General features: G+C 34.7%; 4 protein-coding genes and 1 non-coding gene across 10 annotated transcripts; 1 reads left to right on the top strand and 4 right to left on the bottom strand.

Annotated features, from left to right (window-relative positions):
• Positions 1-5,300: 5,300 nt before the first annotated feature.
• LOC128284730 (small nucleolar RNA R71) lies at positions 5,301-5,407 on the bottom strand. The gene has a single exon (XR_008275153.1). It is a non-coding gene; the product is annotated as a small nucleolar RNA R71 (small nucleolar RNA).
• Positions 5,408-22,849: 17,442 nt separating this feature from the next.
• Positions 22,850-24,365, bottom strand: LOC108474161 (60S ribosomal protein L8-3-like). Its single transcript, XM_017776081.2, has 2 exons — positions 23,798-24,365; positions 22,850-23,366 (listed from the first exon to the last, which is right to left on the bottom strand). Exons 1-2 carry the CDS (start codon positions 24,235-24,237, stop codon positions 23,024-23,026), a joined length of 783 nt encoding a protein of 260 aa, XP_017631570.1. The 5' UTR covers positions 24,238-24,365; the 3' UTR covers positions 22,850-23,023.
• Positions 24,366-54,231: 29,866 nt separating this feature from the next.
• On the bottom strand, positions 54,232-54,874 carry LOC108473120 (protein SMALL AUXIN UP-REGULATED RNA 12-like). Its single transcript, XM_017774677.2, has one exon. The coding sequence runs from the start codon at positions 54,773-54,775 to the stop codon at positions 54,458-54,460; it is 318 nt and encodes a 105-aa protein (XP_017630166.1). The 5' UTR covers positions 54,776-54,874; the 3' UTR covers positions 54,232-54,457.
• A 3,033-nt stretch (positions 54,875-57,907) lies between these two features.
• LOC108474264 (uncharacterized) lies at positions 57,908-60,862 on the bottom strand. 2 transcript variants are annotated; one of them, XM_017776215.2, is made up of 3 exons: positions 60,625-60,862; positions 59,007-59,871; positions 57,908-58,470 (listed from the first exon to the last, which is right to left on the bottom strand). In XM_017776215.2, the coding sequence occupies exons 2-3, from the start codon at positions 59,861-59,863 to the stop codon at positions 58,296-58,298; spliced, it is 1,032 nt and encodes a 343-aa protein (XP_017631704.1). In that variant the 5' UTR covers positions 59,864-59,871; positions 60,625-60,862; the 3' UTR covers positions 57,908-58,295. The 2 variants fall into 2 exon arrangements, with proteins under 2 accessions (XP_017631704.1, XP_017631703.1); XM_017776214.2 differs by lacking the exon at positions 60,625-60,862 and adding an exon at positions 60,437-60,614.
• A 4,929-nt stretch (positions 60,863-65,791) lies between these two features.
• On the top strand, positions 65,792-71,611 carry LOC108470404 (probable LRR receptor-like serine/threonine-protein kinase At5g37450). Of its 5 annotated transcripts, none has more exons than XM_017771694.2 (14): positions 65,792-66,071; positions 66,192-66,385; positions 66,537-66,617; positions 66,717-66,753; positions 66,851-66,998; positions 67,077-67,148; positions 67,240-67,314; positions 67,404-67,547; positions 67,646-67,717; positions 67,808-67,879; positions 67,959-68,033; positions 68,315-68,384; positions 68,691-68,849; positions 69,201-71,611. In XM_017771694.2, exons 2-9 carry the CDS (start codon positions 66,275-66,277, stop codon positions 67,674-67,676), a joined length of 699 nt encoding a protein of 232 aa, XP_017627183.1. In that variant the 5' UTR covers positions 65,792-66,071; positions 66,192-66,274; the 3' UTR covers positions 67,677-67,717; positions 67,808-67,879; positions 67,959-68,033; positions 68,315-68,384; positions 68,691-68,849; positions 69,201-71,611. The 5 variants fall into 5 exon arrangements, with proteins under 5 accessions (XP_017627183.1, XP_052878242.1, XP_052878240.1 ...); XM_053022282.1 differs by having other exon boundaries at positions 68,315-68,849; positions 69,201-69,315; positions 71,333-71,611; XM_053022280.1 differs by having other exon boundaries at positions 68,315-68,849; positions 69,201-69,329; positions 71,333-71,611.
• Positions 71,612-72,089: the final 478 nt, after the last annotated feature.

Genomic DNA, 72,089 nt, shown 5'->3' with positions numbered 1-72,089 from the left:
ACAAAATTTTAATACGACCATACTAACATCCCATAGACATTAAAATAATAATAAAATAAAATTTTACTTGTCAGATTTGTGCTCTCGAACCCACAGTTCCAATTTCACTGAGAACGAGCTATTACAAATGACTTTAGACAAACAACCATTATTCACACACACATACACTAATCATCCTTTATAGAGTAATAATACTCACCTTACAATATTATAAAGTAAAGATAATCACAACACATAGAAGTAAGAAGGAACTCACTAGAAAAATAACAAAGTCTAAATAGCAGGTCCTTTGCATTTGTCACTCGGACCTTCAGTAGCATCTTAAGCTAAAAATAAGGTTATTTAAACATATCAGATTACTACTTCATCGAATCTAAACATGAATGCATAAAACATTAACACTTAACCCAGAACCAAAAAGTTTCCTTCCTTATATATCAGTCTGACACTTATGCATGCAGAATCGAAAACACGTAAATAACCTTAAAAATAACCTAAGGTTCAACAGTAATTACTAGTGAGCTATGGAAAACGTATAAGTTGGTTGACTATAGAAAACCCAAATTCAGACAGGTTTTCTAGACTTTGGTTTTCAGAAAATGAAAAGAAAATCGAGGAAGATGAATATAAAGAAAACGCAAGCATTTTTGGTGAAGCCATTGCTACCATTATATACTTAAGCATGGAGACAATGATTAGTGGAAAAATTAAATAATTCCACTAACACTCTTGATTCTCGTGATTAAGTGTGCTTATAAAAAATTAAGTCTTTTCATCTATAATAGCTTAGTTCCATTCTAATTAAGTATCAATTTAACTAACTAAATTTTCTTATTAAATAATAAACAAATCCATTCAATAGTAAACCAAACGTGTTTGCCAAAGCATCTGGGTGGTGTACACTTAACAGAAGAGTTTGCCAAACCACAGATCTTCGCCAAGCTAAGAGTTCGCCAAATGGCGCATGCAGGGAATTCTATACTTAATCAAAATAAACGATTTACTTACTCATCTCTATACTTAATTCACCAAAACACTATAAACAATTATCAGATACTCAGACTTCACCGGGTGGGCTGTTACACATATAATCACATTTATCAATTATCATAATATATCAATTAACATTTCACATAAGTTCCCTAGTAATTCAATGGTAGACATAAGTTGAATAAACGGAAATATGTCCAAACAACACACCATTTGCATCATAGATGCATCCAACCAGCATACCATATTCCAAAGAACATACCACCCAACACACACCATTTTCTGAAGATTATATACATATGTAGTAACTACGATAATGATAATTTCAGAATATATGATAACTCAATTTCCAATTGGCATGTCAATCTTATCCAACTATTTCCCACCAAGCTTCCTAGGGAAATTTCAGTATAACATATTGAAACATTAAATAAACATATCTTTCATAATTCATTTTATTCACAAGTTCGTTTCCATATTCATATTCAATAGCCACATTTATCCATTTACATTCTTATCATTTATATCAACTTATTTTACTTTTGTCAAGTTATAAATTACATACCAACTTAAATATTTTATTCGATGCATATATACATATAATTTTTCTTATTTCATTTTTTATTCTCATTTATATCAAATAACATCTACCCTTATCAAAGTTTTCAAAATTCTTAATTTTCATCTTACTTAACTATTTCATATTAAATCAATACATTAAACATTCAAATTAATATAAAGCTAACATGAATTCAAATGTGAAACAGTTTGATTTCTAGTGGTGTCGTAAATTGATGGTTTTGGGACCACAATTCTAATGTAATAATTCGTAAATATTATTTAATTAATATTTAAGAGGTCTCTAAGGTTGTATTAAATTTTAGTTAGGAAATTTTATCGTTTAGATAGTTTAATAAGTAAAAGGACCGAATTGTAAAAGATGTAAAAGTTGAGTTTATTTAATTAAAAGACCAAATGAATAATTTAACCAATAGGGGTTAATTTAGTGGATTAACTTGATTGCTATTACATGTGGATAAACTTAATTAATGTTAATAGTGATTAATTAAAGCGTAATTAGGAAAGACTTAAAAATTACAAAAATACCTAAGTATATATATTAAATTTGAGTAAAGAAAAGATGATATTTTGTTGAAAATCACTCATCTTCTCCACGACACATAAGAGAAACTATGGTTTCCATAGTTCAACTTTGAAGCTTTGATTTGTAAGTAAATCCTAGCCCGTTTCTAATAAATTTTTTGTTTTTGAGCTCAAGTTAGCTTAATCTAGCTCACCAAGGGACTAACTTGTAAAACTGTCAAACATTTTAGATTATGCCATTGATGTGTTTGGGTTATTTTTAAATTTTTATGGAATATTTTTGAGTTCGGTTGTTAATTAAGACTATTCTGTAAAGTAATTTTCGATGATTTTAACGTTTAATGATTAAATTATTAAAGTGATAAACTTTCAAGGACTTGTTGTGAATTCATCACAAATATAGGCTGAATTGGGGATTGTTAACATTTGAATAAAATTGGTTTAATTGTGAATTTTGGGCCTAAGGACTAACTTGAATAAAAATTAAATGTTGTGGGTAAATTTGTAAAAATATCAAAAATAACTTAATTGCATAAAATGACTTAATTTTGTTGTTGATTTAGTTAACTGAATGAATCTATTATTTTAGATCAAGAACGTGTTGACGATCGTAAAAAAGAAAATGTTGCGGAGTAGTCCTTATACTTGAGCCATTACTGTAAATTAGTCTTGTAAGTTTCATATTATTATTTCTATATTATAAATGTATATATTCCATGTTTATTGTAATTATATTCTATGATTTACTTAACTATGGACTGATTGGAGAATTCCTGATAAATGAAAATGGATATTGACTATCAGGCCTTGAGCTAGTGATACAGACCGTAGAGATGGCTGAGATCCTACATTTGTTATGGATTTTCTACATCTTGTGTGAGAAACATTGCATATTGACTATCAGGCCTTGAGCTAGTGATACAGACCGTAGAGATGGCTGAGATCCTACATTTGTTATGGATTTTCTACATCTTGTGTGAGCAACATTGCGAGCCAGTGGTTACTTAGAAGGTACTATGTACTGATGATACAGGCCGTAGTGATGGCTTGAGATCCTGCATTTATTGCAGATTCTCTGCAGCTTGTGTGAGGAGCATCATGAACTGGTTAAAACTCTGAAATTAACTCGAATGAGTGATACCCTCTGATTACCTGAGTTGATATCTTATTAGTACGTTGATTGAGTATTGATAAACCGTAATTTATACATATTTTTACCCTATGCTTGGCATATTTATGAATGATTTCTCCTTGGTTTTAGTGAATTCGATGCTCCTAATATTTTAATTTCATGTTTTATACTCAGGAGAGCTTAGGATAACAAAAAGAGCGAGAAACGAGCCAAAAATGAATAAATTGGGCTTAAATCACTGTTTCACACGGCCTAGGCATTTCCACACGGGTGATCCACATGCCTGTGTGTGACACACGGGTAGACCACACGCTCGTGTGTCATGGCCGTGTCGACTAAGAACCAACTCAGTAATGCACACGGCCTGAGCACCTTCACATGGGCATGGCACATGGCTGTGTCTCTACCGAGCCCAAGCCTAGTTCTATTCAGAAAAAGGGCACTTTTGAGGATTCTGAAGCATTTTAAAGCCTATATAAACACCCTAGAGGAGGATTAAGGGGGACACACAGAGTTGGAGGCAGAAAATACTCGCAACTAGCTATCAGAATCACCTCGGAGCCTAGTTCTTGGGTTTTTTTTATGTTTTTTTGTTTTCTAAACTTTGAGATGTTTTATATTATTATTATGAACTAAACTCCCTAAATACCTAAGGGAGATGAACCCTATGACGAATCTTATTATGATTTGATTTATATGATAAATACTTGTTCTTATTCTTAATTATGAGTTTTAATTCTTGCTTTAATATTTCAGGATATTAATCTAGGTTTTTGATGTGCTTATTCAGTGGAGCAAAAGTCCACGTTTAAGAGTAGATCATTCATAATTAAGCAGAGTTGAATGCAATCCTAGAGATAGGAAGATATAAATCTGCCGTATTAGAGTCAAATCTAATAAGGGAATCCATAGATCGAGTTAATGCTACAATAGGGGTTTTAATTAGAAAGATATTTCAATTAATCAACCTAAAGTCAATTGTTCTTAGTCTCGAGAGAGATATCAACATAAATTAGGGATTTCTACGGAATAAGTCAAGTGAATAAATCGACTAAGTCAAAGATAATAAGTGAAGTCTAGGTGGATTCTTTCTTGGGTATTGTCTTCTCAATTGGTTTTCCTAAAGTACTTTCTAACTTTCGCCTCTGTCGTAATCATAGATAAATTAGAAAATTAGTTTAGTTTAAAAACACCCTTAAATTCTTAGGCTAAATAATAAAAAGAGAGTAACTACTAGTACTTTTAGTCCTCGTGGATATGATATTCCGATCTTACCATAACTATACTACTGTTCGATAGGTGCGCTTGCCTTAAGTCAAATTATTAGTTAGTTTAACGACCATCAAGTTTTGGCACCGTTGCCGGAGACTAAGATATTAGGAACACTTAATTTTTATTACTTTAGCCATTTATTTTTATTAAAATTTAAATTTTTTTTGCTTAAATTATTAAAATTTTCTTTTATTTGCTTCTAGCAAGTTTTTATAGTTTATGACTAGAAGAAACCCGTCAAGACCTCTACTTTTTGATAGTGAGATCGAAAGCACAACTCACAGAAATCGAAGAGTAATAAGGCAAAGCCTACGATACATAGAGGAAGGACAAGAGGACGATCGTCAAACTACAACCAAGGGGATGATTGAAAATCAGAATAATCAGCTACCTCTTGTGGTTGCCGCAGATCCAATAAATCAGAATCCTGCTCCTCATACTATGTAATGATTATGCTAAACCTACTTTAATAGGAGCTGAACCGAGTATAGTTAGACCTGCTATTGCTGCAAATAATTTTTAACTGAAACCTAACACGATTCAAATGATACAACAGTTTGTTTAGTTTGATGGTTTGCAGGATAAGGATCCAAACACTCATTTGGTGAATTTTCTGGAGTTCTGCGACACTTTTAAGATCAATGGCGTTTCTGACAATGCCATACGCCTTCCGTTGTTTCCATTCTCATTGAGAAGCAAAGCTAAACAATGGTTGAACTCGTTACCACGAGGGTCAATTACAACTTGGGAACAAATGACCGAAAAATTTTTACTAAAATATTTTTTTCCGGCTAAAACGACTAAACTAGGGAATGATATTTCTTCTTTTGTGACGATGGATCTAGAAACCTTGTATGATGCATGGGAGAGATACAAGGATCTATTAAGAAGGTGCCCTCACCATGGGTTACCTCTATGGCTGTAGGTTCAAACTTTTTACAACGGTGTGAACCCCTCAACAAGACAACTCATCGACGCAGCCACTGGTGGAACTTTAAACAACAAAACACCTAAAGAGGCTTATGAATTTATTAAACAGATGTCACTGAATAACTATTAGTGGCAAGTCATGAGAACAAAGCCGACAAAAGCAGCTAGTGTTTTCAACCTCGATGTGGTTATTATGCTATCTAACCAGGTAGAACTATTAAATAAAAAGATTGACGGTTTGTATGGTTCTAGTCAGGTACATCCAGAGATGAGGTGCGATTCAAATGGAGGAGGAGTACACACAGAATATCAATCCTTTAACCCTAGCACCGCGAAGGAACAAGTTCAATATATGGGTAATAATAATTCTAAACCTCAAAATAACCCATACAGTAACACTTATAATGTAGGTTGGAGGAACCATACCAACGTTTCGTGGGGTGGCCAAGGAAATCAAAGGCCATAACATTCCCCAGGTTTTCAACAACCATCTTACTATCAGGAAAAGAAGCCGAACCTTGAGGAGATGCTAACGAAATTCATTTCTGTGTCAGAAACTCATTTTTAGAATTCCAAAACAGCACTTAAGAATCAACAAGCGTCAATCCAAGGGTTCGAAACTTAGATAGGCCAGCTTGCTAAATTGATTTCTGACCGACCATAAGGTTGTTTGTTGAGTAATACTAAAACTAACCCAAGGAAGTAGTTTAATGCGATTACCGTTCGAGATGAGGAAGGGTTAGTTGAACTTAAACCAGGATCGAGGCAAGGACTTGTGGTAAGTAAAGGTAAGGATGAGGTGGACCACAGTGAACAAAAATCGGTAAGTAGAAAATGTAAACCTCGTGTGCCATATCCAAGTGCGACAAGGAATGACCACACGGATGAAAAATTTGGTAAATTCCTTAAATTATTAAAGAAATTACATATTAGCTTACCGTTTATTGAAGCTCTTTCGCAGATGCCAAACGCAGTTAAATTTTTAAAGGAGCTTTTAGTAAATAAACAAAAATTGGAGCCATTTTACAGAATAAGCTACCCAACAAGTTAAAATATCCAGGGAGTTTTACGATTCCTTGTTTAATTGGTAGTTTAAATGTTAACAATGCTTTGGCTAATTTAGGGGCAACTATTAATGTCATGCCTTATAAAATGTTTAAACAACTAGGCCTTGGGGAACCCAAACAAACTAAGATGAGCATTCAATTGGCAGATAAAACAATCAGATTTCCTAGGGGTATTATTGAAGACGTGCTTGTTAAAATTGATGAATTTATATTCTCAATTGATTTTGTTGTTCTAGAAATGGAAGAGGATAGTGACGTGCCTTTAATCTTAGGAAGGCCCTTTTTAGCAACTGCAAGAACTATCATAGATGTTGGCACAGGTGAATTGATACTTCGTGTAGGCGATGACACGATTACTCTCCAAGCTCATGATTCTGCTAAAATATCTAGTAATCGAGATGATAGTTTAAGTTCGGTTAATTTAAATAACATTACAACTCAAACTTCTTTGCAGGAATCCCTTAGGAAGAACGTGATGGAGCCTCATTCTAATCCGAACCACAAAAACAGAGCGACTCACGAAGAACGAAGGCTTCAGATCGATGAACTAGATGAATGGCAAACACATGTCAAGGAGAAGCCAAAAGCACACGAAAAATCAAAGCAACACCACGATGAGCAAAAGGATGTAATAAAGCAAATTAAAGTTGGGGATAAAGTATTGTTAGATAAAAATGACCCCCGATTTGATACTTTAGAGCACAATACAGACGGAGTAACTCCCTTCACAGTAATGAACATCTTCCCACATGGTACAATCGAGGTAACACATACTAAATTCGGAACTTTTAAGGTAAGTAATACTCGAATCAAACCTTATTTTGATAAAATTGATAGCAAAAGTAAGGAGTTTCAACTCCTTAATCCATTGTAATCATGCGAATGAGAGCTCAGTCAAGCTTAGAGTCTAAATAAGCGCTCATTGGGAGGCAACCCGAGTACTAACACCACTAACTAGTTTATTTTAGCTATTTTTAATGTTTTTGTATAGGTACAGTGTCTCACACGACCGGGACATACGGGCGTGTCCTTGGTCATGTGGAAACAGGGCTAAAAATTCCTCAAGTATCGAGCCACACGGCCATTAATTTGATCCACATGGGCGTCCGACACGGTCGTGTGAAGCACACGGCCTGGACGCACAGGCGTGTCCTAGATCGTGTGAAAACTGGAGCTAATTTTTCAAATTTTAATTAAGTCAGGGAGCCACACGGGCAAGGCACACGGCTGTGTGTTCGAACACACAAGCGTGTGGTATACCACACGGATGTGGGAGAAGCGAAGAACCTGGCACACGGGCATGCGACGCGACCTTATACACCACACGGCCTGACTACACGGGCGTTTCCCCAGGCCATGTGACAATTACACATTCAAATTTCGTGGTAACACGGGCTGGACGCGAGCCACACAGGCATGTGACACGGCCGTGTGGTCCAACATGGGGCTCACACGGCTGTGCCCTTTTTTAACCCCCCCAATCCCTAATTTTTTTCATCATCTTCTTCTTCCCCAAAATCTCCCAAAACCTAGCCCCCGCAAGCCCCCATTCCCTTCTCATTTTCTTTTCTTTTCTTTTTTCTCCCATTCTTACCTTCCATTTTCTTTTTCTTTTTCCTTTCTTTTTCCCCTTCCACCCCATCCCCACCGCACGGCTTCACCCATTTCCTCCACGCCAGTGCCCACATCCGCACAGCAAGCCCTTTCCCCGTCCAACCGACCCACGCCCGCACGGCCTAATCCCCAAGCCTATGCTCCCCCATAGGCCGACTCCCCCTCCTTTCTCCCCTTTCTTTCTAGTTCTCTTCTTTTCTCCCATTTTTCTCCTACCTCCGACCGTTCATACCTTCGGTAACCACAGACGACCCATCATGACAAACACAAGAGGCAAGAAGATTGCTGTCCTTGCTTTGAAAAAAGCAAAAAGGTCCTGGCGCAACCTCATCAAGCGTCTCGATCGAAGCTCGTCACCTATTGCTTCGATTCTCCTTTAGCCCACAAGACGACTTGTTTCAGCTACTACGTGTATGACCATTAGGAGTGGGCCGATGTATTGATTGGGCCGCTTTGGAGCAGGTCTAACTTCCTCACCTTGTTCACTTCTATCTTGATACCGTGCCATGGGATCGGTTCTTTGCAATCATTGAGCCTACATATTCAAAGCTGATATTGGAGTTCTGCACTACTTTCCATTTACAACACGTGATGAACACACATGATGAGGCTGGTACTATCGTTTTCACACTTGGTAGACTTGTCAGGCATATGAGTGTACCCGAGTTTGGAGCTGCTTTGGGTCTTTACACTGAGGAGTTCATGACTTCAGAAAATTTTCTACAGCTTCATCGTCACATCCACTATTCACCATCTTGCTGTTGGACTGACCTTACAGCGAGCATGGTCCCCTATGACACAAGTCGCTCGAAGGCGACTTCTCTCCCTCCAGCATTTTGCTACATTCATGCCATCTTGGCTCATACTTTGACGGGAAGGAGAGAGAGCATCGGAGTGGTTAGCACCACAGACGCGTACTTCCTATGGAGCATGGCAACTGGCTATGTATTCGACTTGGCATATTTTATCGCCCTCGCCTTTCGCCACCAGACGGATCGCCATAAGAGGGGCCCTATCTACCTTGGCCCTTACGTGACTTCCCTAGCTAGACATTTCGGCCTCTTCGACACTCCAGAGATGTCATCGACACTCACTCTAGCCGGCCAGATGTCTCCATAGGGAATTTCTAGCATGATCCATATGAGGATGATAGAGCGACGCCGTGGATTCGACCCCCCTTAGTACCGACTCGTTCAGTCTGATGACCAGGATGAGCTAGAGGATATTACTGATGATGTCCCTCCCCCTCACAAGGATCCACCACAGCCTCCACCACGCTCCTTCTGCTGCCAGTTTTCGAGGAGTGCCATTCGAGGAGTTTACTGATTTCTATTAGTACTATGCTTGGAGGTTTAACAGTCTTGATGCGAGGTTCGACAGTATCGACGAGACTTTGCGGCAGATTTACGAGCACCTCCATATCGCCCCTCTAGTGCCACCGGCTCACGACACCGATGATGAGGACCTTTGAGTCCGTTTATTTATTTTATTTTTATTTTTATTTTTATTTTTATCTTTCTTTTAATTATTTTTGAAGACTTATGTTTTTATATTTTGTACTATGCTTATCCTAATGGTTATTATCGAGTAAGCCTTAATTCTCTTCCACAGTGGTGTTTATTTTCTTATTAGTAACTCAGAATCATGCTTTTCATTGGTCATATCTACAAATCCAGCCTTCGCTATTCTAAGGATTTCATTCAAAAATTCAGGAAAGTTTCGCTTCTATCATTCTCTTTTGATATTATGCTTATATGATTATTATATATCTTTGTATATTTAGGACAATGTACATCTTAAGTGTGGGGAGGTTATTTAAATGATTATAAAAAATCCCTAAATTTTTATCTTGTTCTCAAATAATTTTCTTATATCATTATTAGAGTGAATTCTGATTGATTTATGATTTTTATTGATATGTTTTTAAAGTAAATCATAGGTAATTGTGCATTGATTGTTTAAAATTTAAAGACATTAGAGAATCAAGCTTGATAAGTTGACTTTTGGGAATTAAAATTGCTAGGTTATTTCCCTAAATTGAGGTATTATCTTGAAGTTTTGAATTTACAGGATTGACATCAAATACCCATAAATTTCGTGAGATTTTGAGCCTTTTAGAGCATATATCTTTCTTGCTCACTAATTTTATTGGTTATGAGTGAGTCAATATTGATTTTTTATTCTAGAACTTGCTTCGATTATACATGTCAAGCCCACACTTTTGATTTGATATATGAAAATGATAAAGGCACTTAGGTTTTAACCTATTTACCCCATAAAAGCCTACCCACATAATTGACCCCTAGTGAACCCCTTTGGACCTTAACTTTTATTTCTTGATTTTACCCTTAATAATAACCCACAATTTAACCCTTTTTGATTCATTAAGAATTTCTCCCTTTTCATTGACTCCTTTTTATCGAGATTTGATTTAATTAGTTACCTAACTTTGTTCTTTCATTCCAGTTGCTGAATTATTTCTTATTATGTATTTTCCTTGTTCTTATTCTTAAAAAAAAAGTATAGTTACAATTATTTATTGTTATAAAGAGCTTGGTTAAGTAAAGTTATTATATTGAGAAAAAGCTCTCATCATTTTCTTTTGATAGCCGAATTCTGGCACTTTCTTGTAATTTAGCAATTTGCTTCATCCTTCTAAGTTTGGTAATTTATTAAATTAATCTCGATTCTAACCCTCTTTTGCAGCCTTTATCCACACCTTTAACCCAAGCCCCATTATAACTCTGCTTAAGACCTTTTGATTTGTGTATCATCTCATTCAATGTGGTGAAGATTTGATTTTCATGCAAGCTTATGGTAATAACTTTTCATGTTTGACTATTGAGTGCTGAACTGTTCAAACTTAAACACTTTGAGTGATTTGAGTGAATCTTTAGTGAGGATGTCAACCCTTGTCAATTTGGAATTAAAAGATAATTACTTAGATAAAGGGGGATGCCTATAATTTTATGATTAAAATGCTCAACTTTGACTATTTGAAACCTTAATGTTCTTTTAGTTAAATTTTCAATGTATGATTACTTGTGAATTGTTTTGAAACATTATTGATGAGAATTATAAGTTGAGAAGAATTTATTTTGATTGTGAGTTGAGGATTTTGCTTGAGGACAAGTAAATGCTTAAGTATGGGGATATTTGATAAACCATAATTTATACATATTTTTACCCCATGCTTGACATATTTATGAATGATTTCTCCTTGGTTTTAGTGAATTCGATGCTCCTAATCTTTTAATTTCATGTTTTATACTCAGGAGAGCTTAGGATAGCAAAATGAGCGAGAAACGGGCCAAAAACGGACAAATTGGGCTTAAATCAGTGTTTCACACGGCCTAGGCACTTCTGCACAGGTGATCCACACACCCGTGTGTCATTTCCGTGTCAACTATGAACCAACTCAGTATTGCACACGGCCTGAGCACCTTCACACAGGCATGGGCCTAGTTTTATTCGAAAAAGGGCACTTTTGAAGGTTCTGAAGCATTTTAAAGCCTATATAAACACCCTAGAGGAGGATTCAGGGGGACACACAGAGTTAGAGGCAGAAAATACTTGCGACTAGCCATCGGAATCACCTCAGAGCTAGGATCTACATTAAGACTAAAGATTTCCACCTAATTTCCTAGAAGTTCTTGGGTTTCTTTATGTTTTTTTGTTTTCTAAACTTTGAGATGTTTTCCATTATTATTATGAACTAAACTCCCTAAATACCTAAGGGAGATGAACCCTAAGACGAATCTTATTATGCTTTGATTTATATGATAAATACTTGTTCTTATTCTTAATTATGAGTTTTAATTCTTGCTTTAATATTTCAGGATATTAATCCAGGTTTTTGATGTGCTTATTCAGAGGAGCAAAAGTCCCCGTTTAAGAGTAGATCATTCATAATTAAGCAGAGTTGAATGCAATCCTAGAGATAAGATGACATAAATCTGCCAGATTAGAGTCAAATCTAATGAGGGAATCCACAGATCGAGTTAATGCGACAATAGGGATTTTAATTAAAAAGAGATTTCAATTAATCAACCTAAAGTCAGTTTTTCTTAGTCTCGAGAGAGATATTAACATAAATTAGGGATTTCTACGGAATAAGTCAAGTGAATAAGCCATCTAAGTCAAAGATAATAAGTGAAGTCTAGGTGGATTCTTTCTTGGGTATTGTCTTCTCAATTGGTTTTCCTAAAGTATTTTCCAACTTTCGCCTCTATCATGATCCTAGATAAATTAGAAAATTAGTTTAGTTTAAAAACACCCTTAAATTCTTAGGCTAGATAAGAAAAAGAGAGTAACTACTTGTACTTTTAGTCCTCGTGGATACGATATTCTGGTCTCACCATAACTATACTACTGTTCGATAGGTGCGCTTGCTTTAAGTCGAATTATTAGTTAGTTTAACGACCATCAAGTTATGATGTGAATTAATGCACTGTGTAATACTCACCGTTATGAGCTGTGATTAACGACCATCAAGTCGAATTATTTAATGTTATAATTTGATCTGTTATGTTTAATTTGGTTAGATTTATCGTTTAATTTAGTGAACTTAATAAGCTTCAAGTAAGTTTACTCGTGTCTTGTCCTTTGTTTTGTAGATTACATTTTGTGATTGAGAGGTCAGATCAACTCGAGGAATCACACTATCCCGAGGACTCCTTTGGTAGATTTTGTAAACATTTTGTTTATATGGCATGTAATAGGGCAAATTATTATGTTTGTAATGTTTCCTAGCTATGTGTGGTGTTTTGGCATTTTTGATGTTGTAGAATGGTAATCTTATACAGTACGCTTGTTAAATTTAAAGTTCAGCTTAAGTGTTTGTCCAAGGAATGGTAAGTATCATGTTTAAATATGATATAATGAGACTGAGATAGATTAGTATAGGTGATATGAAATGATAATGTTTGGGTATGAGTATTTTTTTGTATCTTCATGAATGACAATTTGGTTCAGTCTTAGGTGGTTGAAATTGGTATGTTTTGGTTGTATTTTGGTGTGGTTATTGTCTTGTGATCATGTGTTATGAATTGGTTTAGGTACCCATGTAATTGGATGAAAGGTGAGCATGATTTTGGTCACTTTTGGGTACACACGGCCTGGGACACAGATTGTCACATAAACACACGGCTGTATGCCTCTAACATGTTAGGTGCAGGGTTCACACAGGGGAGCACACGACCTGTGATACAGCCGTGTGACCCAAGTCAGAGAGTTACACTACCCATATACACTGACGTGTGAGATCACACATGGGTGTGTGGGATGACCACATGGCCATGTCTGGAGCTACACGATCTGGGCTCTGTCACACGGCCTAGACACATGGTCATTAACAATTGTACTTTTTCACTTCATTTAATTTAGTCCATATCTTGATTTTCTAACTCTACATATCAATACATATCCATGTCACGTTCATAAAAAAACAAACTATTTATTTGACTTCACATCCTTTTCTAAAATGGTAAATTTTCACTTGTAATCCTCTAACTTTTACGCATTTTCAATTTAGTCTTTATTAAATTTTCAATATTCATACTTTCTCTCCAAATAACTAATCACCTTTAATATTATTATTATTTCCCTAAATAACATCTTTTATAGTCTCGAGAATTTTGAGGTCTTACATTATACCATTTAACAACTACTTAATCACGGATTTGGCATAACTGTTCAAATCACGTTAAGAACATAATTTTTGTGGTAATATCCTAAACTAAATTACTTAATAAAGTTCTACTACAAACTTAATTTAAGCTAGCACAAGCTGATATCCGCCAAGCATCGATAACTTTTTTCTTTCTTTTGGCCTTTTACGACTCAACCACTTCTTTCACTACAATTAAACCAAAACTATAAAACATAACTAGGAAAACATAATTAAGCAAAAAAATCACCTAAAACTAAACATGACATACATCTTAGCACAACAGACATCTAAAGCTCTAAACCTCTAACACTAGAGAATCTAGTCTAACCTTATAATTCGTATCAAAAGCTCGTAAATACTCAAGAGTAACAAGCAACACTAACTCATACACCTTCTCTCTTTAAAATTCTATAAGCTTTCAATTATGGCATCTCAAGATAACCTTAACCAATTCTTATTCTAACTTGATTCTCAACTATTCCACTCTATTCTAAACTCATTTATAACTATATTTAAGTTTTAAAAAAAAATCAAGAAATAAAAGAATAAAAAATTTCTCACTCTAACTTGAAAAATGTTTTAAAATGAAAGAAAAATGAAGATAAAAAAAAAACAAAAACATGTTTCAATGGTTTAAAATCATAGAATAAAGTTAGAAAGCACTTTACCTCACTATATATGATACAAAAAAAAAGATATAAAGGAACATTATGCCTACTTATTTGAAAAAGATAATTCAAGTTTAGAGGCCAAAATTTTTAATAAGGTGCGAAGATTGTAATACCTGTAAGTTTATATGATTTTATAATTATATTATGGGTAAGCTTTATTTGTAATGAGCGTTTAACTCAAGGGCCTAATTAGTTCTAACAAAACTTCAAGAATGGCAGAACTTATTAGCTATGAAACCAAAATCTTTCGGATTACTTTATAAGGCTTTTTTCTTTTTACGTAGAGAAAACCAAGAAAAAAAAGATTCTCATGCTTTTGCTCTCTTTCTTAGGGCTAGGATTGGAGGAATCAAATCCAAATAGGAGCAACACCCAAGCTTACAACTAGATTAATGCATTGAAAATGTGAATACAAATCTTCTCTCAACTTAAAAATGTGTATTTTTTTTGTTAAACTTTTGTGTTCAAATCAAATAAAGGAAAAAAAAAAAAGAATCAAATAGGTAACCCTATTAAACTTTGTTTTTCTATTAATTATAAGAGATGAGAGGCTATTATAGAGATTTAGTTTTGAATATGGAAGAGAAGGAAAATTTTATTTTGGGTGCATACTATTTAATAATAGCGTCAATAGTGAACTATAAATTTTTTTGCAATATATTCCCTAGGTAATGTGGACTTATTTACTTTATATGGTTGAAAAGTTTATAAATTTTAGATTCTTTCACTTTCAGTGATTCTTGGTTTCATGTTTTATAACTCGAGTTGTAGTCTTTTAAAAGAAATTTCTTTTAAATGTTTTATAACTCAAGTTGTAGTCTTTTAAAAGAAATTTATTTTACTCACTTTCAGAATTGGTCTCTAAAAGTATCGCTTGAATTATCTTATCTTCGAACAATCTTAGATAAGTTTAGTAACTTTCAAAGAAGAGCTAAGGCTACAAAGGGGAAAGATGTAAATATAACCTTATTACCCTTTTTATTGGTAAAGCAACATAGATAAATGAATTTAATATATTGTATCTGATTGATAAATAGAAGTTATTATTGGCCCTTCTAATGGGTTATAATAGTTAGTTTAGGCCTCGATAACTATAATGGTTAGTATTGTAACACCCCTCATCCAAACCAATCATTGGGTCCAAGTTATAAGATGCTACAATTGTTGCCAGAGCAAAAATAGACAATTAACATTCAAATTAAATATAAATCATACAATCACAGTTAATTCAATTCATAATCACAAATTGCAACCTTTACCGGGTCTTATACGAGCTTACGTATGCTCTAAAATCAACCTGAAATTGAACAAGGAATAATTTGCAACATTTTCAAAGTTTCAGATCAATCATATCATAAATAAATCCTTCAAGTATTCAACCATGTCATAAACACTCAGATATTATGATATACAATTAAATTTGAGTCTTAATCAAGCTTATAAAAACTCTTTTGTTGACTCGAGCATGAAATAGGACCAAATTACAAAGTTTTAAAAATCTAGGGTCGACATCATGACATTGCCAAATAGTTGATCACATTGCGATGCCTGACCACTTAATGTCAGGACATCACAATCTATTGGCCAACGTTGTGACGAGCAAGGTTGCTCATCTCGACAATGACTCTGTTATTGGTACATTTTAGGTCATTTGATACCTATTTCAAGCTACCAATGGCATTGATCTATTTGGTGCATAATTTCACCCTTAGTCCTGCATAAAACCAATCAAAATACCATCCAAAATAATCATTTAACCATTTCTAAGTTCAATCAATCAAATATGCCACTTTGGCACTACACCTACCAATTTAGCCTATTCATACTTCACTTAAACCATTATGCTTTTGTTCATGCTAAACCATCATTTGCCAAACCATTTCACAATCAAAATGGTCATCCAAAATTCCAAACATGTTATCAATCATTAACCATGATTCAAACCAAACTATGATTTCCAAATAAACTCATGTTTTAAACACCTATGTACATAGCACATAACTGAGATTTAAACAAATAAAATTTTATCGCATCGTTGATAGGATAATGTGAGCTTTGTGGTGATCCAAACGACGCATTTCACAAAATCGATAATTTATAAGGAAAAAGAGAATAATGAGTAAGCACTTTGAATGCTTAGTAAGTCTATATGAAATTTACTTAACTTACTTTAACATTTCTACCATTTATACAATTGTAATAGATTGATATCTAACATAGCATCTTTGGAAACCTTACACTTTCATAAACATTTAACAAAGTTATCAAATCGGTTAGTTTAGATGCATATAATGAACTTATAACACAAATATATATAATTTTCCATCATATCAACTTATAACATATGTACAATTTCATTCATATATATATTCATTCCGACCATTTCATTTTCATTTCATACCATTACCATTTTTGTCTTTCACCTGGAGAATTGAAGTAAATTGAACTTCGGATAAACGTGATCGATTTGCTCACACAAGTTGTAATATTCGAATTTGCTCACATGAGCTGTGATATTTGAATTTGCTCACATGAGTTGTATGTCAATTTTACTTTTGCAAAATTTGATCGATGTTGCTCACTCAAGCTATCGATAATTTGCAACACATGCTAGATCTCAACCATCGATAAAGAAATCCCTGACCAGCACCCTATAACACCCCACGCTTGACCTGTACGCTGGATTCGGGTATGGAGTGTCACCATAAACCTATACTTAAATTTACTAACTTAGTTGCTATAAAACAGTCTAAAAGTAAAATTGTCTTGTGATAAATTTAAAAATAATAATCCTTTAAATTGTTCATATTGCTAATCAGACTGCTTGTTTACAATGCTCCTCTTACATCTCTCGTCAGGTTAACCATTTCATTGCCCAAATTATAAGGTCGCTATCTAGATACAATCCATTAGCTCCCAGAGCGAAACCTTTAATGGTACTCCATTTCTATGTGCATGACTCTAACATCTCGCGATCCTTGATCTCCATACTGTTTGGCTTGGTCCCTTATCGAATTCCTCGATTCCTCGCTTATCCTATTGTCATCATACAAACTTTAGTAAGTTTAATTTAACTTAGTGAGTTCCTCTTCTGTCCATATATTTAAACCCTACCACATGAGGGTAAACAATTTAAAATAATTTAACATAAATACTCCCTTCTTGTTCATGGTGAGTGTTCTATATCAAGGTGTCGACTCCAACTGAGCTTTCGAGCTACTCAGCTCAATATGAGACCTTTATATGGGTGGACTCTCCTCTGATACGTAATTTAGACACCTCGCCACATTAGTGAAATCTGTCCTTATCTTCTATTTGTCATTGCTTACACTTTCCCTCTTATATGGGGTGTTTGTTGACCTAAACTATCCTAGTTGTTCGTCAGTTTCCTATCATAAACCCTTATGGAAACCTTTTTAACTATCTGCCCAAAGATTCTTAGAGCATACATTCCTTCAGAAACTAGATCGTACTAGTCCTTGGCAAACTCTTTTTTTTCATTGCTTAGTCCCGAGGACTCTTTGACATTTCCATATTGTGTTGACCTTTAACATATCTCGTCGCTCTGGTGAACGTGTCCTCATTCCATCTTACTGTCCGTAGAAGGGGATTACTCCTAGTAACTCACTCTTCACATCTGCCTTTACTTGAGACCTCACCTGTCTCAAATATGAAGGTCTGTCTATCTTGTTGGACCAACAGTTTGTCGCTCATATGACTATGCGGGCCTGTCATCTCACTTTCTCGTCTCCTCTTTACGAAGCTATCCTTTCTATGGTATACTCGCACTAGCTTTTCCTCAAACAGGAATAGTCTTGACAGACACACTGTCATTTGGACAATATCCTTATTTTGGGAGTGAAACTCTCTTCCATTTCCACGAGATTTCTCTCTCAGATACAACTTCATTGAGCTCCTTTTGGTATATCTTCTTTTCAGATCATTACTTGTAATCCTCAAATATTTACTTTCTTTCTTTCTATAATCAGGTTAGCTCTTGTAGACTTATCTTCCTCTAGTTCTTATTTGGTCTTTGCTTGTGCCTTGTTGGTTTCTAACTCTATCACCATATTTGGCAGATTTCTTATAATTTGCTTACCATGCTTACACTTCCTTTACTCTCATTCGACATACGTAGATTCTCATACTTGACGCCCAGGCCTGTACTCATCACTGGCGTGCTTTACGGATTTTCTCTCTCGCTAATTCTAAAGGATGCCGTAACCAAGCTATTATCTTACAACCTTCTCATTTCTTTGTCATGTCTCGACGGACTTACCTCATGTTTACTGTCCTGTGGACTATCTTGTGTTTACTACCCTGATGGACTATCTATATTTCGTGTTTACTGTCTCGACAGTCTTACTTTATGGATGCCATGGAGCCTTTTATCCATAGTCTTATATCGATTTGACATCCTGGCATACTACCTTACGATGCCATGGAGTCTTTCATTCATGGTATTACTCATCATACCTAGTTGCCATAGCGTCTTTCATCTACGGTCTTACACCGTATACCTTATACTTTATACCATGTACCATGCCATTATGACATTTTTCATCTATGGTCTTACGCTATGTACTTCATACTAGACTGTCATACCCTCTTTTATCTATGGTCTTACGCCATTTACCTTATAATAGACTGTTATGGCCTCTTTCATCTATGGTTTTATGTCATATACTGTCGTCATAGTGTCGCCCCAAAAGACCAATCGATATCGTCATTGCGGTAAATACCATTTCGTTGTTTCATATTACCCAAATCATCCTCCCATTACCTCGTTTACACCACCTAACCTTAATGCTCAAACACCGTAGTGTTCCCCTCAAAGGTTCGGAGCTTCGCCTGAGGCGGTAACTAATGGGTTCTCCCCCATTCCCTTCCTAACTTCATCTATTCCTTTAAGGTTTACCCACAATCATGCAATGTATGCTCATATCATCATAATTCATGCTTATGCAATCATGGCATACTTAATCAACATACGATAGGTTTGGAGTTTGGAACTCACTTTAAACTTTATCATCTCTATAACTTATTTATTCCTTCAAACACTAGAGATTCCATTTTCCAAAAAGCAACTAAGCATTCTAATCGAAACCATGAGTTATACTCCATATTCTTAACTTAAAATCATTTTTCCAGAAACATGCAAAACCCTTAAAATAGTTATGAAATTCCATAACTTAATCCTACGTACACAGAAGGGTTAAAAACCTTACTCGCTTGCTGGTCTCTCTACTTTTCCATCTCCAATTGTCATGGAGTCTGCTCAATGCAGAACCTTCCATGGCTACTTTTTCTTTGAGCTACTAAAGAAGATGGACGAGAGAAATTGAAATAGATTTGAGAATAAAATCATCCCTAGGAGCTATCTCCCATCTATTTTAACCCTTCCCAAGCTATTTCCAATCCTGTGAGAGCCATCCATGGCTAATTATGACATCTCCCATTAAGGAACTGGTTGGTTCCATTCTAACCAAACCAGATTTGGTTCTCAACCATGTCTAATCCAGTTTCTATCTTTCTTGTTTCTTCCAATTGAGGTTTCCAACTTGCGATATCTTTCATTTAGACCTTTAATTATTCTTAATTTTGGGTTAATTGAAAATCGAGTGTGTTTTTGAAAATTAATGGCATTCATTCGTATCTTAATTGTTACTAAGTTCACACGGGTACTGTTATCATTTCTATATCATTTCAAACCCTAAAATCATATACTCATTTTTCAAATTTCAAATGACAATCCATATACATTTTTAACCCTGTAACATCATTATATACATACTACTCAATCATATATCAATTCCACATTCAATCATTATCATGTATCTATTCATATTAGTCATGTAATTCATACTTTACAGTTTAGTCCTTCAGATGCCAAAATCACCAGAATTACACATGTATATAAATTAATAAGTATAATCATACAATTCAAGCATAATATAAAATAACATAGTAAGTTTCATATGAACTTGCCTGACAAAAACGACAATAGACAATGTGTCAGGGACTAATCTACAATTTCTCTTTTTTCTCGATTACCTTCCGACTGATTCAAATCCCGATCTATAATAATTCATTTCCATTTATCAATTCTAAAAGTCTTTTAACGGTCTATTATAACCATAAGTTGGTTTAATTTTTATTTTCAAAAATTCCCTAAAGTTTTGCATTTTATTCAATTTAGTCCCAAAAATCGAAATAGCTATATCTTTCAAATTTAAGCTTAGTTTTTGTCCAATTTCAATTTCATCCTTATATAATCGTCTATTATCTATAATTATATAATTTTAACATCAATTTCAAAATATTTATACTTTATCCCTACGCTCAAAATTAACAATTGAACTTTACAAACTAGTCATTTTTTCATATCTAAGTATTAAATCTAACCAAATAACACCAATTTCATCAAGCATTCATCAATGATAACATTTTTAAGCTTTAACAATTTTGAAAAATAACATACAGGTTAACTAAATCGAGCTACCAAAATCTCAAAAACATAAAAATTACAAGAAAATGACTAAATTGAGCATACCTAATTTTGACTAAAATTTTAAGTTTCCATACCCATTTTTCTTTTCTTTTCTTTCATATTTTGAAGAAGATGAATGATAATACCTTTGTTTTCCTTTTATTTAATTATCTTATATACTTTAATTAGTTTTAAATCAAACTTTATTAATTAGTTAATTTTTAATTTAACTAATATTAAACATAGTTAAAGAAATTTGGTCCACCACCGTTGAACATAATTAGAAGGGTCCAACTGCTCAATTGGGTCCTTCAATTAATTTAAAAATACATAACGATTAACTTTTACTACTTTTATGATTTAGTCCTTATACATTAATTAGTTACTAATTCGACAAAATTACCTATCCAAAAACTTTAGGGTCGAAACACTTGTATCTTCATTATCCAATGAACAAATTTGTCAGACCAAAATTTGATATAACACTATAATTGACTTGTAAATATTAATTAATACTATTTACTAACTTGATCATTGGAGAACGGGGTTTCGAAATCACTGTTTTTAGCACAACTAAAAAATGGGTTGTTACAAGTACAAAGTCCACGAACATGTGATAATAGTTAGCATGGGCCCTGCTAACGAGTTATAATAGTTAGCTCATAGTTTTGCTATTGGGTTGAACTTTTATTTTATTCTTGTTGATACATTGATACAACAAGTAGAGAGTGATGGTAGCTATGGAGGTCAGTTCACCCAATTAGGACGGAGAGCCGGAGGTTACAGAGAATAAAGGTTAAAAGAGTATAAAGGTTAAAAGTTGGAGGAGTGTTGACAAAGTGTAGGTTTAGTTTTCTTAAAGAGTCGATCTCTTCTTCCTGAAGGTATTTATAAGCAAGAGTCCCATGTAAGATGGTATTAACGTGTTGGGTTAGCCATCATTACGGAATGCGTGGGGATGTCTTTGATGAGACAAGGATGTCTATAAGAAAATAGATCTTATCATTCATTCTGACTTGATGAGATAAAGCAGTTGAGTCCACATGATATTTAATGACCAACAACTTCATATACCGACGAAGATTAAGTTTTTCGTTGTTCGAATGGTCGTCCCAAAATGGTGGTCGTCCCAAAATGGTGAGTTCGTAGTTGTCCATCCAATATCAACATCTTTTCTAGCTTGCCACGTGTCATATTACAAATGGAGGGTATAACAATTCCCTTGGTATGTGTGGATGAACAATTGCGTCTTCCTTTAATCTTAGGAATAACACCTTCGATACTGTTGTGTTGGTAACATAACTGGCATTACAATTTATTATTTTATATTTTTTTTTCTTTCTCACCTATCCTCATTTACATAGGTTAATAGTAGAATGATGATTTTAACAAGTTGTGGTTATACTAACTGAACAATAGTTGCTCATTCTTTTCTCCTCTTTTCAAATATATAGCGGATAGTGGTGTAGAAGCCTAGTTTTTCAGAGCTGAAAGTCTATCATGGGAGCCTAGTTAGCATTTTAATCATTTTTTTTGGACAATAGGACTCTAATTTGAAATAACACAACTTGTGTTACTAAGCTCTTACACCTTTTTCTTTAAGAAATGGGGATAGGAAACTTTTTATTAAATAAAAGGCTTTATATTATATTAGAGACAATACTCCACCTTTGGCTTAGACTTAAAACTCTCGAGTCATAGTTGGCCTATACCTGCGAGCTAGAATCCTCAGCTTCAGCCTTCAAGCCAGACGAAATTGGAAAATTCAGTAAAAATGAGCACTCGAAGGGAGAATAGACATGAAATTCTTATATTTTAGCCCTTCTTATACTACCAAAATCAAGTTCCTTAAACTTAACCCTATGAAAATTTTTGCTGAACATAATATGAAAACAAGGACAAGGAACCTTGACATAAAACAAGTAAATAGCAACCAAACTGAAAACATAAATTCCACAAACAACTCGAAGCAGTGCAGTTATCATAAAATTCAAACAAAATTTCTAAAACCATAAATGTAGGCAATACCCTTGAATGTAATTATAAAGGCCAAAAATCAAGCAATACCCCTTTACCCTAACCCTAAGCCTTATCAGCCTTGGCAGCAGTAGCAGCAGCTTGACCTCTGAGCCTACCAGTCCTCCTTGCAGCAATAAGACCAACCTTTTGCCCAGGAGGAGCATCACGTCTAACAGTGCTAGCATGACCAATGTGTTGATGGTTACCACCTCCGTGGGGATGCTCAACTGGATTCATAGCCACACCACGTACCTTAGGCCAGCAATTCCTCTTCACCCTAAACTTGTGGAAAGCATTACCAGCTTTGAGAAGAGGCTTCTCAGTCCTACCACCACCAGCAACCTGCCCAATCATGGCGCGGCAACCACTTGGAACAATCTTCTTTGAACCGGATGGTAGCTTGATTCTGTAAGATCACACACCGAAACAACCAATTACCCCAAACTTCAACCACCACGTTGATATATAATGAAGCACTATGATACTGATTTCATCCATATCATTTTTTGATACCGATTTCGCTATTAAACATTTAGAGCATGCAGCAATGAACGTGATAATGAATTTTACGCAAAAAAGACAAAAGGATAATGAAATGTGACAACAAAAGGATAATGAAATGTGACATGTAAAGGCCAGTAACCAATAGAAGCTAAATGAACACTATTCGTCAAACTAAAACCAATACATGTGTTTCGATGGATAATTAAAGCAACGTCACTATTTCTAGGCATTTACCACTTCTATAGAGCTCCTTTGCCATAAACAAGGCATATAATTAAAGCAAATAAATCGAAATTAAAATTAAAATTAAAACAAGAGTATGAAATTAGAGACCTGGTAGTGTCGTTATCAGGGTTGTGACTAATAACAATGGCATAATCACCAGAAGCCCTAGCGAAAACCCCACGATCACCAACGTGGTGTTCGACGTTGCAAACGACAGCTCCTTCGGGGATAGATCTAAGAGGCAACACGTTTCCGACCATAAGGGTGGCCTTCTTACCACAGTACACGAACTGTCCGGTGTACATACCCTCAGCAGCGACGAACAGTTCCTTCTGCTTCTTGTAACGGAACGGGTGACGGAACACGACGCGAGCTAAGGGCGCACCGCGGCCTGGGTCGTGGATAACATCGGTGACGACGCCTTTGAGGTAGCCGTTTCGTTCACCGAAGTCGAGGCTGCGAAAACGGGCGGGACCCTTGCGGTGGTGGGTGTGGGCCTTGAAGACGGAACCCGCACCCTTACGCTGAGCTCGGATGACACGACCCATTTGGACGGCTGTAAGAACTCTCTCTTGGAGGCGGCAGAGAGTAGTGAAATGAGGTTAGGGTTTGGAAGAAAATCTAATAAATAGATTATCCCGGCTAGGGTTTCTAGGATCGAAATTTGGGCTAAAAAGGAGAAAAAGAAATGGATTTTGGCAAGAGCCAACTCAAAATCACCATTTTTAGCCCAATAACCCTTTGGTACACTTGGATTTGGAAGCTTTTACAAACCCAAAGCCCAATTTCAGTAAACCGTAGGGATTGCTCAGGATCGAATTTGTAACTGGTATTATAAAATCTACAGAGACAAAGCCAAGGGGGCTGACAGGCCCCATTGGTCAGTGGAAAATTTTCATTAATGTTTTCTCTTAAATATTAATCATTCAATTTAAGTCTTTTAGTTATTTGAACAAATGAAAATTTTCTATTTTCTTTTAGTTAAAATAAAACTTTTAGCTTTGGTTTCCTCGAAAATTTAAAAGTTTATCTCCATCTTCCCTTAACAATGATTTTGATCTCATTCTTGCTTATATACATATCATTTTCACTTCACTAATAATTCAGTCGACTAAAGAGAACACTTTTTAAGTTCTGAAATTTTCAAATCAAGTTTTAAATGTGATTATATGGTAGTGAGCTATTTTGATATAAATTATAAATACATTAGTTGATTTTTAATTTTATAATTAAAGTTTTGAAATCCCTATGTATGACATTTAATTATTCTTAAGAGTTAGTATTTGATACATTGATGGTTTTTTTTTATTCCACAAGTAGACTTAAAAACTTATGTCTCTTTTTAAAAATATTTATTTTTAATATTTTACTATATCTTATAGAACACTTGTCAATTCTTTTACTTGTGGAGTCTAAAACTCACTAACAAGATACCAAATATATTTTTTTTATTTTTAAATATTAATTAATGACATTTGATGTTTTTAATTCCGTATATGAAATTAAAATCTCCACTATCAATATATTAAATAATTATTCACATTAATGATTTGTTATTAATTAAAATATATATTTAGAATTAAAATTAAATCTTATGTTAAATTTTAAAATATAAAATGAAAAAAATTGACACATGGAGTGACATAAAATAATATGAGTGTTTAATGTGTCAATTATCAATATAAAAGATTATTAACATGTAAATTTTATATAAATTCACAATACTTTGAGAAAAAAAATCACGAATATTTATATATATTTAAATTGAGGCACTATACCAAATTATGCAAAATAAGTAAAGAATTTCAACCGAATACGCAAATTTTCTCAAAAATGAACCATAATAACTCATTGTGCAAAATTTGAAATAAACCAAAACAGTAAACTGAACAAAAAAAAAACAATAATTAAAATAAGGTTTGTTTTGTATTTCTGATTACCAACTCAAAAGCATAATCCGGATTACCTACCCTCAACCCATACATGGGCCCTACCAGTTGGATGCATGTAGGTCTCACAGTGAGGGTTCGCCAAAAGGGCTCGCGAACGCGAGCCTAGTTCACATAATTAGGGAGTTCGCATGTGAAGGCCACGAAGTATAACAGGCAGACTGATGAACACGTGTTAAGTCTAGAGTAGTACATGTGTCAGCATGCATGGAACCTACCTAGAACGTCAATTCCATAAACAGTAATTATGTATATAAATACTCGATTATCCTATTCAATAAGACACAACAAAAACACTCAACAATTGGTGTGGTGAGCGTGGACAAACTTCCGATCAACTGATTTCTTTCAGTTTGAAAAATCACAATGGCTAACCCAAATGAAAAATTCTCTATTAATCTTTCATTTGGATAGGTTGGAGCCTCAAGTTTTGGCAACCAACCCATTGCGATAGATTTATTTGCCGGACGGTTTGCTGACCGACCGGTAAACTTGGGTAATGTAACTCACCCAAGAGTTTTGAGCCCATTTGGCTTGAACATTCCTTCCGGCCGTGGGCTACTACTTACTTCTGGTCAAGAAGGGTTGCAACAGCAGTTTCTTGCTCTTCAAGAGCAGATGAGGGAACAAATGGTCTTACAGAATGCACGGTTTGAATAGTAGCAGACTTTCCAACAGAAGTTCTTGAAGCAGAATGAGGAGCTCCAAAGAAAGGTACAATTCAATAACTCCAATTTCCATGATAATGTAACCATGCAGGAAGAAGGTCTAGGCTTGAATTCGAGGGAATATCATAATGAGATGGATGCATTACGATGAGATGTGAGGGCATTACATCCTGAGTTTTGGGACATGGACTGGCTTTTCTGTTCCAACAATCCTTTGGCCCCAAAGATAGCAACAATGAGTTTACCACTTGATTTTAAGGTCTTGAAGGACATTTTTGAAAGAAGAAGGGACTCACGAGCTCACCTGATGTAGTATAATGCTTACAAGAATGCATTAGTAGCTTCAGACTCTGTGAAGTGTAAAGCCTTCTCCATAACGCTTAAGAGGAATGCGAATGATTTGTACTTGTCCCTTCCTTAAGGCTCTATCCGAAGTTTTTCTCAATTGGGTCAGATGTTTTTAGAAAGGTTCATATCCCACAAGACAATCATGAGCACTCCTATAAGATTGATGTCTGTGAAACAAAGAGAAAGAGAGTCTCTTCAGGACTACGTGAAATGATTTTATAAGGCAATACTGAACACGAAGAACCTTGAAGACTAGAAGGCCATCGATGCCTTTATAATGGGATTATAGAATGAACATGTACAGTATTCCTTCACTGATAACAGGCATCAAAGTTTGACGGACTTATATGAGCGGACCCACAAATTCGTTGAGGCAAAAGAGATAAAAGGGGCGACACGTGGCACATTTCAAAGAGATGACAAACAATTCAGAAATAGAGAAGGAGCTCATAGCAGATAAAGATCGCCCAATCAGGCTTTGCGTGCATGAAACGATAGGCAGCAGAAAATACAGACACAAAATGATTCACCTAGGGCCTCTTAGATATCTCAGCCTGAACATACAAAGAAGTACATCCCTCAAGGCAGGTTTGAAGTTTATACTCCTTTGAATGCTATCCGTGTTTATATTTTGAACCAGGTGAAGAGTTTAGGCATCTTGCCCAATCCATCTCCTATAAGGCACAGTACAAGGAGTTCAAATTCAAAAGATAGGTGTGTTTTCCATAATGATATGAGTCACAAAACTGAATAATGTTTTATTTTGAATGATGCTATTGAAGAGACTGTGAGGAATGGTGATCTTGCCAAGTTTGAGGATCAAGGTACTACTAAGCAGGGTCAGAGTTCTCGTGGCAATCCTAAGGGTAAGAAGAAGTCAGAGGTACTATACATGTGATTGTGGGCATATATGAGAATTGGGTAAGTTCTAATGCGAAGAGTAAAGTACACATGAGGAGTGTAATGTCAGTTAATACACCTAAGAGGCAGTGTCAGCAGGGAAAGTGGAATGTTGAGTTTGGTAACGATGATGAATAACTAGTGTGCAGCGAGGCAGGAAATGACCCAATGGTTGTCTCTACAATGATCGCAAGTTTTGAAGTTAAGATAATATCTGTTGATAATTAAAGCGCGGTGGAGATTCTGACCTGGGAAGTTTATCAAAAGATGGGATTGAAGGAATAGGCTTCATCCAAAGCTGGCACATTGTATGGTTTTGCAAACCACCTAGTCAAGGTGAAGGGTTCTATCACTTTGCCAGTCACACTAGGAGACGGTAAGTATACGACTATAGAGTATATTCAATTTTTTGTTATGGACCATTTTATGGTATATAACGCCTTTTTTGGACGTCCGATAATGAGGATGGCAAAGATGGTGATAGCAACATTTTGTATGAAGATCAAGTTCCCAACAAGGACAAGGGTCGGGTTCATGCGATCTAACCAATGGATAGCAGTGCAATGTCATATGTTGTTTGTAAGGCAAGCACAAGAGCCCGCATCCAAAGGACGGAGTTTGCAGCAGTCAAAGTTAAGTAGTTAAGCATTAGACTTGGATAGCCTAGATAAGAGGGATGAAGCAATAAGCTTAAAGTGATAGAGCACACCAAGACTTTACAAATATTCGATTACGATGAAGAAATGACAATAAGGATTTCATTAGCATTGCCACCTGAAGTAAAGAGTATTTTGGTTTAGTGTTTAAAGGCGAACTCCGATGTTTTTGCCTGGTCAGCTACAGATATGCTAAGGATAGACCCACAAGTAATTGTCTAGAGGCTAAATGTGCTCCCTGAAGTAAAGCCAGTTAAACAAAAAAAGAGGATATTTGCTTCGGATATAGTGGAAGCCGTGAGATAAGAGGTAGCTAAATTGTTGTCAGCAAGGTTTATTAGGGAAATTGAATATACAGACTGGGTTTCAAAAGTGGTTATGATAAAGAAGGCGAATGACAAGTGGAGGATGTGTATTGATTTTACCAACCTAAACAAGGCTTGCCCCCAAAACAGCCTTCCTTTGCCTTCGATTGATCGTTTGGTTGATTTTTTTCAAGTCACAGGTTCATGAGTTTCATGGATGCTTTTTTGAGTTATAAGGACCAAGGTGACCATGAGAAAATAACTTTCATCATTGAAGAGGGGTTGTTCTGTTATCAGGTCATGCCTTTTGGCTTGAAGAATGCGGAAGCAACCTATCAGAGGCTGGTAAATAGAATTTTTAAGGAACAAATAGGACGTGGTGTCAAAGTCTACATCGATGATATGTTCGTGAAAAGTACCACTATGGAGGAGCATGTACAAAACTTATCAGAGGCGTTTGCTATTTTGAGGGCTCACAACATTTAGTTGAACCCAGAGAAGTGTGCTTTTGGTGGGCGAGCAGACATGTTCTTTGGTTTTATGATTTTAGGGAAGAGGATAAAAGTGAACCCAGAAAAGATTTATAGTATCCTAGAAATTTCTCCTCTGCGAACAATTAAGGATATTCAACACCTCATGGGGAAGATTGTGACACTTAACAGGTTCATCTCCAGGATAGCGGACAAGTAACTCCCTTTTTTCAAAGCTTTAAGGACTTCATTTTCATGGACTGAAGAATGCTAAGTAGCCTTTGAAAAACATAAGCCATACCTTACATCTCCACGATTTCTGAAGTCACCGTAAGTGGGAGAAACCCTTTACTTATAATTGGCTACCTCAGAGGAAACAGTTGCAACGGTCCTAGTTAAAACAAAATATGTTTGCCAATTCCAGTATACTATGTTAGTAGGGTATTCAAAAACAGTGAACTAAGGTATTCAAAAACTGAAAAATTCATCTTTACTCTAACTATTGCAGCTCACAAATTGCATCCCTATTTCCAAACTTATCCAATTGTCGTCATGAAAAATCAACCTGTAAAGGAAATATTATCTAAAGCTGATACCTCATGGAGGGTGACAAAGTGGAGTATCGATTTGGCCGAGTTTGGCATGGAGTTTGCCCTGAGAACAACAATAAAGGGGAAAATATTAGCTAACTTTATAGTTGAGTGCTCTTTTAAGAAACATGTTGATCCAGCAAGTAGTGTAGCTTACAACTTGAAATACTATGCTATAAATGTTTTATATAAATGTTTTATGAACTTAAAAATGTATGATATTTGCAATCTCCTATGAGACTTGATGAACAACAGTTACTAAACTTATTATTTCTATGATAATTTACGATGAACTTACACTTTATTCTAAGATCTCATTTTTCATCTGTTGCATGCAACCTAGTAGTTAGTTCACATCGAGAGGGTGTAGATGTGCCTAATAACTCGAAAATGTGGTTAGTTTATGTTGATGGCTCCACAGCCAAGACGGGGTCAAGAGTAAAGGTGCTTCTAGTTGCTTCTAGTGAGAATGAATGGAAGTATGGGTTATCTTCTGGATTTCAGACATCTAACAACACAGTAAAATATGAGGCTTTAATATCAGGGTTGCAACTAGCACGCCAGCTAAGAGTGAAAGACCTGGTCATCCATACAGATTCCTAATTAGAAGATAGACAGATGAATGGTGAATACGAGATAAAGGAACTAGTGTTGAAGAAATATCATTCAATTGCAGCCCAACTATTTGCAGGATTTGACAAAGTACATATAAAACAACTTTCAAGGAGTGATAACACATATGCAGACACTTTGTCTAAGTTGGCATCCCCCATCATCATTAAACAAATAGGAAAAATTTTACTAGAGTACAGGGATACCCTGAACTACAGCATGTCACAAGTTTTTAGTATAGATCAAGAGGAGATATGGATGACTCTTATAGTTCGCACATTGCAAGGAGCAAATGATCAGTTGGACAAGAAAGAGCTCGCAAAGCTACAACACAAAGTTGTGAGGTATGTCATTATTACATACTACACATGTTTGAAAAAAATCTTAAAATTGATGAATTTGATAATTTATTTTATCCTACAACTGTTAGGTATACCCTTTTAGAGGGTGTACTGCATAGAAATGGATTTTCACATTTGTTGTTGTAATGTCTAACACTATTTGAGGTTGAATACATAATACGAGAAATTCATGAAGGTATCTTTGGTGACCAGTTGGGTGGAAGATTGTTTGCCTAGAAGATTTTTAAATAAATGTATTATTGGCCTATGGTTCAGAAGGATACGCATCATTTAGTTCATACTTGAGAATCTTACCAGAGATATACTCAAGTGCAGTGACAACTAGCAGAACCTCTTAAAGTCATATTGAGTCCTTAGTCATTTGAGACCTAGAGAATTGATATCCTTGGTCCATTCCCAATAGCTTCAGCCCATAAAAAGTTCATAGCAGTGGTTGTAGACTATTTCACCAAGTGGATTGAAGCTGAAGCTCTAGCAACCATTACGGAGAAATAAATGGAATCTTTTCTTTAGAAGTCAATTGTGTGTAGGTTTGGTGTACCATGCTTGATCATAATAGATAATGGCATACAATTTCAAAGAAAATTAAAGAATTTTTATGCGAATCTACAGATCGCCTTAGCTCAGAGTTATGTTAAAACACCACAAACAAATAGTCAGGTAGAGGCAATGAATAAAAAGATTTTAACATCCTTAAAAAAGAAAGTTGGTGATGCCAATGGTGCTTGGTTGGAAGAGCTGCCAGGAATTGTATGGGTTCTACGAAGGTCACCCCATACTGCAATAGGAGAAATTGCATTTTCTCTTGTTTATAGTGTGGAGGCAGTAATTCCTACCAAGATTGGCATGTGGTCGCATAGAACTACACATTTTGATGAAGATGCTAAGCAAGAGGCTATGAGGCTTAACTTAGACCTCATCAATAAATTTAGAGAAGTAGAAGAAATTAAGGATGCAGCGGATGCTCAACAAGTAGCTCAATATTACAATTCTAAGGTTAAGGATAAGTAATTCCAAGTAGGTGACCTTGTCCTTAGAAACACTGAAGCTAGCTTCCTAGCATCGCAGTAGGGGATGATGACTCCAACCTGGGAAGACCATACAAGGTCATATAGAAGATAGGCTACAGAGCGTATAAATTGGAAAAGATGGAGGGCACAGTTCTACCATGAACATGGAACGCTTGTCACCTAAAAAAATACTATGTATAATCTCTTACTTTTTAATGAAAAAGTATTTTTTGTAGATATTTGTACTTAGTACAATTTAGTGTTAACAGAGTTAAGCTCGTAACTCAAAACAACTCGTGAACTTACGTTCCCAGCTGATATTATACAAGCTTGTTAGTTTATGATCGCAGCCTCTAGCGCAACTCGCAGACCTATGTTCCCAATTGATATTACAAAGGCTTGCTGGTTTATGATCGCAGCCTTCAACACAGCTCGCGGACCTACATTTCCAGTTGATATTACAAAGGCTTGCCGGTTTGTGATCGCAACCTCCAATACGGCTTGCGAACCCACGTTCCTAACTGATATCATAAAGGCTCACTGGTTTATGATCACAACCTTTGAAACAGCTAGCGAACTTATGCCCCCAACTGATACTTAAAAATTAGCTAAGTTAAGCTCGCAATCTGAATTATCTGAGATAGCAAAGTTAAGCTTACAACTCCCAAACAGCTAGCGAACCTATGTTTCCAGCTATTACTTAAGGTTACCTGATTTAAAATCGCAACCTAATTTCCTTTGACTTTGCTAATTTAATATCACAATTCCCACACACCTGGCAAATTTATTTTCCAAGTTAATATTAAAGGTTCTTCTAATTAAGCTCACAACTTAGGATATGTAAGACCATTTAAATCGAGGTTAGTATGTAAGACCATTTGAATCGAGGTTGGTGATAAGTCACCTAAAATAGAGCCGTTGAATTGCGCTAAGTCAATTAAAGGTTTCTGAGAGCATATTCAAAATTTACTTAAGTTCGATCTCTCGTTACTAGCAATATTGTTATGCAAAAAGATGAAATAAGTTCGCAAAAAGATATAACGTCATGGAAATAATAAATAAAGATGAAAATTTTCAAAGATCAAACTTCCAATTCATATTTGAAAAGTTAATACAAAAGTATAATCAATTAGGACACATCATTATCCTCTTCAGGGTCGCTTGGGATATCATTCTTCCCCCTTCCCCTTCAGCAACTTTTTTGTTGTCATTATCATCAGTAGAGACAATACTGGTTTCAACTGGGTCCTCATCCAAGTAAAAATCTTTCGGGTTCTTCCATTTGGACACGAACTTTTCCCAGGAAGCTTTCGAAAGGAAGCAAACATCGAAACCTAGTTGATCCATATTTACATCATAGAAGGCATCGAGTTAACTCTACGAGCATCAAAAGGGCTACCCACAACTTGGGCATGCAACAATATGTTAGCCTTGATCTTATCTTAAATTTTTGTAAGACCGCTGCTTGCTTTTGCTCTAAACTCACCAATGCAACCTTGTGCTCTTCAACAATTACGTTTGTAGTAGCCTTGTGCACTTCAGCCATTTATGGTCACTAAACTAACTATAAATAGGACAAAGACAAGTGCACCTATCGAAAAATAGTATAGCCATGGTAAGTAGAGAATATCATATCCACGAGGACTAAAAGTATTAGTAATTACTATTTTTTTATTATTTATTCGACAATTTGGAGTGATGTGTTTTAATTTAAATTTACTAAACTAATTTAACTAAGAACACAACAAAGAATGAATCAAGAAAATAATCGAATATTAACCAAAGAGATAGACAATACCCAGGAAAGAATCCACCTAGATTTCACCTTTTATTATGAATCTAAATTAAACGATTTATTCACTTGTGTCTTGATTCATAGAAATCCTTAAATTATGTTAATATCTCTTTCGAGAGTAAGAACAATTGGCTTTAGGTTGATTAATTGAAATCGCTTTCTAATTAAAACCCCTATCATTGCATTAGCTTGATCTATGGATTGCCCTATTAGATTTGAATCTAATCCGGTAGATTTATGTCGTCCTATTTCTAGGATTGCATACAACTCTATACAATTATGATATATCTACTATTGAACAGGAAATTTTGCTCCACTAAATTAAGCACATTAAATATGAGTTAATATCCCAGAAATATTAAAACAAAAAATAAGCATACATAATTGAGAACAAGAATCAAGTATTTATCACGTAAAAACAAAAATCAAATAAAAGGATCCATCATAGGTTTCATCCTCTCTACGTACCTAGGGAATTAGTTCATAATCTTGAATAGAAACATCTCAAAGTCAGAATAACCACAAGACATAAGAAACTCAATAAAACTTCAAAATAGATTAAAAGGAAATCTTCGATCTTAATGGAGATCCGCTTCTAAGTTAGTTTCGATGGTGTTTTTTAAGTGTTTTCTTCAATAACTTCAAAATAAATTAAAGGAAGACCTTCGATCTTGATGGAGATCCGTTTTTAAGTTAGTTTTGATGGTGTTTTTCGAGTGTTTTCTTGAATCTTCTCTGATTACTCTCTTATATCTTCTTCTAATTAGTATTTATAACTTTAGAATGCTTAGAAAGCCTAAAAATTGGGTTTTTTTTCGTATATTTAGGAAATAGGATGCGAAATTGACACGGGCTGGCACATGGCATGTGTCTAACCCATGTGGCTTACACGGGCAAGTGTCCAGCCCGTCTGGAAATGCCCAGGCCGTGTGGATCCTAAAAATAGCTCTATTTGTTTGATTTTGGCTCATTTTTCTATCCTTTCACTCCCAAATGCTCTCTTAAGTATAGAAACATGAATTTAAAGGATTAGGAGTATTAAATTCACTAATTTTCATAATTAATCATCTAAAAACACATTAAGAATGAGATTACAATATGTTACTTTTATAGTCTATCAGCCATTTTCTCCATTTCAGCATTTATAGCTTCTTTCCCTTCTTATTCAGCTGTGACATCTTTTTATAACTCTTCAATTTTACAATCAGTAGCCCCCAAGTGCTTATCGATGTCATCATTCTGTCTATAAAGTTCTTCATTATCTTTTCTCATATTGGAGTACAGCTCGCAAGCTCTCTCCAAGGCTTTCCTTAGGATCTTGAAAATTATTTTCGAGCTCCCTCTTGGTTGCCTCAACTCTACCAATGCCTTCACTAAGGTCTAAGCTAACCATGCTAGCCTCAGCTAGGAGAACTTGTAAGGATATGACGAACTCTGAAAGCGAATGCTTCCTCACGCCATTTAATGACCTAACGAGGCTCATCTACTTTTTAGTAGTTTTTTATAAAGAAACCTTCAACCTATTGGTCACCTCATCTAGATTGTAAGGGAACTCCTGGGCGTTCAGATACTCGCGCCACGAGAATAGCTCACCACCCTCAACATTAAAACCAACCTCACCTAATGGTTCCTCAATAGGGGATAAAGAAGAAGGAGGAGTAGAAGGAAGAAAGCTATCATGAATAACAATCAGCGAACTTACATGAGCTATAGATGGCGAGCTTGCAGAGGGGGAAGCAAGAATAGTAGCCATCATGACGAAAGGCCTAACATAATTTATTCTCCTTTTACGGTGATGCTCTAGTTTTCCACTGTATCCCTCTTCTTCACTACTTACAACCACGTTCATAGACCCTGCAGTAGTTCTACGTTTCTTGCGCATATCTAACATAGAAACTTGCACATCTATGTATTCGTAAATTTCATGGACAGACTTGTGGTTTCCTTCAAGTTACCTCTAGAATCGCATGTTGTGCCTGACCATCAAAAATTCTAAGATCAGCAGTAGCAGTAATCAAATTAGTGTTCGCATCTTTCTTTATGCAATGAGGGCACTAAGATCCAATGACGAGGCTTCATCTAGCAGTAAATATAAAAGAAGTTTATTGGTCCGTCTTTACATCCTATTAATATTAAGCCTAGATTGTCTTTGGCCCCATGGGGCCACGTATAACTTTGAAGCCATACCCCTATTACCTCAGCTACTTCTCTACTATCACCCTCTCTCCACCCATTGGGACTAAGGCTTTCCACACAGTGTTGGAATACATTCCTCATAGTTAAGAGATCCTCTAGAACTAGAGTACGACCATTGCGAAGCCTTTGAAATTGGGCTAAGCCATCCCTTATTGTAATGATTTGCTTGAACGAGCACATGTTGGTTGGAAAATCAAACCCATCAATAAGCATACACTTCACCTGAATGTGTTTTCCCTGATTCAAACCGAAATTAGAGCTCAGGTTAGAGATGATGGACTCAACATCTTCACGAGGGGCGAAATAATAAAAGTTTGATGACTTCCGTTGGTTATGGGCCTTTAATTGGTATAAACGTTAAAAAATGGTGAGCAGTGGTACCGTGTTGTATTGAAAAAAGTCAATGAAGTAGGCTATTACAATCCACCAAGAAAACCTTAAAAGCTGACTAGGGGCGATCCTGTAATCTTAGAGAATATGACAGAGGAAATGATTCAGGGACAAATAGAATCTGACTTTCAAAATATGGAGGGGGAGCATGAAACTGCCATCGCTGGTATCATTCAGCCTATGTGACCCTTCAGGAATAAAAAATTCGTACTCGAAATTGGGGATTTTAATCCCTCATACAGCTAAATTTCGACACATTTCTTCACTTTTTGTAGTACAAGCGTAGAAATTAGCTTCAGCGGAGACCCTCGATGTACGTTCTCGTAGTAGATAACTAGGTATTATCCAACCACCAACTCCACTGACTCTTGCCTTAGTTCAATGAAAGAAAAAAGTAAATACCTAAGATACAAAAGTTTACAAGATTTACCTTAAAGAAAAGCTTTAATTAATCCTGGTTGCAAAAAATGCTAAGTTTGTGAGTTTTATGGCTTCTAAAATCCCCCTTTTAAAGAGTTTTTTTCCCCTGCACTTTAACGATTCAAATAATCGAGGAATAACAACAGCCAAATACGGACAAACATAATCCACTCATATACCTGTCGAGACAAATTTCATACATCAGTGATCGTAGTGTATTGTACAAGTCGTGCAAATTCGAAATGCTGGCTCTAAGAAGTGTCACTTTATAACCGTTCTTAGACCCAATAATAGGACTAAATTGTTATGTATTTCTGATTACCAACCCAAGACTCGAACATAATCTGGATTACCTACCGGCGACTCATACATGGGTCTTACTAGTTGGATGCACGTAGGTCTCACAGTGAGGGTTCACCAAAAGGGCTCACAAAGGTGGATCGTGAGCCTAGTTCGCATATACCAGAGAGTTCGCGTGTGGAGACCGTGAAGTATAACAGACAGATTGGTGAACACGTATTATGTCTAGAGTAGTACACGTGTTAGTATGCATGGAGTCTACCTAGAACATCAATTCCATGACTTGTAATCGTGTATATAAATATCTGTTTATCCTCTTTAATAGGACACAGCAAAAATACTCAACAAAGTTAAATGTTTAAATTGGATCTTGTTGGATTTTTAAAGAATGAGAGGTTGAAATAGAAGGAAAAGATGAAAAATAGAGAAGTTAATTTTTGGTGAATTGTTTCATTAAAAAATTGATACATAGTTTACATGAAAAAATCATGCTTAAATAAGCTAAAAATAGTAATAAAAGATTAAAAATTGGCTTAATTCAGTGACTTGATTAATGTAACTTTCTTTTCATTTGCTGGTTTCTGTCTAATCGCCTGCCAAAATGATTAATCAAAATTTATCACAGTTTCAGTGCAAGTTGGCAAGTTGGCAACTTACAGAGTGAAGAGCTCGCAGATGAGCTTTCATGCTTTGGTAATCTCGCAGTGTTTGTAAGCTCGCACATTTGGTGAGCTCGTATATTTTGGTGAACTCATAGTTCTTAGTGAGTTGTTCTGGTGAGCTCGTAGTTCACAGTTGGCACTTCGTAGTTCGCAGGTGAGCTCGCAATCTTGGTGAGCTCACATCTTTTGGTGAGCTTGCACATTTGGTGAACTCGCAGTTTGCAGTTAGCATGGATAGTCATTTCGCAACACTCCTCATTGACTTCCATGCTTCAAACTGCAATATCATAATTCAGCTTTTCAAACCTCATCTTCACAAGGGATTTTGTTAGAGTATCAACAGGTTTGCATCTTTGACTGCTCTCAAGCTTGTGTTTTGATGAACTCGCACTTTTATGACCTCGTACTTTTGCAGCACACATTTCATTCATCTTACAGTTTGCACTTTTTATGGATCGCACATCTGTCAACACACATTTTTTCTAAGTTCGCAACTTGCATTTTGGTGAGCTCGTAGGCTCACACTTCATCCTGCTGCTTGTTACTGCATGATCGGCCAACTTTGAACACTCTTTCTTGACCATTTTGCAACAAGCATCAATGTTGTTTTCTTGTGCAGCTTCTTCAAAAATTGTAATTGCTAATTCACATCTGTGATAAGTTTCAACAACAAACCTGGTACCTTTAACAGAAAGATTATCAAAGCCTTTATCTTCATATTTATCCCCAACTTTTGTTATCTTCTCAATTATTTTTTATTCACACACTTGATAAGGAGCTTATTGTTCACATGTCCCTGTATTTTGTGACAACTATATGATTTATCCATTGAACTGGTATAAGCTCTCAAGGCCATAAAATTCCAATCCAGCATATAGCTTTTATTATTCATAGGGACTGTCACAACTTCTTGTCCTAATGAATCAAATATAGTGCAGTATTTTTCTTTGAAAACAATTGTGTATTTCTTCTCAATCAATTGACCAATGCTAAGGAGATTATGAGCATTGGAGATTATGATCTATCTCAGAAACTAAAAGCACATCTGTAGTTACTTTAGTACCTGTAGGAGTGCTGATTAGCACATCTCATTTTCCTACTGCTTCAATGTACTGTCCATTTCCAACTCTAACTTGTGAAATGCAATTTCTGTCAATCTACTTAAAGATGCTTTTATTTGAAGTCATGTGGTTTGTGTATCCACTATCAACAAGCCAGTTCTTTCTTAGTTTGTTGGAAGGTTTACATGGTGCCACGAACTGGGCTTCACAAGAAGTAGCGAGCTTGACTTTGCAAGAGGCACTAAACATCAGTTCTTCTTGATCTGCTTTTGTTGTCCGTGCCTTAGCTGTAATGACCCAAAATTCACGGGCATCAGAAAAGTACATTATCGGGCCTCTGTCTTAGCGAAATGGATTCGTAAATAATTACTAGAAATATCTATGAGTCTAGTGATGTGTTTAATTAGGCTTTGATTAGGTGAATTTAGTCTAATTAAGAGTAATTAGTAAAAAGGATTACATTGAATTATAAATTAATAGAAAATAAAAGGGGCCAAATAGGAAATTAAGCCTATTTAAGAATTTGAGGCAACAATTAATTCATAAAAATCTTAGATTTTATGATTTAATTATATAAATATCTTAATAAATTATAATGAATACTATTATTTTATTAGATAATGTAATTTATATTAATTAAAATTATGATATTATATTATAAATTAAATCAAATAGTGGCAAATGTATGGTGATGATAAAATACATGTGTAATGTTTGTATTTATATACTTGTAAAATATTTATATATTTTCTTAAATAATAAGTAAAATATATTTATGAATTAAATATTATTATATTATTATAATGTATTATTATTATTAATTTTATTAACTAATAAATAAAAGAAATAAAGTTAAAGAATAAAAGAAAGAGATTATTCAAAACATGGGAAGGAAAAAGAGAGAAAGAAAAATAGAAGGAAAAAACTAGGGTTTGAGGTTTTAAGCTTTAGCTTGGTAAGTCAATTAGCCATTTTCTTTTAATTTTGATGTTTTAGGAGCTTTAGAACAAAGTTTTGTTGAATTTGCGTTAAGATTTTGAAAGTTCTTTGGTTTTTGAACATAATTCATGTTGAACAAATTGATGAATTAGGGGTTTAATTGATAGAATTTCTAGTTAGAATTGATAAAAAGGATTAAATTGTAAAGTAAGTTATAAGTTTTGTGTTAGAGGGACTAAATTGAAAGAAATTTGAAATTAGGGTTTTATGGTGAACATTAGATAGTTAAGTTGAATTTGGTAGAAAATTGAGTAGAAATAAGGTATGAATTGAGATAGAAAAGTAAGTGAATTTAGTTAGGATCAAATTGAAATTAAAGTAGAAGTGAATAGAAATTCAATTATTTAATATAAATTAGTGTTGTATTAATAGTATAAATTATTTTAATTTATGTAGCTAGCAAAGAACCAAAGGCATCGACACAGAAGGGAAAAGAGAAGATTATCGAAGAGTAAACTCGAGAAAATCACGGTTTGTATTACTATAATTTAAACTACTATTTATTAAATGTTATATTTAAATTTATGTGTATGGTAAGTAAAATTTTAAGGTAAGTATCAATACTGAAATGAATGAAATTTAGACGAAGTATGATTATGTATAGATATTTGATAGTATATTGATCGGAAAGTGGAAAATTGTATTGAATTGAATTGTGATTAAATTGAGAATGATTTACATGGAAAATATGAGAAAGTGATTGAATTGAAATATGAAAATTGAATACCCTATTAACTAGTCGGGCTGAGTCGGATATAGTTAGCATGCTATAGGATTGAAAGAATTTGGGATTTTTCAGCTTGGTCGAGGAGACACTGAAGTCACTATATTTCTTCGGACTATCCGAAGAGGCACTGAGTGTCATTCTGGTGTGTTTGGGTGGATTATTCTGGTGTGTTTGGTTAGAATATTTCGGTGTGTTTCGTTGAAATCCGTGTATCTATCAAGGTCCGAGTCTTGTTAATAGGGGTAAGCAAATGGAATGATAAAACGAATGAAATTGATCGATTGATTTATTGAAGAAATGAGAAAGTTGAAATTGTGAATTGAATGGAGACTGAAAATGAAAGACATGAACCAATGGTTCATGAGATGATTGAATTCAGTTTGATGATATGTGATATCAATTTGATTAATTGTTGTTGTTGAAAATTTGAAAGCTAAAGTATGAATTAATATATATTAATAAATTATTATATGTTTGATATTTATATGTTTATACATTATTATTTGTTATTATAGTTTGAACTATGGTAATACGACTGAGTATAGGCATACTCAGTGTATGGTTGTTTCCGTGCGCAGGTCAATAGAAGTCAAAGGTCCCGGTTCAGCATCCAGATCAATCCCGACTTCAGAGGCAATTTGGTGATGTAATCTCTCTTTTGGTAAAAGTGGCATGTACTTAGGTATTATATAAATTATGTACTTAAGTCTTGAAACATTGGTTGTAAAATGATGTTTAATATGGTTTATAAGTATGAAATGAATTAGTATGACATATTTGGTAAAATGTGGCATGAAACTAAAATGGGAAATGAATGAAATTATTAGTTCAATTAAAAAGTTATTTATGAGTGACCAAGTGGATAAATTGTTAAATTAATGTTGTAGGCATAATTAGGTATGTTTCAGTGTGGAAATGTATGGTTTGTTATATCGGCTGCAAATTGGCTGCGGTTTGAAAATTACAGGGAAGGTTAGATGTTTATAAAGGGGTTATATTGAGTTCAAAAAAAAAATTACGAAAAATTTTTGGAGTACTCGAACTAGCCCCGTTCCACTTTTAATACGTGTTTTGGACCTTGAGAGTTTATTATAGAGACTTAATAATTAAATTATACTATGTATGTTATTGATTTGTGAATTATTAATAAATTATCCGATATGTCCGGTGTCGAAACTATTTTTAAATCGAGTTTTGGAAAATGGGAATCGACTTTAAGAAAAAAGAAAACGGGAGTCGCCACCAATCTTTTTAGGTGTGATTAGATCACCTTATAAAATGTTTTGTTTTAAAACATTAATTTTGGTCTCTGAAAGTCGAGAAAATGGATTCGGAGTCGATTACGTCACGAGGAAGGGTTAGCACCCTCGTAAAGCCCAAAAATTGGTACCTAATTGATTATCAAGTGTCTTTAATGTCGGAAATTTGAAAGTTTTAATATGCAAACCTCTTTTAATTAGAATGTCTCAATTTTAAAAATTAAGGCTCACTTATTTCAAACGAGTCAAAACATCACATCCAGTAAGTTAGGATGCAACATTTTAAAACCTTCGAAACTAAGCTCGTCTTTCGAAAATTTCTATCTCGAAACAACAAAACGCCATATCCAGTAAGTTAGGACACTATGTTTTGAAATCTCGAAATAACTGTTTAAGTTTTGAAAACTCAAAATCACTTAGAAGGGTGCTTGACTATTCGAATTCAACGAGAAAAGTCGCAACCCAGTAAGTTAGGGCACTACTTTTCTCGAAGTTTCCAAACATCAAGCATTGCCTTTTATTTTATTTTAAAAAAAAAACCTTGGAATATTATTTTAAATGACGTTTTAGGATGACATATTAATGCTCATGAAGCATAGATGTACAAAATATTCTAACATTTCCATACAAACATAAATAATATCATTAAGACAAAACTAAATAACATGACCATACGTTTAATGAAAAAATCATACTAGGGTAAATATAAGATAATAAACAAATAAAAACATGAGTAAACTAAAATAAAAACATAATACATGCAAAATTATACAACAATATATATCATACAATAGCACATAAAAGAAATAATTAAACATAGCATATAAAAAATCAAACTATGCACAAATAAGATAAATGACATACACTAAAAAATGAATAAATAGAAAATTTACAAATTATAAAAATATAATGCAATAGTTCAAAATACATGAAATGATAATATAATATATATACATGCATAGAAAATATATATTTGAAAATAAACTATATAAAAGGTTAAATATTATAATATATAAAATACATAATCAAATGTATAAAAGATAAGAATAAATATATATATTTGAAAAATGAAGAAATTAAAATATAAAAAAGGTTGAAAAACTAAGATAGACGAAGAATAAAATAAGAACAAACCACAGAGAGTAAGAACGCAAGAGGGAGAGAAATTTGAGTGAATGCTCTCAAGAATTCTTATTGCTTCCTAAAACTCAAGTGTGTTTACAATGAAGGGAGAGGCCTTTATTTATAGTTGAGCCTCCCCAAATCCAACGGTACAAATCAATTACATCAATGGTTAAGGTTAAAGGATATTTACAAATTAAATCTCCAAGATTACAAGATCATATCTTCAAGATTGCATATCATATCTAAGATTTCATATCATATCTAAGATTGTATCATATCTAAGATTGCATATCCTTAAAGATGATATTTCCATATGAGTCAAGCTTATAGATGAACCTTAAATCTTTTCAAGTAATGGGCCATTCCGATTGGGCCAAATTATATGTTTGCAATTTTGTACTGGACTTGGACTTTGTTTTATTTTTATTTTTTGGGGGTTTATTATTTTAAATATTGAAATGGGCCGGGAAAAAATGGGCTATTACAGCTGCCCCTCTTTGCTCATTGTTGTGTAACGAGAATAGAGCAAAGATTATAAAAGGACCCATTTTACCCGGTCTCATCAGCTTCAGACTTCATGGTGCTCAATTTGCTCCTTGTAAACTCAGGATTGTCATGTTGATATCTTCGATCTGCTCTCCATCGAACACAGAGACGCCAAATTAACTTTTCGATTTGTTCCCTGTCAATACCAAGATGCCAAATCATCTTGGATCTGCTTCGATGTAAACATATGAAGGTCAGATCTGCTATGTCTTTAATCTGCTCCCCGTCGAATACGGAGATGCCAAATCTACTATCTTCAACTTGTTCCCTATAAACACAGGGATACCATGCTGAAATCTTCGATCTGCTTCACTGTAAGCACAGGAATGTTAGATCTGCTATCTTCGATTTGTTCCCTATAAACACAGGGATGCCAAATCTGCTATCTTCAACTTGTTCCCTATAAACACAGGGATGCCATGCTGAAATCTTCGATCTGCTTCGCTGTAAGCACAGGAATGTCAGATCTGCTATCTTCGATTTATTCCCTATAAACACAGGGATGCCAAATCTACTATCTTCAACTTGTTCCCTATAAACATATGGATGCGATGTTAAAATCTTTGATCTGTTTCGCTATAAGCACAGGAATGTCAGATCTGCTATCTTCGATTTATTCCCTATAAACACAGGGATGCCAAATCTGCTATCTTCAACTTGTTCCCTATAAAAACAGGGATGCCATGCTGAAATCTTCGATCCGCTTGGCAGTAAGCAGGTGAATGTCGATCTGCTATCTTCGATTTATTCCCTATAAACACAGGGATGCCAAATCTGCTATCTTCAACTTGTTCCCTATAAACACAGGGATGCCATGCTGAAATCTTCGATCTGCTTCACCGTAAGCACAGGAATGTCAGATCTGCTATCTTTGATTTTTTCCCTATAAACATAGGGATGCCAAATCTGCTATCTTTAACTTGTTCCATATAAACACAGGGATGCCATGCTGAAATCTTCGATCTGCTTCGCTGTAAGCACAGGAATGTCAGATCTACTATCTTTGATTTATTCCCTATAAACACAGGGATGCAAAATCTGCTATCTTTAACTTGTTCCCTATAAATACAGGGATGCCATGCTGAAATCTTCGATCTGCTTCGCTGTAAGCACAGGAATGTCAAATCTGCTATCTTCGATTTGTTCCCTATAAACACTGGGATGCCAAATCTGCTATCTTCAACTTGTTCCCTATAAACACAGGGATGCCATGCTGAAATCTTCGATCTGCTTCACTGTAAGCATAGGAATGTCAGATCTGCTATCTTCGATTTGTTCCCTATAAACACAGGGATTCCAAATCTGCTATCTTCAACTTGTTCCCTATAAACACTGGGATGCCATGCTGAAATCTTCGATCTGCTTCGCTGTAAGCACAGGAGTGTCAGATCTGCTATCTTCGATCTGTTTCCCTATAAACACAGGGATGCCAAATCTAGTTTCTTTGATCTACATTGTCCCATAAAAGACATAACCTGTAGAATGCGTATGAGTTCATGCCTAATAATTAGGATGCTATAATCGAAGTGAGTCAAATTCTCCTAATTAGACATGTTATAATGCAAAATGTCATGAATATGACCCCTATTTCGGACGTCATCACTCATTCCCTCATCGAAGTTTTATCTTTATACTTCTTGATGTATCAATCATACTCTGCTTGTATGTTTTGAAAACTATTCTCCAAATGTTGTGACCCGCTGGAGATGTTTATGTAATGATCCTTTCTTAAGATCAATATTGTTTAAAACGTCCAACCACCTTTTGAACTGAAAAAGAAATTTCCCCGAGTACATCCGACCCTCAAATATGGAAATTCTTTAAACAATTGTCTTGTTTCAGTTTCTTGTATTATCTAGAAATTTTCAGAGTAATATGCAAAACTTCGTTTGTAAAGATATTTAGTTCATCAATCATTATTTCTATGCAACACACTTTATGAATAATGGAGGACGAATAAATTGATCTTGAGGATAATTTGAATGATTTATCAAAAAAACAAAGGAGGTTAATCTAAGAATCTATCTTTGAGAAGAAAGAGAATCCAAAGATAGTAAACAGGACAAAAATCAGATGCCCCAGATATCGCAGCTTGGGCTTCCATATGCAAACTCCGTGAAGACTGCTTTGAGTTTAACATGTGTTTAAAAGATGCAAAGTAGTTTTTTGATGCCCCGGTATGTAACATATTTCACTTCTTGTCAATCTAGTATAGCAAGATCACTGCACGCCTTTCAAAATTTGAGCTGCCCTTTCGGGTTTTCAGCTCAAAACCCCTTTGGTCTCAAGGCGCCCTTTGCGGGTTTTCACCTTGGCCTCTCCATTTTTTTCTTTTTTCCTTTTTTTTTGAAATAGAGGTTTCAAAGTGCCCTTTGCAAGTTTTCACTTTGGCTTCCTTGAGAAGTTCTTGTGAACGAACACTCTTTGTCTGTGTCATCCATTCTTGGTACATTTGATTAGGATGAATACTTTCAAGTTAAGTTCACTGGAGGTAATTTTTTTTACTCCATCGAATCATAAACCCATGAGAAAGAGATTGCCCCAGCAGCAATCCTGGCTGTCGTTTAATAAACCCTATAAAAAAATGGTTCAATGATTCTCAGTAGATAAGAAAAAAGCTACTGACATTATCCTTCAACCTGGAAAGCTGATGTATCTAAAGTGCTCCCGGAGCAGTCACCCCACCATGGCTTAATGATGTCTCTGAAGCATCCAGAAACTTCATAAATTGCCATAATTGTGAAACTGTCAAATGAGCATAACAAATAGGGGCCACAACAAATATGGTTGTGGTACTCCTTCAATATACATAAAATGAAGAATGAACAAGCTCTTGTAGATCATCAGCTGAAAACCCAACCTATTCTAAGAAAAACATGATAGTGGGTCGGTTTTGCAGTTCCTATTATTCTAGCATGGTACCAAAGTAAAAATCATTGTTCTTTGGATGGCATACTTTGTTGTCAATGACAGTACCATGTAGATCCCTACTGGAAAAAACTTGGTATGATGGTTTTTCGTACAACAATAACCACAATCTTTAGGGTTCCACTTCTCGTCAAGAAACTTGCAAGCCTCAATAACTTGATCAAAACTTGATTGAATTGAGACTCACTAACCCCATCCCTGAAAATAATGATTTGATCAGGTTTCTTCTTCCCTGAACTTGTATAGAAGTCTAATGATACCATCATCCACTTTGTCAAAAACTGGTTTTGAAGAAAGAATCTATCATTTTAAGCTTCAGAGACTGTGTACGGCCTGATGCCCCATAGCGGAAAATCAATGGCCACCGCCTGGAACTAACCATCGCAGCTATTGACGGCACATCAGACTGCTCAGGAAAGCTAAACAATGCACCCATTCCAAGGATGATGGTTGGAACCCTTGAAACAATTGGAATTGAAGGTGTTTGCCCCAGCGTAAGCATAGAGAGTAGGCGGTAGTTTCTTATGCCAATTTTACCGGTCTCGGTCATCTTCGTAATTTGTTTTTTCTTCTTTTTCTTTTCTTTTGGCAACCTTTGTTGTACTGTGGTATGGCGCATTATCTTTGAAAAGACTGCAAACTTTTGGCATTGTGCAGTTATATATAATATTTTTTTTTGAAATGGATGACTTTTGACTTTGTAATATTGGCATATGAAGCTATCTCCCCCTCTTAATGGAGTAGTTGACGTCCACAAAGATGAGTCATTGTCAGCTTGAAACTTTTGAATAGCTCGGGCCCATAACATACATGCCTCATAAGTCTTGACTCCTTTAAATTTGGCATTCATTGTACAACTGATGCGATCCCTTTCCATGGTGGACCAACAATGCCCCAAACCTCATGTTTATCCTAGCAATTGCAAATCCTCCTGCATGAGTCTTTGGACCACATTTTTGAATTCCCATAATAGTCTCAACAAGGTCTTGTTTTGTCTCCTCAGCTAATTCCAATTTCGCAATCTTTCCTTCCTCTAAGGCTATATTTCCTACCACCACTTCATCGGGTAAAAACCTTTTTTAACAAATTCAGAAACAAGTCACAATTTCTGTCACCTTCAAAGTACTGAGATTCCTCTAAACACATATCGTACTCAAAAGGAACTCTGAATCTGTAGTATTGTTGCCTGTGTTATTGATATCTAGGGATCTATGATAGGCACACAAAAGAATATACAAGGAATAAATGAATTCAAGAATGACTATTTACATGAAATGAAAATTTATAAAGAATGTCAAAGGTCAAAAGAATCAGAATGAAAGAATATTTACTCGGATAAATAATAAAATTATGTTTTATTGAAAATAAAAATGTCATAACATGAGCCCACTTCTCAAAAGAAATCTCATTACTCCTAGGCTTTAGAGTAACAAGAGTGTTCTGAATATTACTCCATAAAATTCCTAAAGATTACAGGAAGTTCTTCTGTAGTCCAATTATTTAAAGAACTTCCCGGTTTGTAAGGGCAAATGCCCTCAAGGTTTCTTTGTTCAGTCCCTTCCTCATGTATGACATTGATGGAATGATTTTTATTTCCAAACACCCCATTCTCCGGGTAAGCTATCCCTCCTGACATAAAAGTCAGGGATATGTAAGGGAACGTCGTTAATTCCCATTCAACTTCTTTTTCACTCAGCCGTGACCCTCTTCTCTCTCTCTCTTTTTCTTTCTCTTTTTAATAACTTTAACTATTTAGGGTCTTTTTATAATTTTGAATGCAAATGATGCAATGAAATGCTATAAGATGCAAATGAATGCAAAAGGTATCGATCTCGATTCAATCTCATTTAGGAAATTTTATTTAGAAAAAGAATATCTTTACATATAAATGGATTACAAATACGCTTTCGCCCTAATACCTAAAGTTTTAACAACAAAACAAACTCTTAGCCACGATCAGATTGTAGCTCATATTGGTGCTCAATATGTCAGCCTGTGCCGCAAATGTCTGTAAATAATCAGCTGCCTCTTGAGTTTGAGCTACGACCTCACCTGTGGGGTAATCCGTGTAGCTAAGGGCACCTCCTCCAATACCTGTGAAGTTGTTCTGATTATTTTGAGATAGATTAGCGAACAGGTAGGTATCCCGTTCTGCAATGTGCTACCTTAAAATAATATCCTATATCCTCAATGTTTCTTGAGAGCTTTCAAATTTCTACCCACGCAGAGCATCTTGCCTCGGTACCTTCGCAACATAGCTAATCTCTAAAGGTCTTTGTATGATACGGTCTTTTTTAATTGCTTTCTTTCATGCTTACTTGAGCTATATAGGCCATCGGGGCTTGCATTTCCATTGTTCTGATAAGTACAACAGTAAACTCAAGCTTGTTGTTTGGTAACGGTCCTATAGTAAACGAGCTTTTTACCATCATAGGCAAAATTCTTTCCATCCAACTCATTTTTGTAGGTCTCATGCACTCTATCAATCACTTTCTTTCCAATACCCTTACCATCCACATGGCAACCGTCTTCATATGAAAGAGAAATGCTATAATGGTAGAAGTGTCCATCGATACTCCCACACTCACTTTGAATTGCTCATCTATCCTCCTGTCAAACAAATACTGCAAGTCCCCTTAGTTATTGTAGAACAACTGCTTGGCTTTATTACTCCATTGATCCCATATTTCCTTTAACTCCTGGAGATTATTTTGCACTATGCTGATGCGAGTGTAACCCCATAATTCTAATGTGTATCCTTCAGCATTTTCTTTAACCATTAATGGACGTTAACGTTGCCCTCCATTCTATCAAGAAGTCCGTTCTCCATAATAAAACTTTCTATCTTAGAAACTGACTGTGAATCGATACCTTTTAAATGCAAAATGACATGCACAAAAGAAAGAAAATAGTCAGTATCATATGATATTAATAAACACAAAGATAACCTAAGTATAATTCTATCTATATTGAGCTCTTACTATTTTTCTATATGTGGTTTGTTTCTAAAGTTTGAGGTACTTTAACCAGCAAATTCCTCGATCCTCACCCATTATAGGCTCATTTGAATCGAGTTCAGTTCAGGGGAATATATTTTCCTATGGCTATACGGAGATGAAAATCTCACAAAACCATAGGTACGGATGTATCCCGAAAGTGATCCACTATCCTGCACGGAGTGGAAAACCTCACGAAGGCGTAGCTTCTCACTCCCACTTAAGGGTGTGACCACAACGGTCATGCAAATGCAATGCGTATCAGAATATAGCAACACATGCAATAATACAAACACATGTAATGCAAAGAGATTAAATTTTAAAATTTTTAATTTCCGACATTAAGACAAAAGATAATCAATTACATGGCTTGACTCATTATTAGTCCCGATTGAGTCGCCAAGTCAAAACTATTTTTAAATCGAGTTTTGGAAAATGGGAATCGACTTTAAGAAAAATGAAAACTAAGTCGCCACTAATCTTTTTAGGTGTGATTGGATCACCTTATAAAATGTTTTGTTTTAAAACATTAATTTTGGTCTCGAAAGTCGAGAAAACGGATTAGGAGTCGGTTACATACGAGGAAGGGTTAGCACCCTCGTAACGCCCAAAAATTGGTACCTAATTGATTATCAAGTGTCTTTAATGTCGAAAATTTAAAAGTTTTAAGATGCAAACCTCTTTTAATTAGAATGTCCTCAATTTTGAAAATTAAGGCTCACTTATTTCAAACGAGTCAAAACATCACATCCAGTAAGTTAGGACGCAACATTTTAAAACCTTCGAAACTAAGCTCGTCTTTCAAAAATTTCTATCTCGAAACAACAAAACGCCATATCCAGTAAGTTAGGACACTATGTTTTGAAATCTCAAAATAATTGTTTAAGTTTTGAAAACTCAAAATCACTTAGAAGGGTGCTTGACTATTCGAATTCAACGAGAAAAGTCGCAACCCAGTAAGTTAGGGCACTACTTTTCTCGAAGTTTCCAAACATCAAGCATTGCCTTTTATTTTATTTTTTAAAAAAAAACCATGGAATATTATTTTAAATGACGTTTTAGGATGACATATTAATGCATCATGAAGCATAGATGTACAAAATATTCTAACATTTCCATACAAACATAAATAATATCATTAAGACAAAACTAAATAACATGACCATACGTTTAATGAAAAAAATCATACTAGGGTAAATATAAGATAATAAACAAATAAAAACATGAGTAAACTAAAAGAAAAATATAATACATGCAAAAATTGTACAACAATATATATCATAAAATAGCACATAAAAGAAATAATTAAAATAGCATATAAAAAATGAAACTATGCACAAATAAGATAAATGACATACACTAAAAAATGAATAAATAGAACATTTACAAATTATAAAAATATAATGCAATAGTTCAAAATACATGAAATGATAATATAATATATATACATGCATAGAAAATATATATTTGAAAATAAACTATATAAAAGGTTAAATATTATAATATATAAAATACGTAATCAAATGTATAAAAGATAGGAATAAATATACATATTTGAAAAATGAAGAAATTAAAATAAAAAAGGTTGAAAAACTAAGATAGACGAAGAATAAAAGGTTGAAAAACTAAGATGACGAAGAATAAAATAAGAAAAAACCTCAGAGAGTAAGAACGCAAGAGGGAGAGAAATTTGAGTGAATGCTCTCAAGAATTCTTATTGCTTCCCAAAACTCTAGTGTGTTTACAATGAAGGGAGAGGCCTCTATTTATAGTTGAGCCTCCCCAAATCCAACGGTACAGATCAATTACATCAACGGTTAAGGTTAAAGGATATCTACAAATTAAATCTCCAAGATTACAAGATCATATCTTCAAGATTGCATATCATATCTAAGATTGCATATCATATCTAAGATTGTATCATATCTAAGATTGCATATCCTTAAAGATTATATTTCAATATGAGTCAAGCTTATAGATGGACCGTAAATCTTTTCAAGTAATGGGCCATTCTGATTGGGCCAAATTATATGTTTGTAATTTTGTACTGGACTTGGACTTTGTTTTATTTTTATTTTTTGGGGGTTTATTATTTTAAATATTGAAATGGGCCGGGAAAAAATGGGCTATTACATCCGATAATGCTCCGTAATTTTATTCCAGCGACGGTTTAGGGTTAGGGGGTGTTACATGAGCATTTCATTGTTGTTGTGCATTCCCATTATTCTTGCACACCCTCTCTATAAGCCCAAATTGTTTACAACTTCTATATTGAATATCTGGACTGAACCAATAATACCTCTTCGGGTGATTAGTTTTTTTACAGTGAGAGCATGGTGGATTTTTCTTCTTGCCACTATTTCTCCAAATATCATCTTTCTTCTCTGTCCAATCCTTTTCTTCATTGTTTGAGGAGATCGTATCATCTCTGTTTCTGGCTTGAAAAGCTCCTTCAGTATGTCCTTCTTCTCTGCTTTCCCTTCTTTGTTCTAGAGCATACAGAGCATTGATTAGCTCTGAGAGTAAGATGGTTGGTAGATCCCTTAAATCTTTCAATGAGGATATCTTTGATTCGTATCTCTTAAAAAGTGTGGTAATCACCTTCTTAACTACTCGACTATCAAGGAACTGATCACCTAGCAGTCTTATCTGATTCACCACTGCCATGATTTGATCTTAATATTGCTTCACCGTCTCAACTTCCTTCATCTTAAGGTTTTCAAAATATCGTCTGAGATTTATCATTTGCTGCTGCCTTGTTTTATGTTATTCTGGAACTCCTTATTGAGCTTATCCCAAGCTTGTTTGGGAGTTTCACGGGCCATGATTCTTGTGAAGATCACGTTTGAGACACCATATTGTAGGCAAGACATCGCCTTATGTTTTTTGGCACATTCCTCACTGTGCTATTTCATTTGAGCAAGAGTAGGATTTGGCCTCAACACTGGTGGTTTTATTTTAGCATTTACAACCTCCCAAAGATCAAAGGCTTGAAGATAGGTTTTGATTTTTACTACCCAGATATGGTAGCTTTCACATGTAAAAACAGGGGGTGATGGTGGTGTAAAGTTTGCTGAAGACATTTTTATAAAGAAAATAGGCCTCAAATATAAATGGCTCTTGATACCAATTATTGGATTTTTGAAGAAGGAAAGGTTGAAACAAAAACAAAAGATGAAAAATGGAGAAGTTAATTTTTGGTGAATTGTTTCATTAAAAAACTTACACATAGCTTACATGAAAAAATCATGCTTAAATAAGCTAAAAATAGTAATAAAATGTTACAACTTGGCTTAATTCAGTGACTAGATTCATGTAACTTTCTTTTTCATTTGTTGGTTTATGTCTAATTGCCTGCCAAAATGATTAATCAAAATTTATCACAGTTTCAGTGCAAGTTGGCAACTTGCAGAGTGAAGAGCTTACAAGTGAGCTCTTACGCTTGGTGAGCTTGCAGATGAGCTCTCATGCTTTGGTGAGCTCGCACATTTGGTGAGTTAATATATTTTGGTGAACTGTAGTTCTTGGTGAGCTGTTTTGGTGAGCTCGCAATTCGCAATTGACACTTCACAGTTCGCAGGTGAGCTCGCAATTTTAGCGAGCTTGCATCTTTTGGTGTGCTCACAGTTCGTAGTTGGCATAAATAGTCATTTCGCAACAAATCCAACCTTTTACAAGTTACTCATATAACAGTCGAACCTTTTAAAATGATTATAAAAGACATTGCCCTTTACAAAAATTCAAATTTATTTTATTCACTTTTTCACTTGCTCTATCCATTTTTCTACTTTCCACTCAACCATTTACACACTTATATATTTAGAAAACAAGAGCAAAGAAAATATTGGAGTAACTCATACGGGGAGCCTGAAGTTTGGAAGAAAATGATAATGTCTCTTTTAAAGCTGATTTGGCAAGTTAGGAAGATTTAAGTTTTTCTTTTTCTTTTTTTTTTATGGCTTTGTGGTCAAATAATATATGAGACTATGAATCAACATGTCTGCTGTACAACTCAGGCCTATATAGATATGTTCTTACTTACCTTAAATGTGGAGGACAATTGAATGCCATAGTCCATCTATGTACTTTGCCAGTCGATAACCAAAAAAGGGTTTACTTATGAAGGTGGCTCAAGTAATCAAGTTCAGCTGCCTATGGATGGCTAAATTGGAAGGGACAAAAGAGATTAGAAATTTGCTCTCTAGCTAACAGACAAATGGACCCCAATTGCATGTGCAAACTGTACAAAGACTAATGGAAAGGAGGTTAAAGCAATGGGAATACTTAAACTGCCTTTCTTTTTTTTGGTGCCATCTTATCAAATGATAGACATCCTAATTGAACAGATAATACGATAACTTGAAAGTTCTAAACCACCAAATAATTAAAGGAAACACATTTCTTCCACTTTATATCCTGTCGTTAAGTCCATATTATGAGGGTCAATTAGCCTTCTTTTTTTGCTAGTTTAGTTGACGATTTTGCTGTATGATCACCTTGTAATGTTTACAACATACTGAAACACTACGTCAATTAAATTAGTTTAAACTTTAAAAGTCTCTTGTTGTTAATGGAGGCTGCCATGGTATACATAAACAAGTTTTTGCAACCTTCTAAAGGCTCACAATGTAACTTAAAAGTGACGTCCTTTTTGCCCTTTTGAAGTCTTTTTCTGGGGTGAAAAGTGTTCGGTATCAGCCTAGAAAAGATCAAGAAATTTGCTGCTTGAGGTTGATTAGATGTGTATCTTTAAAAGGTGAGCTACTTACTAATCATTCACATCAAGAAGGCAATAATAAAGGTAGGTCCGCTATCCATTCAATCCAAAGTAAAAGGGACTGAAAGTTTGGATGATTTGATATGAAGAAGCTGCCAAAAGTAATTTCTCCATTATCTGAGCTACTCCAAGTACATGCGCTAGGGTGGTAACCAGTGCCATGACCTGATAATTCATATATTCTGTTACAAAAATGTAGGAGAGAATAAGAATACGGATTACGACTTTGACAATAAACTCAACCACCAAATTGTATAGAATAGCTTATTTATGTTTTTAGAACATTATAAACTAAGTATTTAGCTTGCTGATAAACTTGAACTTCACAAGTCAACCACATTTAACATATATATCTTACAGGTATATTTTTAATTCTAGCTCATATCGTCTAGTTTTAAATTTCTAAAACTCTTCTGATGACATAAGTACATGGTTGTGGACGAAAGAGCAAGAAAGACATAATTCATGTAAAAGGAAAAAAAAAACATGGATTCTCCCATGAAATGTTTTCATTACTTTTAAAGGATACTCTCAAGAGCACGTGGAAACGGGATACGTGCTACATGAGGGAAAAACTTAGGTACATGCACAATATACAAATATCAAATTGTAATAAAAGCAAGGAGAAGAAAATGTCATCAATTAGTCAGAAAAACCACTCGTGTCATGCATGAGGGTATAATTTATAACTGCAACCAATGAAGCAACGTTGTTCTTTCATCTGATCATGGCTGTTAGAGAGCGAAAAACGACTTCCTCACAAGGAATTGTGAGTCCCATGTCGTGGTTAAACCCAAACTCCTCTTCAGCTCTTTGAAGCAAGCTCTGGAACTCAGGGTGAGTCAACCATGATATTGGAACTACATATCTGCTTCTATGTTCACCAACATAGACAACAAAATGTCCTTTAGGTACATCATCGGGATGTCCTCCTTCATGATCATAACCTTGTTTCTTGCCAAAACTTGAGCACCTTTTAAGAATCTGCTTGATAGCCGCCGTTTGAGTTAATTTGTTTGATTTCTTGATAGCCATATTGCTTTGAACTTGGAACTTAAGAGAATTGGAAAGAAAGTTGGTGGGGAGAAGGATTAAGGAATAGAGGTTATTTATACATGGGGAAATTAAAAGAGAGGATTTGGCATTTAAAACAATGTCATGTGCTATGTGGGGTGAAATGAACAGATATATGCAAGGCATGCAGGGTTTGAAACCCAATGGGGCTTAACCTACCATGTTGCCTCTCCTATAGACAACGTGGGTCCATATTTTTTTCTTCTCTCTCTTGTTTTTCCTTCTCAAGTTATCCACCATTCGTCTCTTCTCAAACATACCTTATTCTAAGGCTGAGAAAATTCATTACCAAAATATTTTTCTCCCACGGTTTTCCATGTTAAACAATGTGACAACTTCTTCTCCCTCTCACACACTCCAAAATAGAATAGAAACAAAAAGAATTATCCTCATCATTCTCTTTAACATGATTAAAAAAGTTTAGCTTCTTAAACTTTCTCTTTGATTTAATCATTACCGAATTCTAAATATAAATTACGAAAAACAAATATACTCATATTCCATATAAATATCTTAAATAACAAACACCATATATGCCACAGCTTTAGGCTAGCTAGTGGATGGAAAGACCTGAAATGATTAGCTGGTTTCATACTACTTCGGTTTAAACCTTTAAATTAAGGACCACTGAAGAGTGTCGCTTTTCATGCGTCGTGGTACAATGTACGTGAAGGAGTCAACTAAATGAAAGATTAATGTAATGGTGGGAATTGAATGCTTGTCGCAGAGTCACGGAATTCCCAAAAATTTGGTCTGGTCCGTTCTTGAAAGTCGAACTCAAAGGGAAGTGGATTTTGGGTTGTTTATGGACCACATCCAACACACAAAGCGACCAGTTTTTGTCCCACTGAACCCAAAATTTGGCATGTTCGACACTTAGCTTGGCCGGGCTAAATTTGCGCTGCCTAGTGTCTTCCTCTTTATTGCAAATAATAATCAATTGAAAGCTTCGGGTAACAACAAACAAGGGTTAGCCCCACGTAGTGACAGTGTCAGCGAAGTGGGGGAAGCATGGGCGATTGCTTCTCTTCCTAAATTCGCCTAATGTCATCCACATCATATCAAACTTTTTCACTGTTTCCTGCCCTACATTTCACCAACTCGAAGAGCTAATATCACACACCCTAGATTTTATATCCATTACCAACATATTTGCTAGCTGTCTCAATAGTTATAGCTTAGTTGGCAAGTAAAATATACATACTCTATCAGACCAACAATTAAAACATCCTAGATTTGAGAGGTGCCAGGGTTAAGGTGTAAGGGTAAATCAAGCATATGGGGGCAGAAACTTAGTGTTGTGGAGTTTCTATATAATTTTCAAACACTTATGCCACTGCCCATGTGATTCTGCCTTTAACATGAACTTCTGAAACCACAAGAATCAGATTACAGGATGGAATAATAAAGCAATATTATGTAAATCTCCTAAATAAAGCACCATAAATATACCTAGCTTTAGCCTTTCATTCGGCTAACATGCGAGATATTTCCCACGTTTCAAGGGCCGGAAGCTGGCTTTCAAAGCTACATGGCAATCTTATCGAATCAGTCTTCTCTAAGTGGCCCTGCTTCCTCGTCATATTCTCTTTCAAGACGCATGTAAGCTAGTAATATGCTTCCAATTAATATATAACAAAGTTTTGGATTTCTCTATTTCATATGAATTTAAGAGAATTTAGAGTAGGATATACTGTGACAAAGTAAAAACATCATGAAAGTCTTTATACTAAAAGTTGAATTGTATTTTATCTATTTACTCAAAAAATATATAAATTAGTCATTGAATATTAGATCAAAGAGCAAACCAATCTTTTCTATTAAAAATTTTATCCATTTTGACTGTTGAGAACTGATGTGGCTGACAAAATAATTAGACAACCAAGTGTACCTCATGCTGATATACAATTATCATTTTTTAATAGTAAAAGTGAATAAAATTTTTAACAGAACTAATTTTCTCTTTTATCTAATATACAAAGACTAACTTATATATTTTTGGAGTAGAGGAAACAAAATACAATCCAATTTTTAGTAAAAAGATCTCAATAATACTTTTACCGATATGAGAACAGGTGTGGTCTCTATCCTCCATGGATTATGTGAATAAAATAGATAAGTTATGCCATCATTTTCACTGAAGGTAAATGTCTTAACAGCTAAACTACTATGTCTAGCAGATAAAAATTAGAAGCCATTTTTTTCTGTTCTTTGAGTAATTCGGCAACCTATTGGCGACCACATCCTAGATGATGGTATGCATGTGAAGGCCATGTTACTTTTGTCGTCAAAACGCAGACACAATAAAAAAGATGGTTAATGTTGTAAATATACATAAGGCCCTTCATCATCACAATTTTTTTCCAACATGCCAATGACATTTTCAGCTTTGGCTTTTGCCCCCACAGCCCCTACCCCATTCAGAAACTTCTCACCTGCACTGCATTCTAGCTTGCTCTTTTTCTTCTCTCTACTCTAATATTTTCCCTTTTAAAATGACAATCTCTAAGTCAGCTATATGAGTTGGCTACCATGGTTAACACCAGGATACATAGATATAGTAATTTAAACACCAGATGTCTATATCAAACAATCTGCCCTATATAAAAAAAATGTTTGTATTTCTCTTATTGTATGATAAACAAATGAGAAGTTGACTTAAGTCAACTAGAGTTTCATATTAATTTATTTGATTTTGGGTTCATTAGAAGGAATTAGGATAAACATTGGGATGGCCCGGGGAGATTAAGCTTTTGTTAAATAATATAGCAATAATATCAATTGCACCACTGGTGAAATGGAAAAGGATTTACATTCAAATCTTCAAACACCAACTATTCGACAATTCCCTCTTACTCTTATCAAGAAAAATGATGGAGCAATAATGTATTTCATGCCCTGCGACAGCTCTAATCTCGAAAGACGAATGCTTGAGTACTAAAATGAGTTAAGGTCTGATAATATCTAGCATTATCTGTTTCAGCTTAGCTTCTTATTGGTCAAGCTATCCAAATTTCAAAGACCTTTCAAATCCCTTTTTTTTTTTTCTTTTTCCATCCAAGTCATCTATCTTAAGAAACATATAAAACACAATTTGTCATCCGGTTCCACCCTAAGAACATACATTCATTGTGTTTCTGTATCAGAACAGAGCATTATAATTTTAAGTTCAGATGAAAAGAGACCGCGAGTAAGGTGGGATGTTCTACAAACACAGATTTCTCGCCTTTACAGAAATGATGAAAATTGTGTTCCGAAAGCACAATAATATGCATCCATGCATACTGGCTCAATTTTCGAAAGCACAACAATGGCAATAATTCAAGTTCCATGTTAAAAAAGTATCTGTTGCAAACACACCTATGCAGCATTATCTGTCCCACCTAATATTTATCTGGCTGGTGATCTAGTCTGTTGTAACTAAGCAACCAGGCAGCGCAGTCCAACAGCAGTAGAACGAGATAGACAATGAGATCAGATTTCACATGTTTGAACAACTTAGTGCCATTACTTTGCATTGTTCATTCATGGCCAAAAGCTGCGCTTCTTTCTTGTCAAGAAGTGCTGTCAACCTTACATTCTCTTTCATAAGCTTTTGAACTTCATCCTCTTTCTGCTTTTTTTCACCCTCTAGCTGTGTTGTCTTAGCAACTAGCCTGATACACAATAAAAGGTAGACTCATAAGCAAGACTACCGACTTAAAGAAGATTGTGCACAGGAAGATAGAGTCATGAGCAAGACTCCCCAGCACATTCATCCTCACATTGAGATACAAAATTCAGTTATGCATGTAAGAAAATAGCGGTTGCTGTCATGCACTTACAATTAAGTTCATGCCTATACTGACATAAGCCCTAAAATTGCACATTATGCAAAACAAAATGGGACACCTCAAATTGGGTTCTTTGGTAAAACAAATAAGTCAGAATAGGAACCCACCTTTAGAAACACATTATTGATGGTTGAAAAGAAATGAGTACAATCAGAGATCCATGTCATACGTTACCAACAAGGATATGATATGTAAGTCACCAACAAGAGCATTGATGATATATTTTGTATGGTCTGATATGACATATCAAAAGGAACAAAGTTCACATTATTTGCTGGCATGCTGAGAATGGAACAAAAATTTAAGATTCAAGAACAAGCATGATCAAGGGAATCAAAGAACTCAAAGATTATACTGACCTTTCAAAGAGCCTCTCAATAGTTTGAAATTGCTTCTCCGATGAAAGAAGAGTTTCTCTTACACTAATGAGACTGCTAACATAAGATTTCAGAGACTCAAAATCCTGCTTCACACGAGAAAGCTCCTGTTCATTTTCAGCAGCTCGTTGCCGCTGTCTAGAAGTTTCTTCAACCAAGTCCTCAACCCTCTGCCTCATTTCATTAAGAATGTTATTTGTTCCCAGAGCAAAACTTTCCATCTCTTCTAACTTCATAGACATATTCTCAATTTGGAATGCTTTTCTTTTGATTTCTTCCTGGCCCAAAGTTACCTTTTCTTTCTCCATAGCAGTTTCAGATTCAGCCATGATGACCCTCTTAACTAGAACTTCCATAACATTAGTGACCATTTGCACAGATTTGATTAATTCACCAATATAGGCTCCATCTTGTTCATCCAGAGAATCTTGTTGTCCACTAATTCCAGTCCAAGTTTCTTCATCTACACAGTCAAATGAAGCGAGATCAGCACTCCTTGACCATCCAGACAACGGTGTACCTTCCTTATCCACAAGCCCTACCCCTTCTAATAGTTTGATGCCACATGACTTATGGGCTAAATCAGGAACAGCCATCACTCTTGCTTTTGATTTCAAGTAAGCCAACAAAGTTGCAGTAGTTTTTACCCTACGCCAAAGAACATCTACCTCCTTTGATTCCTCCTCCGACCCCTGTAAGCAAGCCTTTACCTCCATAATTTTGTCTTGTAAAAAATCTACCTGGCATTGGTGTTTTTCCATCTTCTGGTTCCAAATTTCATGAGTTTCACTTAGCTGAGACTGCAAAGTTGACAAGTCAAGAGCCTCCTCGGCTGCCATGTCCTTCCCTAAGTTATGATAAAACAGGCAGGAGGACATGAATTTTAATAGCATAACAACGCAATCACAATACAAACAACAAAGATGCAAATAGAACACATAATTGCTGCAAATGTTCTCTCCGATTGGAACCATTTCATTCATATTATGCCAGTTAAATCTACTATGAGAACTTCTTATATCCATCATGATAATATACTCAGACAACATAATGTATTCCCAACCCGGCATGAAAAAATAAAAATAAAAATAAACAGGTGATCAGATTCAAGCTAGCATCACTGTCTTATACCATCAAAAACATTTCCTAATTCCTACCAATATTCTTCAATAGTGAAAATAATACCACACACTACGCTTAATATCATAGAAGTCTTCAATATTCTTTAAAAACTTTTTCTAAACCTTTTTCCCTTGAAAGGTAACAAATTTGCCAACACCGTTTCCATGATCAAAGCAGAAAAGAAAAAGACCAAAAATAATTTCCAAGATCTGAACCAACAAAGCCCTAGCAAACCATAATGACATGAAAATAAACCAGAAAACTAACAAATATAACTCTATTCCAATTACCCATTTGCAGATCGAACACACCAAAAAGAAAGATGAAGACAAAAACCAATTTTAACCCATTGACGGAAACGATAAAAAATAAGATTTAAAACCAGAAATATAACCCAAAAAATTCAAAATTGGAAGGGAAATTTTATCACATTTTCTTCTGAAAATAAAAGAAAAATGGAAGGCAATAAAAGACAAACCCAAAAAGATTTTTATTTCTCCTTTTGGGATTGCAAAGAGCTTGCGAGAGAAACTTAGGAATATGGTGGAGTTGACTGCAGAAGATAATTCCAGGAGACTGGGGAAGTGCTTTTGATATCGCTGATCGTCTTCGTTCCAGAAGAACAGTTTTGTTTTTCTCCCCTTTTTATTTGCTTTTTTTTTTTTTCTCTTTTATGATGTGCTACGACTAAATTACCAAAACAATTGGCTTACGACTAAATTACAAATTTTTTTTTTTATTTACGCTGGATTTTTTTGGAATAGTTACGAAAATAGGTTGTTTTTTTTAAAATACTTCCGTATAAACGCGTTTTTAGGTGTAAATTAGAAAAATAATTCTAGCTAGACACGTTTTCTATATGCAACTAGTAAAATGCTTCCAATTGGATGCATGTTAGCCTAGTCACCTAAAAACGCTTTCAGCTAAAAGCGTTTTCTCCTTCCAACAGCTAGTTTCCAACTACTAATTAAATAGTTGTTCCTCTAATCCGTTTTGATGGCAATCACATTTCCATCAACCAATTACAAATGGTAAGAATATTTTTTAATATATTTTAATGTTTAATTATTTTATTTTATTGTTATATTTGAAATTAATATCTTGTATTTTTTTTTACATAAATAGGCGGAAGATAAAATTTTGGAGTGTTATATTCGTAATCTACCTGCTCCTCTATCACCCTTGATCGAATCATACTTGAGGGAAATCGATTTTTTGCATGTGGCCCTTGTAGGTCAGAGGTGTAAGTTGGACCCGACACTCGTAAGTGCATTGGTCGAAAGGTGGAGACCCAAGACGCATATATTTCATCTTCCATACAGTGAGTGTACTATCACTCTGGAGGACGTGCAGTTACAATTAGGGTTACCGGTGGATAGGTCAGTAGTCACTGGGTCAGTTCATGCGGTTGATTGGAGAGACGCTTGCCATGAACTTTTGGGTTTGGTTCCGAACATAATTTATGGAGGTCGTATCAAAATGAGTTGGTTAAGAAGAAACTTGGAGGGCATGATGAGGATTTGACTGAAGTTGAAAAAGAACTACACACTCAGGCGTACATCTTTCAAATCATCAGGGGTATCTTAATGCCGAATAAGTCACAAAATCTCATCCATCTAAGGTGGTTGCTTAAACTCATCAACTTTAGAGAAGCGGGCGAACTCAGTTTGGGGTCTGCCTTGTTGGCGACCTTGTATTGGGAAATGTGTCGAACGACGCAACCACGGAAAATTAAAATTGGTGGTTGCATTCTACTACTGCAGTCATGGGCATGGTATCATCTACCATTTTTACGTCCCCGAGTGAACTACCCGTATACATTCTCACTCGTAACAAGGTAAAATTCATTAAATGATATATTTACCATGATGAAATTAATTAAAATTTTAATTATTATGCTAACAAGTTATTTCAATAGGTGGAACCATGACCCGAGTTACGCGAGATTACCAAATAAGCTTCAAAATATACGGCTTCTGTTGGACCAACAATCGAAAAAAGAGGTATGTATTTATTTAAATTTGAATATGATAATATTAATGTAGTTGATTTGAGATTTAGTAGTATGCAGATATCACTAAAGTTTTTATTATTTTAATATAGTTTGAATGGACACCATACGAGGATCCAGCAATTAAAGAATGTATCCCCGAGGAATTCTTATGAATCCGAACATCTGGTACATGAAGCTGCCATTAGTAATGTATGCTACCATCAAGATACACCAGTCAAATAAAGTGTTGCGACAATTTGGGTTTCGAAAATCAATTCCCGTGGCACCTAAAGGCCTCGATGATATGCATACTACCGACTTGCGGGGTTGGACGGATGAGAATTGGTCGATATTCCACATGCAATACATCAACATGTGGGATAATAGGTATGAATTCTTAACTACTCGCGAGGCCATTTTCGTTCCGGAATTAGCCTGCGATCAAAATTACATGTCATGGTTTAGGATCCATGGCAAGCCATACTTGTACGAGAAAGAGACGAATAGTTGGCAACTACATACGAGGAGGCCACGACGGGCCTTTATACATCTAAGGATTGGCGGGACGGGTCCATCGTCAGCACCTATGCAAGAAACAACATCGATCGTAGCACCATCAATGATTGCACCACCCACTAGTCAGTATGTATCGTCTTTTGCACCACCCACTAGTCAGTATGTATTGTCTTATTCTCGTGTATATACTAACCCTTTCATCTTCACACAAACACCATATATTCCACCACATTTTCCTACTTCTACTTCTATGTCAAGTTTTGTTTTCGGACCTCATTCCCCGATGTATTACATGCCCATGCCATCTATATTTCTGACAATGACAATGTCGACGACGAGTATTGTAACAGTCCATTTTTAGTCAAATCAGAACAATGGTTTTGGGACCATAAATTCGAAGTCAAAATAATTATTTTATTATTATTTTAATGTTTATAGCATGATTTAATGATTGTGTGAAACTTTCGTTTAGAAATTTTATCGTTTGAGTGTTTAATTCGACAAAAAAGACTAGATCGCGTAAAATGTAAAACTTGTGTTCTATTAGCTAAATGTGTTAAATAGCTATACAACCTTAAAGTAAGAGTCCTTAAGTGGTAATTAGACCATTATTATGATAGTGGCATGGCATTTGATGTAATTCTTAAAGTTTATAAAGGTTATTTTAGTAAAATGGTAATTAAAGTTAAAATAATTAAAATAAAATCAAAATTTTTGTTCATCTTCTTGCTATTGCCGAAAATTCAAGAACAAAAACACCATTTTAGAGCTTTGAACATTCGGTCACTTCTACTTGAGCATGTAAGTTTGTTTTTGTCTCGTTTTTAATGATTTTTACATTTTTGAGATCGTTGCAGCTTAGTCTAGCTAGCCTAGGGATTATTTTGCAAAATTATTAAAGATTTTAGATGTTACCATTGTTGAATACATGAGTATTTTGATGTTTAATGATAGATTATGAATGTTTAATGATAGTTATGCAAGTTTTGTTAAGTGATTTTTAATGAAAATGTAAAATACAGATTAAATTATGAAATATGGAAACTTTGTGGTTAAAATGTAAAATAAATGGAAAATATGGGCTGCTAGGGACTTATATGAAATTTGGCTAGTATGGGTTAGAATTGAATTTCATTAATTTGTGTTTTTATGAAATAAGGACTTAATTGTAAAGTTGTGAAACATTAGGGACAATTGTGTAAAAATGCCTTAAAGTGAATTTTGGACTAAATTGAATAGAGAGATGATTAAATAAGTTAATTTTGTTTACATATAGATCAAGAAAAGCGAAACTCGAATCTGGATCGAGGGAAAGACAAAGTTCTCGACTAATCGATCAATTTAGTCGTTTTTACATTCGCGGTAAGTTCGTATATAATAAGCATTATTATAATTATGTTTTAAATGCTTTGATATTGCATAAACTATGAATATGAGTCTTCAGACATGCTTGACAATGATTCAACGACGATTCGGCATTAGAAATCCCGATTGAACCTTAAGAATAGATTTGGATACTAGTGACATGTCCACTACAGGAGAATAGGGCTTTAGCGGCGTTTTTAGCGGCGTTTTATGATAAAACGCCGCAAAAATTTTAAAATACAGAGCAATAGCGGCGTTTTACCAACGCCGCTAAAAACAGAGCAACAGAGGCATTTTTTACTAAAATGCCGCTAAAAACAGAGCATTAGCGGCGCTTTTGGTAAAACGATGCTAAAAACCAGAGCACTAGCGACGCTGTTGGTAAAACGCCGCTAAAAACTAGAGCATTAGCGGCGCTTTTGGTAAAACGCCGTTAAAAACCAGAGCATTAGCGGCGCTTTTGGTAAAACGTCGCTAAAAACCAGAGCATTAGCGGCGTTTTTAGTAAAACGCCGCTAAAAGTCATATAACCCCTAAACCCCAAAAAAATCATAAACACTAATCTATAACCCCTAAAATAATAATTATTAAAATTTATGGTTATACAATATATTAAATATTTTCTTATATAATCGTAAAAGAGATAGTATTGAATTTAAAATATTGAATTAATTATCATTACAGTTTAAGGTTTATGGTTTAAGATATATGGTTTAGGTTTTAAGCAGGTTTATGAGTTAACTATGGTTTAAGATATACGGTTTAGGGTTTAAGGTTTAAGAGTTAACTAGTATTTGAAGGTTTATGATGTGGGTTTAGAGATTATGATTTAGGGTTTAAAGGTTAGGGTTGAAGTTTAAAATTGGACAATTATTAACTTCTTAAAAGATAATTTCCTTTCCAGATTCTTACCTGGGATGCTATTAAGAAAGGGTGATTTTGATTGTGGCAAGCTTAAATATTAATTAGCATTTGTTGAACTATGTATAATTTCCAAGTTTATATAACATAGAAATATCTTACAGAGTGGACATTATAACTAGAGTGTTCCAATAGAGAAATTATTTTATTAAAGTTATGTAACTTTGTATAAATAATAATGCTATTGTGTATTTTTATCTGTTTTTTTTTGTTTAAAGATATTTAGATTAAATAGAATGTCTCAAATATGTCTTAGGATTCGGCCAAGTATGTCTTAGGATTTATGGTTTAGGGTTTAAAGATTAGGAGTTTAGGGTTTAAATTAATTAGTGTTTTTAATTTATATGATAAATATTTTCTTATATAATTATAAAAGAGATAATATTAATTTTAAAATATTGAATTAATTATCATTATAGTTTAGGGTTTATAGTTTAGGTGTATAGTTTAGGGTTTAATTTTTAGTGTTTAGGGATAAATATGGGGATCGGGGTGCAATTGTATATATAAATTTTAATTTGATCTAGTTCTTGTAAATTATTAACACAACTATTGATATAACATCATTTTATATTTATATTGCATACATAAATATTTATATTTATTCAATATAAAAATATATTGATGTATTTATTTTTAAAATGTCTATAATTAAATCAAAATAAAAACTTAAAAATTTAATATTTAAAAATTTAGTCCATATTTCAGTTAAAAGTTTAATATTCAAAATAAAAAATTTAAAAAAATGATATTCTCAATATAAAAATTTTAAAAGAAAAAATAGAAAAAATATGTTAAAAATGAAAAAATTAAAATTAAGAAATAGTGGCGTTTTTTAGAAAATGCCGGGCCATTATTTTTTTTATAAAAAAACACAAAATACAGCTCGTTAACCAAATCCCCCAAATTTCTTTTTTCCTTTTCATTTCACTGCACTAAATTCACCCACCATAGCTACTTCTTTTCTCTCGATCTGTTAAGGTTTTTGGAGAAACAAATGGAAGTTGAAGAGAAGGAGAACGAGGAAGAAGCTCTCACATTTAGAAGATGAAAATCATGTTCTACGACAAAAAGCATTGACCCCATCCCCGAAAAGCAACCGTTCTAACTTTTTAAAGTCATTTTCAGATGTAAGTGCTTGTACGTTTTGTCTTTGATGGCTTATTGGTGCGTTAACCATTGTGTTTGTTTTTCCAGTCTGACAGGCATTCTTTGTTCAATTTCTTCTTTATTTTCTTATTAAATGCCAGTGAGGAATTTAGGGGTATTTTCAAGAAGGAAAATCCTAATGTGAAGGCTGTATCAGTTGAAGTGAATTAGTACCCCTTTGAGCATGATATTGGATGCATGTTTTGTAAATGACTTTGGGGGTTGTTTCTTTGAACTTCTTTGCTTGAAGGTTGGTAAAGCTACGGAAGAGATGTGGAAATCCATGTCTGACGCAGTAAGTGCTGGAAATCTTTTTATATGGATAGCAATGTGTTCTAGTTTTCGATAGGCATTGATTTTTGAATGACAGAAATTCTGTGTGGCTTACTATTCTGAATTTATGCATATGCATTATCATTATGATTTTAATGCTTGTATTTATAAAGGAAAAAGCCCCTTATGAGGTCAAATCTGGACAAAGGAAGGTTAAGTATGAAAAACAAATGAAAGCCTACAACAAAAAACAGGTAAACGAAGTTCAAGGTTATTTCTTTTATTTCGAGTAATAATTTGCTTGACTTAGCTACTTTAACCCCCCTTTTTATTTTGACAATCATAATTTGTAGGAAAATTCTGCTAATGGCATCGGAGATGATCACGAGGGTGAGGTTGATTTTGTTTGGTTTATAATATATTCTTTGTTACTTCATCATATTGCATCGTTAAACCAGTTTCAAAATGCCTGTGTTGAATTTTCCAGTTGACGCACTGCAAGCTATTCGGCGTAAGCTCAAAGATCCGAGAAAAAATCTAAGGAACTGGAGAAAAGGAGATCCTTGCGTTTCGAACTGGACCGGAGTAATCTGCACCATGCCTCAACCTGATGGCTTTTTGCATATTCAAGAACTGTATGTATTTTCATGTATTCATTGGTTGCCATCATTATTTTGTTTAAAATGAGTGATACGTTGTAATGTTTTGGGCAGGCGGATGCTAAACTTGAATCTTACTGGAAAGCTTGCTCCTGAACTTGGCCAGCTATCTAATTTGACTGTACTGTAAGTGGTGCCAATGTTTTAGAGACTTCAGATATTTACTCAAGTTCACCAAATTCTTGCCTTACCATCAATGACTCCTTACTTGGTGCAGGAATTTTATGTGGAATCACAATATTACAGGAAGTATACCTAAGGAGATAGGCAATATAAAATCATTGAAGTTCCTGTAAGCAAACTCATATTCAGAAGCTAACAAAAGCAAGTTTCAAGTAAATGAATGCAGAAACCTTATAAGATTAGTGATCATGGTTGCAGGCTTTTAAGTGGGAATCAGCTTTCAGGACCTTTGGCCGACGAGCTCGGTTTTCTTCCTAACTTGTTGATGTTTCAGGTGGATTTGAATCAGATAACAGGTTCACTGCCCAAATCTTTTGTCAACCTCATCAGCTGCAGGCACTTGTGAGTAAATAATACTACTAAATTAAATTTAAATGCTTTTTATGTTATGAAGTAATGCATTAATATAATAATTTTTCTATGCATTTTGTTAACTGCAGTCACATGAACAACAACTCAATCAGTGGGTAGATTCCGTCAGAGCTCAGCAGCATGCCTGCACTTATTCATTTGTAAGCTCAGTACTAATTCCATTGTCACAAATTCCGGGCTGTTATGGATGAATCACCTTAATATAGCTTATATCCATGATGGATGTGCAGTCTGCTGGACAACAATAACTTAATGGGGAATCTACCACCAGAGTTTTCACAGATGCCTAAATTGAGAATACTGTAAGTTTACCGTTAGTTAATATCTTGAATTGGATGGAATTTTGATTACATCTCATACTAGTATTTGTTTGTATTGCAGCCAACTTGATAATAACAATTTTGGTGGAACAGAAATTCCGGCTTCTTATGGCAACATGTCCAACCTAGTGAAATTGTCAGCTTCTTTCCCTTTATCTATTGACTATCAGTTTATTCAAAGGGAAAAAGGATATAAATATTTATTTCTGATAGACAGATTCATGTGATACTTTTTCTTTGAAATAGTATTGTTCATGGTCATTGAACTTTGTTGTTACTGCATGGCCTGCACTATTTATTTCTGATGCTGTAACTCGTTTCAATGGCTTTCAAGCTGTCAAAGAAAGAAAAGGTGATTGAGGGTTATATTGTCTTGTTGTTCCATGATGTGTTTTTTATGTACTTACTGTATTACAGGAAAAATGGTGCATAATGCAGGATAAATGGATTAATGGTACAAATGGTGAAGCTCTAGCGCGCAGTGCAGGTAAAAAACCGTTGCTTCTGAAATTGAGGTTATGGAAAGAAACTAAACTTGTAATAAATAACATAAAAATTGGATAATTTTTCTATTTGATCTTCCTTATTAAGGTGCTATTTCCTTCATTGAACTCAATCATAAATTCATAGAGAGACCACCTTGTCGAGGAGCTGATTGGCTGTTAATGTATAATTAAATTTATAAGATGTAATATTTAGCCAGTTGCTAGTCTTGTAACTTGGGCCATTTTTGACTTCATATACATATTTTTGTTAGATTCTTTTTTCCTTACTTCTGTTTTTTATCTTGCAGGTTTTTATTGTGTTGAACCTATTCTATATGTTATGCAGAGGCCAAGAACAAGGACTTTACAAGCTGTTCAAGTGTATTTTCAATCAGTAATTGCAACCAAAGATTTTATCTACTTTATCTACTGCCTTACATTTGTCACTTCACATCATTGCCTTAAATGTAAGCATTCTTCTGCTCATAAACACTTTTTACATTTTTGCTCCTAAATTCTCTTTATTATTATGTAGTATGATGAATTGATATGGACCTTCACTGCAGTTGCTTTGATTCCCATTTTATGCCGATCACTCGACCTTTATTCAGATAAACTAGAAAGCCTAACCAGTATATTACAAAGGAACAAATAACTAAATCGCAATATCTTTTCTAACATATATTATATATATATATTTTTTATTTCAAGTAAAATAGCCTTAGGACCTTAAAGACTTGATTTTAGATATATATATATATATATATATATATAGTTTTCTAGTCTCACCATGGTGATTTGCATGGATATGTTTGTAGGAATCATCTAAATCTGGGAATTGGAGCAAGGAAGTGAAGCATGAAGATGATTCTGATGTTCTCATTGAATGCCGAAACGTGTACAAATCATTTGGAGAAAAGCACATCTTGCGAGGTGTGAGCTTCAAGGTTATATTTTTTTTTTTTGCTTTTATGTTTTCTTTTATTCTAGAGGTACTTGGGGGACTATATGAGGGTCATTTCAAGTTATTAGTCACCTTCAAACTCCCCAATTGAATATTCTCTTTTCATTAGTGTTTTGGGGTTTCGACGTTCTTTAGAACAATATTAAAGGATTGAAGCTAAGGCTGCATGCCGTCATTGATTCTTAAAGGCCAGTTATCTGGTTGTTTGGTTCTAAATTTGATTAGTTTGGTCTGTTTCCTCTCCTGTACCATCTTCCCTTCTTTCAGCCTCATAGTTTTTATTATTAATGTCCTCTTTCATTGGTGTATAAAGCGATGACATGATTACAATAATTGGTTTTAATCTATGATGCTCAGACTTGAGATGCTTGGCTGAGTAATTCTATGACAGCTTGATACTGGCAAGAATTTTGGATCTGTGTCAAACATGGTTGATGGCTGGATATATTGACAACTCATTGGCTGCCTTGCTGGTAGTCTAGTAGGTGTAATGGTCCTTGGTTATCTAGATCCTTGTTGTCTATCAATCATGGTTGGTATGCACTCAACGTTTGACATGAAAAACTGGAAATTTGGTCCACTTCAAATTTGATGTTCTGATAGCATGTGTTTTGTGATATCAACAAGAAGGATAGAGAGTAAAAGAATGTCATATAATATGCCATCTTGGTTCAGGATTGTACCTAGTTCTATATTGAACCGAAGCTATTCTTTATCAGTCCATCTCAAATCAGACTGGACAAATTGTGTCTAATGATGTATACTTTGAATTTAGTGAGGAGTGGAAATTTAGAATCTCTGATTGTGTATTTGATTGGTTAAATAGGTGATGTGTCGGTCATGCATGATGTATCATGGATATCTATAAACAATTTAGATGTTTTGTTGTTTTTATTAATAAACAAGATGCTGTATTTGGACTTGCTGTTAGTAAAAGACTTGCTGTATTTTATTTATATCTTTATATTTAATCTAATTTTTATTATTTATTTTAGTTTTGATTCTATATTTTATTTTTATTTTAATATTTAATAACTTGAGTTCTAAGTTTTGTTATTAATTTATTATTTTACATTCTAAATTTGAATTCATCAAATTTTATATTTAGTTTTAAAGTTAAAATTTTCATACAAAATTTAATTTGATAATGAATTTTAATAGAAAATTTTTATATTTATATCATGGATATTATTCTCCTCAATATTTTGATAATGAATTTTAATTTTTCATGACCTTTATAATATTTTATAATATTTTTTTAAAATTTCATGACCTTTAGCGGCGTTTGTGGGAAAAGCGCCGTTAAAGGCCATGACCTTTAGAGGAGTTTTTTAAAAAAAAAACGCCGCAAACTTTTGTGGCGCCATCTATAGCGGCGTTTTTTATGGCGCTTGTAAAAGCGCCGCTAAAGGCCTAAAAAAACGTCGCTAAAAGTCAGTTTTGCTGTAGTGGTCATTAGGGATTATTGTGATTATGTGATCCGAGTCTGGTTTCAGTATGTCCTACTGGTGGTGAGTATACCAAGATATGTTATGTTATTTAACGACTTGTGTGAGCAAAGACCGTGTAGCTACGTCTTGACCCACAGCTTGTGTGAGCAGGCATGTTGATAGCTCTAGTGTGAGCAGTATATGTGTTATGAGATTGAGTTGGTTTCAGGCCATGATATTGGCACTTTGGTGCGAGTTTCTCATGTATCCGATAGTATTCTGAATGGTTCAACGGGTAAATAAAGGACGTGGTTGTGTATGAAATTGATACAAGATGGTACAGGTATGTACATGAACTGTATAAACTTAAATCGAAGAAGTTGTGAAGTTCATATATAAGATTATGATTGAAAATGTGAAAGGTTTGTTAGTTAAATGAATTACATGTTGATATGTTCAAATTGATAATTTATATAATCATGTTAAGATTGAGTTTATTTCATACAAGCTTACTAAGCTATAAAGCTTATTTTGTTTATTTTTCCATGTTTTATAGTGACTTTAAAGCTAACTCAAATTCGGGAATCGTCGGGGATTACGTCACACTATCCAACTATCAATTTGGTACTTTTGAACTTATGTTTTGGTTATATGGCATGTATAGGTATTTTGAGTCATTTTGGTTATGAGTTGAAAATGATTTTGGCTATTTGAATTGGGTTGTAAAAGTTTATATTTTGGTTTGTATATATATAGCCATGAGTGATGACTTATTTTGGGTTATTTTGGTATGTTTGAATCATGTATATATAAATGTGTATATGTTTTAGTGAAATGTGTTGGATGATGATTGTGTGATGCTTGGTGATAATAGGTATTATAAGTGTTAAATGGTTGAGTTCTGGATATTGGTATGCTTGTGAAATTAGGCTAAACAATGCATATATGAGTTTGGTCATTTTTTATGTTTGGGTAAGAGAAATTTGGTATAAATTGGATGGCATATTGGGATATTATGTGTCTTGTATATTGGTGGTATTGAAATGGTAAAATGATGCTTGATTGAGGATGATTGAATACATATTTTATGTTATGTTTGTGCCATTTGATTTTGGTATAGATGTGCATAAGTTTAGGTGGCAAAATGACTTGGTAAATAGCCTATTTTTGTCCACACGGCAGAGACATGGGCGTGTGTCTCAGCCGTGTGTGACACATGGTTATATTACACGGTTGTGTGTCCCCTGGTGTTGAAATTAAAATTAAGTTAATATGCTCTACACGGCCTCACACACAGGTGTGTGACTTGGCCG

This window comes from Gossypium arboreum, chromosome 11, assembly GCF_025698485.1.
Source record: "Gossypium arboreum isolate Shixiya-1 chromosome 11, ASM2569848v2, whole genome shotgun sequence".
In the NCBI taxonomy this organism is placed as follows: Eukaryota; Viridiplantae; Streptophyta; class Magnoliopsida; order Malvales; family Malvaceae; genus Gossypium; species Gossypium arboreum.
The sequence above is the reverse complement of the archived record's forward strand: the minus strand, read 5'-3'. Positions and strand labels throughout refer to the sequence as shown.

Excerpts from the sequence above, each read along its gene's own strand:
- LOC108474161 (XM_017776081.2), bottom strand. The coding sequence starts at position 24,237 with ATGGGTCGTGTCATCCGAGCTCAGCGTAAGGGTGCGGGTTCCGTCTTC. Across the intron at positions 23,367-23,797 it reads CCTGATAACGACACTACCAG|AATCAAGCTACCATCCGGTT; the intron begins GTCTCTAATTTC and ends GTGATCTTACAG.
- LOC108473120 (XM_017774677.2), bottom strand. The coding sequence starts at position 54,775 with ATGGCTATCAAGAAATCAAACAAATTAACTCAAACGGCGGCTATCAAG.
- LOC108474264 (XM_017776214.2), bottom strand. Across the intron at positions 58,471-59,006 it reads ATTGAGAGGCTCTTTGAAAG|GCTAGTTGCTAAGACAACAC; the intron begins GTCAGTATAATC and ends ATTGTGTATCAG.
- LOC108470404 (XM_017771694.2), top strand. The coding sequence starts at position 66,275 with ATGATATTGGATGCATGTTTTGTAAATGACTTTGGGGGTTGTTTCTTT. Across the intron at positions 66,754-66,850 it reads CATCGGAGATGATCACGAGG|TTGACGCACTGCAAGCTATT; the intron begins GTGAGGTTGATT and ends TGAATTTTCCAG. Across the intron at positions 67,149-67,239 it reads CTATCTAATTTGACTGTACT|GAATTTTATGTGGAATCACA; the intron begins GTAAGTGGTGCC and ends TACTTGGTGCAG.